The sequence below is a fragment of the Heptranchias perlo genome, chromosome 27 (genome assembly GCF_035084215.1).
Source record: "Heptranchias perlo isolate sHepPer1 chromosome 27, sHepPer1.hap1, whole genome shotgun sequence".
Classification (NCBI taxonomy): domain Eukaryota; kingdom Metazoa; phylum Chordata; class Chondrichthyes; order Hexanchiformes; family Hexanchidae; genus Heptranchias; species Heptranchias perlo.
The window spans coordinates 29454958-29514861 of record NC_090351.1 but is presented as its reverse complement, the minus strand read 5'-3'; the positions used below and the strand labels follow the sequence as shown (position 1 = coordinate 29514861).

General features: G+C 40.2%; 1 protein-coding gene across 1 annotated transcript; it reads right to left on the bottom strand.

Moving 5' to 3' along the window:
- Positions 1-2910: 2910 nt before the first annotated feature.
- Positions 2911-45625, bottom strand: psma5 (proteasome 20S subunit alpha 5). Its single transcript, XM_068007538.1, has 10 exons — positions 45524-45625; positions 22236-22306; positions 21941-22007; positions 15605-15731; positions 13553-13620; positions 12626-12733; positions 12014-12072; positions 5860-5962; positions 4937-5023; positions 2911-3477 (listed from the first exon to the last, which is right to left on the bottom strand). Exons 1-10 carry the CDS (start codon positions 45614-45616, stop codon positions 3400-3402), a joined length of 861 nt encoding a protein of 286 aa, XP_067863639.1. The 5' UTR covers positions 45617-45625; the 3' UTR covers positions 2911-3399.
- Between the last annotated feature and the right edge of the window lie 14279 nt (positions 45626-59904).

Below are 59904 nucleotides of genomic sequence, written 5' to 3'. Positions count from 1 at the left end.
TGTACGTTCACTTGCTGTCTGTAAAATAAAGAGCTTGAGGTTTAACATTAGGTCTCGACTCACTAAAGCATTTTCAGTCTGCCTATTGAAAGATTGGAGCACCGCATACAAGGACACAGGTGAAAGACAGCATTCAGTTCAGATCACATGGGGTTCCTATTACTACACCGCCAGGTTATGCTGTCATATAACTAGATATTGGGCAGTATGAGCACACACCTGGACATAAGAGGCTCGATTTTTGGACGTCCGAGCCGGCGGGTTTGTGGCGAGTGTGCTCCAAAAATCGGGGATTCCCAGGGCGGGACTGGAGCCCGGCTCCAACCCGCCGACTTCCGGGTTAGATGTGCTGCAGCCCCCGCATGCGGGACTCCCGCCTTAAGGCAATTAATATGATAGTTCAGGTCGTTAGCAGACCTGATCTGTAGGATATTTTAGGAGGGGTGGGATTTTCATCTCAACTGAGCGTGTTTCCCCTACTGGGGGAAAACACTCCCAGTTGAAATGGATGTGTTGCAACCAACAGCCTGTGGGAGCTGCAAAGGTCCATTTGACAGGTGGGAGGGGAGACACTCACTCATTGACAGAGTGGCCTCCTGCACTTTGGACAAAGTTTGGCCTCCACCACCCTCCTCCTAACAATAAAATTCACCAACTTAGAACCTCAACCCTGGTGTGCAGACATATTTACCTACCTTGCAGACCCCCTCAAACGTACATCTTCCGGATGCGGGCCACCATAGCTGCAGTCATGACCTCGGAGGAGGACGAACATCATCATCAGCCTCGCAGTCCACCTCTGACACGTGGAGCTCCACATCAGTGCTGTAACACATCCACCTGCACAGGAGGCAGGGCAACCGCAGAGAGAGATGCATCGCAGAAGGCACTACCCTCGCCACAGGGTCCACAGACAGAGGCTCAGCTTCCTGGACCTCTCTGAGCAGCAGTGCACACAGGCTCAGAGTCACTCGACATGTAGTCGTGGACATCAGCAGCCTCCTTCATGCTGAGCTGCTCCTGGCTGGCCCAAGCATCATCATCTTACCTGTCGCTGTCAAAGTCACCACTGCCCTCAACAACTTCTCCTCCGCATCCTTCCAGGGTGCCACCGGGGACATTGCAGACGTCTCTCAGTCATCTGCACAAAAAAGCCCTGCAAATACACCTACACCCACTCTGCAGTGACACAATGGATGGCATCAGTTGTGGGTCTTCATGGTGATCTTCAAGAAAGGGCATTATTGCACAAACCAGACAAGATTTGCAAAGACGTGGCAGTAGTGGTGACAATATGTAATGTGAGCTGATCAGAAATCAAATGAGTAAAAACCATGACAAACCCTCAAACACCCTTGTGCATCCCTTTCATGCTCACGACATGTTTGCCTTATGCTTCCTGCTATACATATGTGATGCATGCCCTGTGGCTGCAGCACAGGTAGTGGCAGGTTGGGTGAGGCTGACCGTGAAAGAGATGCATGAGAGGGTGAGTATGAGATAGAGCCATGAGATTGTATGAGGATTGGGTTGAGTGGTAGTGGTGGGATGAGTCCTGACGAGGTAAGTGCAGGTAAGATGAGGATGAGCTTTGAGTGAGTGTGAGGAGTGATGTGATACAGTAGTGTTGACAGTGCGGAAGGAGATTTGGGGTGGGGGCGGTGATGTGGCAAACGGAATGTAGGGGAATGAGTAAGTGTACTCACTTCAGCTGACTTGGTTAGGTCATTGAAGCGCCTCCTGCACTGTATGCAGGTGCGTGATATGTTGGTGGTGCTGGTGACCTCCTCTGCTACCTCGAGCCAGGCCTTCGTGGTGGCAGAGGCAGGCCACTTCCTCCCGTCCGCCGGGGAGAAGATCTCTGTCCTCCCACTTGTCCTCACCCCCTCCAGTAGGACCTGGAGTGAGGCGGCATTAAACCTGGGAGCAGCCTTCCCCCCCGGGCTCCTCCTGCTGTCAGCCTATGATGCGGGTGCGCAGTCCGCCCGCTGCGCAGCTTTCCAGCGCGAAACCCAGAAGCCAAGGTAAGTACCTTCAATTAGGCTGTGATCACGTGCGGAGCACCCCGAATTCACTGGGCGCGTTACCCACGGGCCCAGTCGACCCCCCGCTGCCAACCCGCCTCCCTCCTAATAATCGAGCCCAAGAAGCTCGAACTGTTAATGGAAATAACCAGCACCACCATACCAGAGAGAATTTCTAAGGCAGACCTGAAATTTGGAAGTCTCCCACAAAAAAGGTGTTTTTAAGCTGTTGGTATTCTTAGATTCAATTTATTTTGCATCAAATGTGACTTTTCATAAGTCATTGTTTCATAATCAGCAACCTTTTCAAAAAATAATTACATAAAAAATATTACTTTAAAATGTAAACAGTTTGGTTATTCTTTAAAGAAAATTAATAAGGAGACAGCTCAGATTTCAAAAAAATTACAGTACTGTTGGTATAGTACGTAAAGACGCCATCCAGTTTAATATTGAGCTATTGACCAGAAGGTCGGAGGTTCAATGCCCAGTCTGTCCTGAGGCATCGCAATTGACCTTTACCACTGCAGTGCTAGGAGTGGGTGGTAAATGTCAGTTTCACTGCTGATTCCTATCCAATAACCCTTGCCAGAGTGTGGATGTGTGGACTTCAATTATGAGAAATGAGATGAGCTGTGATTACCATCATGATAAAAATATCTGGTCAACAATCACTCTGTGAAGAAAGGCTACTTAGACAAGGTACTAGAGGGTGCTTGGAACCTGTATAACGGTATTCCAGCAGATGTTAGGATCTTAGAGGCAATGATAAAGAAACAAAAAGAAAAACACACCTTGATTAATGACTACAGCTACTGATGTTCATTCATCTCCCTATAATTATCATTCATTCACAGTTGAAATAAAAATATCCACACATGAAAAATGAGTTTGTAAAAACAAAGAACCTATCATCAGAGGTTTATTTCAGGTTTGAACTCTTATTGCAATTTATAACAAACACAGACAGGATCAAGGTTTATAACCATGGCGACTCAAAATGACAGCATTGTGAGGCTTAACTGAATTATTCTGTATGGTATATCTTTACTTTTGCCTCAACCTATTTGGTGCAAAAGACAACACTACTTCTATGCAAAGTTGAACAGGAGATTTTAACACATCAGTAACAAAAATTAATTTTGCCTCATTTGATTCATAATAATTGTTTTCAATGCGCTATGTACAGAGATCTTTTCAAACCCTCGAGATAAAAGATTGATGTAATCTGTAATACATAAAACAAACCTTATCTGAAATTGCTGTCCTACAATAAAATGTTTTATTCCATGAACAAAATCTTCAACAGAGCATGTAACTTCGATTATGTTTCAGTTCATACTCAAGGAAGCAACCGCCTGTGCCTGAATTCAGTTTAGATTTTCTTAATTTCTTCCTCCAGCTCTTCCTTTGTGTACATGTGAAATATTTTTGAAGGTTCCATTGTTGCAAGCTGAAAAAGAAATAAGCAGTTACCACACTCTGGCAAACTGTAGTGTCTGGCAGCTACAGAACAGTGTTAAAAAGGAACAAGGATTACTACCCACACAGCTTTTGTAGTGAAGCTCATTACTGGAAATATAAGAGCAATTTATACTCAAGCCTATCCTACTTTATATCTTAATTTACTGAGTGCATTTTCAATTATATATGTATTTCATATTCCTCTGATTGAAGTGCCATCCAATATTCCCTGTTCAAGCTGGTAGACGTGTGACCTGCTCCCAGGTCTCTACCAATACAATTTTGCAAAACATTCATTAGGAAGGATGCAAAATCATATAACACAGCCTACATTCTAGTTTACTTAAGTAATGTGAATTAGGTCATTTTCTGACATTCCCCTGTATTGTTACAATTCTATTTCACAATATTCTGCTTTAAAAATTTACAAGATGCAATTTACATAAGTTACATGACCAGAAATACCTTTAAAATATTTAAATAACTTAAATCAAAAGAACCATTGGGTTTCACTGTTTCATTCAAAGTCGGTACATTAAAGGCTAGAGTATCATTAAATACAATATCTGGCCTTTTAAGAAAATAGGTTGCTGCTCTAATTGTCACCGCCCCCATTTTTTTCACCTCATCTCCTGAAGGCATTCACTCTTGATGAGTTACAGTTCCTTGCGCACTGGCAACCCTCTGGTACCTCGCTCAAACGGACATTCCTCATGTTTAAGCCTAGAAAATGTGTCAGCAAGGTACTCCAACATTTGAAAGCAAGGGGCAGCAGCATAATCCTCACCCAACATCAACACATACAGAATTACTACTGGGGACAGACAAAAAGGAGCAGGGACCTTGGCTGACTTTCCTCTACCCCCAGTACAGGGCGCTGCAACAAATTAGTGCCCATACTGTCACCTAGGTGAGATCAGCTAACTCAGCATAAACCAAGGGTCAAATCTGGGACCTGTATGACTTAGTGTCCCCACTACAAAGTGCATCTATCTGCAGAGTTGTCAAGAGTGTTCATCCCAATTTGTGGGCCAATTATTCTGATTATGACTAAGAACAGCCTAGTAATACAACATAATGGAGTACAATTTCCTTGGCAGTTCCCTGATCTCCTGCTGAAACTTTTGGTAGAAATCCCAGAAAAACAGCATGCATTACAGGGTGAATGTATTTCGCATTCTACTCCATGGAGGAGTAATAAAATTCAAGATAATCCTTCCCACAAAAATGCAGTGTTTCAAATCTCAGGCAGGGTGCTGGGGTGAAGGGAAGGGAAGAGAAAGAGGGAGAGCAGTGGCTTGGCAGTTCCCGTTCAACAGAGGAAAAACCAAGTCCAGTCAGCCAAAACTTCCCAACTGTCAGAATTAAAAATAAAATTATTAAATGCAAGTACACAGCCCTAGTAGACAGGTGGACTTCTGGTTTTACCGATGGCTAAACCTTCATACCTCAATATTAGTAGCATTCAGTTTTTCTTCCATTACTTGTTTCAGGATGGTGAGTGCTGCCTTCTTTGCCTCTTCTAACGTCATTGACTAAAATTTTAAAAACAATATATCTAAGCATTCATCCACTCCACCAACAAAGACGCCATTTAAACTCATCTCCACAAGTTTCTTACGTTGAAACGGCAGTTGAAATTTTTGAGGCAATGGAAAGTAGATTTGTACTCTTGCAAGTGACTTCACAACGGCAATGTGTGGTATCAACTTCTTTCATGAAAGATCAGTATTTCCAATAAAGGTGACAGTAATAAAAATTAATATGGGAAAAGGATTAGGGAGAAAATTAATAAAACATCTTGTGAAATGTATCAACGAACACAGTGGCAAATTATACTTCAACTGGGAATTATTTGAGCAAGTATAAGGGTGCATTAAGAAGTCACTAGCAAAAATTCTAAGGTTCAAAGAAATGCATATACTACATCAGAGCGTGTTCATTGCTGCGAGATACTACTGAAAGTTTGGCTAACAAAAAGTTTTGTCTCCATATTCTGCAGGATCTTCAGAGTTCAATAGATTTCAAGTGCAATCCCCATGCATAATTTATTCTTTTAGATAATAGATTTAAAATTCCTCCAAAATCAATTTGTCAGACAATAAAATATTCTTGTAGATTTAGGAAGCATCAAAAATAATTTTCATTAGTTTCAGTAATTTCACAACAGATTGCGATGTCTGAAAACAAACATCAATATTCCCTGGATGACTGCTAAGAGTAGTGTATATTTTACATCAGGAAATCACACAGATTACGTACTTATTAGCTCTGGTGGTGCTACAAATGTTAAAATATTTTTACTCATGAAATTAAAAGTGAATTGCATTCCTGACCATATACATCATTCTACATGTATTGGTTCCTGTACCTTGTGATAAACCTCCTGTAGAGAACTCTGGGCACCCTCAGAAGCAGAACCAATCGCTCTTGCATCACACTGCACAAAGGTCCCAGATGGATCCATATGATACCTGCACAAGAAATTAAAACAAGTCGTGTTCATAATTACAAATACACCATTAACATTTAGCAATGAAATAAACCAAAAATTGCCTAAGGCAAGTATGGGCTAGAGACCCAACAATATACCTTTAGGATAAATCAGATCATATATAGTGCAGTCCACTGGCATCTGATGCAGATATGGTGTTCAACTGCTTACCAATTGTCAATTACCTCAAATCACAAATAAAATCATAATTCAAATGTAAATTATTCCTTACAGGGGACATTAATGCTATTTTATTTGGACACTTAGCACCCATTGTGAGCAATTGATTTGGTATGGGATTTGGGGTCAACTGGTAACTCCCTTCAAACACTTTCAATTACTGCAGCTGAGCTGTAACATACTGAGCAGGGATTCAAGATCAGCTGTAGCATAGGAAGTGGATCTTGGAATACTACAGCTGACCCCAGATCCTGTTCTACCAGTGTTTAGAAGCATCCAAAGAGAGTTAACCTACAAACTGAAATTGGAGTACTGGGATCAGTTGCAGCTATACATTGACAGACAGTCAATGCAGCTGTTAATATTTGTGGTGCACTACATCTAACAACTGATTCTAGTTCTACTGCTGATACTTGTTTCTATGTTAACTGTGCCTTCAGGGATATAGTACTGCTACTCAATAACAGACAAAACATCCATGCTCAAACCAATCTGTTGTAAGTCACTTACATCATCAGCAAACTGAACATTAGTACAAATATAGAATGTATTTCTGAAGTGAATTTGCAGATCAATTAGAACCACAGATTTACAGCATAGAGGCCATTTAACTCTGATTGTGTCAGGTCTTTTTGAGAACAATCCAAAACTAATCACACCGTCCTCTTCTCTATTCCCATAGCATTGTATGTTTCAAATATTTATCCAATATTCCTTTAAATGCAGCAATAGTCTCTACCTCAATCACTCCCTGTGGCTAAGCATTCCATGTTCCAACAAGCCTGTGTGGTAAAGAAGTTTCTCCTTACCTCTCTCCTCACTTTTAGTGATCATTTTAAATTAATTATTCCTCGTCACAAGTCCCCCACCAGAGGAAATAGAATAAATTAGGAAAGTCTATCAAAACTCTTGAATCTTCTCTGTCTTCTCCACTCTAGTGGTATCTCAAGCCTCTCCTTACGGCTGTAGTTTCCCATCCCTGGCACCACCCTGGTGAATTTAACTTTAACACTCTCTATGGCTTTAATGTCCTTACTGTAATTGGGTGCCCAAAACTGCACACAGTACTATAACTATAACCTAACCAATATTTTCTATACATATATTACTTAACTTTTGTACTCTTTGACCCTACTTATAAAACCCAAAATTCTATTGGTTTTTTTATGGCTTTATCTACCTTCACTCGCATTTTCAAGGAATTATGTATTTGATTACCTAGGTCTCACTTTTTAATCCACAACCTTCAGTATCTTTCCATTAAATATATCCTCCCCCATTCCTGTTTTTTTCATCCAAAAATAAATTACCCAACACTTAAACTGTATCTGCCAGCTGTCTGCCCAATCCACTAACCCATCAATATCTTCCCGAAGTCTTTTTGGTCATCATTGCTTGCCAAACTGGCTCCTTTTATGAAATTTTGAGATTGTGTTCCATATACCAAAGTCCATTATATATATATATATATATATATATATATACACACACACCAAGAACAAAAGTAGACCCAGCACCAACCCCTTATAGCGTTCCGTCGTTTCGGAATTGCTCCAATGCTTCAAGAATGTCAACCCTTCCCTATGGGATTAGAGTAGACAGGGCTGATGGCCGGCGCGGACACGATGGGCCGAAGGGCCTCTATCCGTGCTGTATGACTCTATGACTCTATGACCAGCCCTGTAGCCATGCATCGATCCTTCCAATCTTAGTCTCCTTAACCTGTCCATTACGTGGCACAGCAAGCAATCCAGAGACTACCACCCTTGTTGGTCCTATTTTTCAATCCAATGCCTATCCTCCTTAAACTCCCTCTGCAAGGCCTCAAGCATATTCTGTCATTGCTTCCAACGGGACCATGACTTTTAGCAGCTCCCTCTCCCTTTCCAGAAGTTTTTCCATCTGTTTTATGATGTCTTTCTCCCTGGCAACAGGGAAGCAACACATCATTTGATTTTTTTTTAAAAAGCTATCTATACCCCTATCAAATTCCCCCACTACTACCACTCTCCTATCCCTGTAGTACAACTGCCTCTCACCCTCTTAGTTCATTCCTTTCTACACAGTGCCACAATGTTGCTCAGGACCACCCTCCTCAGAGTCACTGTCCACCTCACGCTTGTTGAACACAAAGTATTTGTCGGACAGTTCCAGTAACTCAGGGGTTCCCTGCACCAGTGAGTGCTGTCTGCCTCTGCTGCTCCTCCCTTTCTACATTATCCCCGTGTCCTGAAGTATCCAAAACGGTCTCTTGGGAGACCACGTTCTGACAGTACCATCCAGAACAATTGCTGCTCGAGCACAGAGATTCTCTGCTCCAAAGATAAACTATTCAAAGCAACAAAAAACAAAGTGAAGGTCTCAGTGAAGATAATTTTTAAAAAACACTCAAATAATTGCAAATCTGGATGTAATTTGAAGAGACCCTCTGAGCAAGCACAATTGCAGGAAACTCTAATTTGGGGGCAGGGCCGTTATTATGGGTGGAGAAGTGTTTTGGCGGAGGGATCAAGAGGCAATAGTAAAAAAATTGATAAAATATGGGTACACTGAACATACGTGGTTGACTCACTCACGCCCAAAATTCCGCAATCCTTTAGGCCACGTATTTAATTTGTGCCCAGATTGTGAGTGTCTCTGGGCACAAATACACAGGAAATTCCAGGCCAAAACATAGAAATCAATTCAAAGCAATTATTCACTCAAGATCAATTCTGATATCCTAAAACCAGTCGTGTGTTTCAGCTGTTTCTACAGTCACTGATCTGAAACTGTTCGTGCAGCTTGCAATTCATGGCCATCAAAATTCGTTATATTGCCTGTCGCCAGTCATACTCTTCCCGCCTTGCACAGAGCTCTGCTTTCAGCCGTTAACATTTTTAAGGCCTTGGAAGGACAAATACTTTCTCAAATGAATGTTAAAAAAATGCTCTTTATAAAACGCTAGTGAAAGTCCAACTTTTAAAACCTGGTTTGACACACTTAATTTATACTCCACGTCAAGTCCAAGAATTGTAAAATGGCCTCTCCGATGGGATCCCACACAGCTGCATTTGAGTCAAATCAGAACCTAACTCTGGAGCTACATTGCCACTTTCATATTGGGCCAGATTTTGCTGTCAAAATAATGGTGAAGATAATGGCGCTTGCTATTATTGATGCGTAAATGGTACAGCAACTTCAGGGGAAGAGCAGATACGTGGGTAAATGCCAATATCCAAAAGTTGCTGTCCGACTTGCGTTGTTCCGTCGTTAACTTTGCGAAAACAGCATTTTGCTGTCTGCCTCACCGTTTAAAGTCATGAAGTTGCTGTATTCGTGTGGTTGATACGAACTAAACTCGACACAGAAATTTAAGTCAAGTCATTACAAGCGCAAGTACCCTTTTAACAACATAATAATTGTTAATTACTACCAATCAACCTCACTGGCACTGAAAATTAACTGTTACCAAGTGTGGAGTCTCATTCCTCCAGGTATTAATTGTTGGAGATTTTAAAAATGTCAAATTTAAAATTTTATTTTTCTGCTCTCTTTGTTCTCTCTCTCTCTTTTAATCCAATTGTTCCCTGTGTTTATTTCTCTTCCTGTACCTGATTTGACATTGAATTCACCCACTGTAATTTACACTTGCTTCTCAGTCTTTCCAATGTTTCTCAATCCTTCAATCTGATTAAGGAAATACAGTTGCTTACCCTGTTCACTCAGGTTCCAGGTGCCCTGTTTCCCTCGCTGTGACGTTATCAGCTTGTATTTTCAGCAACATAGTGAGCAAAAATGTTGAGCTGAAGGGTGCGGGGGCATGTCAAACTAAAGCTCTGCTACAACAAAATCCAGCCCATTGAAACTCCTGCGCTTCTTGTTAACAAACCAGATGGTGATTACATCAGTTCTTCTGCAAGGCCTAGCTCAACATTAAATTTGATGTTTCAAAAGAAAATTCCCTCTTCACTGATTTACATAGACAGGGCCCTTTTGCTAAGTTAATTCAGTATCTGAGGGGGTAGCTGATTACCAGTAGGACTCCCGGCAAAAAAACTGTTACAATTGCAAAATTAATTTGATGTTGCAGCTCTGAATTTCCAAGAATGCACTTTGTTCAGTGTTACCATGGACAATGTTGCAAATATTTATCTAGTTTTATTGGAATTGCAGTTTGTTAGTTGCCTAGCTTCTACATTACTGTAAAAACTACCATATCATGTTTATTTCTGCAATGACCTAAACAAAATCATAGCCAGATCTATATTTTATCATAATAATTCTGCTTGGCAGCAAAGTATTTTCAATAAGGTGATTAAAATTAACATATCCAATTAATCTCCACAGCTCTATTTACAAGGTTGTGCTATTAACCAGTTCAAAGATATCAATCTGAAAATTACCACCTAAGATTTAATCACATCAAAAATACATCTAGCAAAAGAACTATTCTGAATTACTGTTGTGAGTTGCTGCTTACAGATGCAGAAACAAAATAGGCAGTTATAGAAATGTTCAGTTTGCAATGAAACTAAGAGTTTAAATCACTTATGAAATCCAAATACAAACTCAAGTATTTTTAGTTTAAGGACACATTATTTATAAGTGAAAAGGCTCAGCTATTCATACAGCCCCACCATGGAAATTTTAAAAAGGAAGTCAGAAGCTGCTTGTGAGGCTTAGTGTTAATAGAGGCAACAGTTAAATGCTTACTGGGGCTGCAAACTCTCGACTTTTGACCTGAACCCAGTATCTGATGAGAATGCTTCAATGTTTCAAGTATGTCAAGTTTCAAGTTATGACCCGATCTGGGTTGTAGAAGTTTGGAACTCTCTTCTGCAAACGGCAATTGATACTAGCTCAATTGCTAAATTTAAATCTGAGATAGATAGCTTTTTGGCAACCAAAGGTATTAAGGGATATGGGCCAAAGGCAGGTATATGGAGTTAGATCACAGATCAGCCATGATCTTATCAAATGGCGGAGCAGGCACGAGGGGCTGAATGGCCTACTCCTGTTCCTATGTTCCTAGTCAGTCACAACATTTTCGCTACAGGAAATAAAATCGTAAAGGTACAGAAAATGTATACCACAAAATAATCTAGATATTTGTTCAAACACATTATACATTATTAAAACAAAAGTCCGAATGCATTATCTTGAATTAACAATTTGCACCTTTAACGTAGTAAAACGACCCAAGGCGCTTCATAGGAGAAATTATCAAACAAAATTTCATACCGAGCCACATAAGGAGATATTAGGACAGGTAACCAAAACCTTGGTCAAAGAGGTAGGTTTTAAGGAGCGTCTTAAAGGAGGAGAGAGAGGTAGAGGCGGAGAGGTTTAGGGAGAGAGTTCCAGAGCTTAGGGCGTGGCAGCTGAAGGCACGGCCGGCAATGGTGGAGTGAAGAAAATCGGGGATGTGCAAGAGGCCAGAATTGGAGGAGCGTAGAGACCTTGGAGGGTTGTAGAGCTGGAGGAGGTTACAGAGATTGGGAGGGGCGAGGCCAAGCAGGAATTTGAAAACGAGGATGAGAATTTTAAAATGGAGGTGTTGCCGGACCGACAGCCAATGTAGGTCAGCAAGCACAGGGGTAATGGGTGAACGTGACTTGTTATGAGTTAGGATACAGGAAGCTGAGTTTTGGATGAGCTCAAGTTTATGTAGGGTGCAAGGTGGAGGCCGGTTAGGAGAGCATTGAAATAGGCGAGTCTAGAGGTAACAAAGACACAGATGAGAGATTCAGCAGCAGATGAGCTGAGGCAGGGGCAGAGACGGGCGATGTTATGGAGGTGGAAGTAAGCAGTTAGTGATGGAGAGGATACGAGGTGGATAAAACATGCCTTCAATAGAAATTATACTCACATCTGTGGTCCCTTTTCATCAATTCCTCCAAACAGCAATGCCACACCAAATGGTCGGCTCTTAAAAAAAAAAATCAGCAATTTTAAATCATGTCTTTCCTTCTAAGCATGTAAACAACAAATACATTAACAGGTTATTTATCTACCCTCCTCCAGTCAAAAAAACAATAGATGAATTATGAAACAGCTAAGTGGAGGATTTTTGTGATGAGGCAGCAAATACCATGGGTCAAAGCAGACAAGCCACTTTTGTCCTCCTTTCCTTCACCACCAGTTCAGAAAACACCATTAAACACTTGTATGTAATACCATACAAGTTACAGTATTTGCAACCACTTGGGACTCCATGAGAGAACCATGAATCAAGTACTGTATATTGATGTAGTGTTGAGGGGGTTTGGGGGAAGGAGAGGTGGGCAAAAGATTTCTTCTGTGCACTACGTGTAACAAAACTGTGAATGTCTTTAAAAGCACCAACTATATCTTGTAACTTAATTTAATGTCTATTAAAATAGTCAGAAAAATCACTTCCGTAACCAGATGACATGTCCAAATGATTAAATAACATGGTACTGTAATATGTTGTATCTATATATTTAGCTAGAGATTTTACCATTGCACCAGGATCTGCATCTTCTTCACCAAATTGTAAGGCCAGGTTAGAGACTGCCTGCGTCACACTTTCCACGGTCATATTTTCATTATAGGTAAACCAATGATTCTAAAGAACAGGAAAACAGCCGTAATTTTTGCCAAGTTAAATAACTTCAAATGAATATAATTCCTATACTCAAAGAGACTGTCAGAAGTTAACTCTTATCAGGAATCGCTTTGCAATCTTTGGGGAAGAAACATTTTTTAAAAAACCTTAAATAATACAACAGATTGTGATATGCTTTCAAGTACATTGAAAATACTGGGCACAAATTTACCAGGAAGACCAAGCAATGGTTTGTGAATACACAAATGTGTTTTTCGTTAAACACCTTCCTCTTTCATATTTTCCTTTGGTCAGAGGATAATCCTCACGATCCAGTGAGGCTACAACATTTATATTTAACTGTTACATAACATATGTATAAAGTGTTCTAGTTGTAGTTTTTGGTCTAAAAAAAAACTGCAAAGTCATTTCAAAGCAAACATCTGATGCCATACTGCCAGTTTCCAACAGATTCCATTGGATTATTTATTTATTTAGCCCATTGTATTATACTGACATGCTGAAGTATAAAGCAGTCATCTCAATTCTAACTAGTTATTCACAGTCCTCTCGAGACCAACTCCAAACAGCTCCATATGCAGTGACTTTGCACTAGCTATTTCCCAAGTTAATCAAGTAAAAATTAACAAATTTGCGCTAGTTAAAGTGATAAATAATACAAACCATTAAATTGGTGGTAAAAGAATAGACTGTACTCATCTGAGGTTACATTACAAAAATAAGTTATTTAACATTCAGAAAATAGGACAGACTTCATGGTGGTTCACTTCTAAAAACTCTGATTGATATATCTTTTTAAATGCTGCAGTCATAAATTACCTGTGTTTCAACTCTTGCTTTGTCAACTAAAGTTTTGGCATCAGCTATTAATCCACTCATTGCACAACCTAGCAACAAAATAATTAACATTTAAGACAAAACATTCCAAAAAATATACTGAATGGATTTTGAAATTTTAATTCAATAGGAATATATAATTATAATAGTAAAATCATATTTCTATATTTAATGCACAATTTTTATTTACCAAATCCAGGGACTCAAAATTATAAATTGTTCATTCTCATTAGAATGACCCAAAACATTTTGCACATTGTAACAAAGTAAGCATTATATAGCACAATGCAGAACCTTTAACATAAAGAACCAAGCTCAGGAAGACATTGAAAACAATATTATAACAGGAATCTTAGTAGGATGGATAAAAGTGTATGTATCTGGCTAATTATAACTTTTTCAAACCTAACTCATTTTTGCATTTCTGGGGAGCAAGTTTCACCCCTTTTCCTTTAGAATTTTATTCTATGCTTTTGTGCAACTAATCTGACACCTCTGCAATCAAGAACAGATACACAGCCTGCTTCCAGGCCTCTACTAATGCCAACCAACAGGGACTACCCACACATGAATGAATTTACAGCACGAGGCCATTCATCCCATCATACTGTGCATGCTCTCTAAAGAACTATCCACTTAGTCGCATTCCTCTGCCCTTTTGCCATATCCTTTTAATTTTTATCTTTTTCAAATATTCCACTTTGCTTTTAAAAGCAATTATGAATTCTGCTTCCACTACTGTTTCTAACAGAGTAGTCCATGTCCCAATAACCCGCTACATAAAAAAAATTCCACTTAACCTCTTCTTTCGTTCTTTTGCTGATTAAAATTTACACACTCTAGCTATTAACTCACCAAGCAGTGAAAGCTTTCCCTATTTAACTTATCAAAATCCATCACAATTTTGAACATTTCTATTAGATTGCCTCTTAACCTTCTCCGTTCTAATGAAGAGAGCTCCAATTTCTCCAGTCTGCTCATAACTAAAGCCTTTCATCCCTGATATAATCTTAGTGAATGTCTTCTGCTCCCTCCCCATGGCCTAGATATCCTTCCTAAAACTAGGGTGCTCAAAACAGAACACAATGTTCTATCTATGGCCTAACCAATGATTTAGATAACTTTAGCATTACCTCTTTGCTTTTGTACATTTTACCCGTATTTATAAAACCTAGCATCCCATATGCTTTTTAAAAAAACTTGCTACCACTTTTAAATATTTGTATATCTGAGCCCCCAAGTCCTCTGCTCCTTTACTGTTTTCAAAGTTTTACTATTTAGTGTCTGTTTTCTCTTCTCCATGGAGAGATGCCACAACCTCAGCCTGGCAACTCTTTACTTAACACAACTCAGACTGGGACTCAAACCTATATCCTTCCCCAGTTAGCCAGACTCCATGTTAGTATCTCATCACTTAGAGTGACCATGTCACCCATAAGAACAGTAACTTTTTTTTGGATGTAAAGCATTGTACAATGTTTAGTTAAAAGTTTTAAGCAACTTTTTTGGCTATTTGGATTTTATCAGGTCGTACCAATTAAATTCAGAAGGCCAGAGCAAATCATTGCCTGCTACAGGAAAATAGGACTTTTGAAGTGTATGGTTTGATATTCCTGGGAAATAAGTGAAAATACTTCTAGACATTAACTTTCTGGATTTATCAGATATTTATAACACTGGAGGGGGGTGGGGTAAGGAAAAACAGAAAGTTCATGTGGGCTAATCAAATATTCTGCAGGGACCAGAAAAAATTAGATACTTCGGTGTCCAATAGGATTTGGACACAGACTCAAATCAGTCATGTATCTCATTAGACTCAATCTTGAGTAGCAGTAATATGTATAGCAATCTTTTCTACTTCGTCAAAAAAAAAATGGAAATTTGCTTTTATAGGACTATTTTTGTTAACATTTTCCCCCTTATATTCATTTTTAAAATTTGCTATTATTCTTCAATACTTCCTAAATAATAAGTGTAAGATTCAATAGGCAACATTTGTTAATTGTTCTGTGCATTCTTTTCAAGAGTACTAACCTATATGAGCATCAATTTCAACAATTTTCTCAATGCTGCTGGGTTCCATCAGTGGTGAAGTGATTCTCTTCTCAACTGCGAGAACAACACCTTCAGTAGTTTGGATTCCGATTGCCGTAGAACCCAACTGTGGAAACAGAAAACGTATCTGATTAATTTTTCCTTGTCAAGTGAAATGTTTTGACTGTTTTATCTTGCTTAAATATAGACAGTATACCATTTAAGAAGGTCCCAGAAATGCACTTCAAAACCATCTGAATATTTAACTAGAACATAAAATACTAGAAATACATACCAGTTACACTGATCTCTAAAAAGATAAAAATACAGGTATTTGGGTATGAACCCTCTCTCAGAATACTTCTGATGCAAGGACTCTACCCAGAGCAATCTTCAGATACTGATAGATATGCTGCTCATAGTATTTTATAACCTATCAGCACCATTTAAAAAGAAAAGCTGAATAAAGATCATAAAAGTTAAAGAGCAACAAAAAGGAACATGATACAAACTGCATGGTGTTGATCAGAAACTTAGAAGTCAGTGTATCAATTTATGCACTTAAGTCTTGTCAATTCAGTTGTAAATATACTGTAACTACCTATCAAGAAAGAGAGCCAGCATCACCATAATAAAACCTCTCACAAGACACTATCACCATGTATATTACAAAGCTACATTTCTGCTCTTTGATTATAAAAATTATAGAATCAGAGAATGATATAGTACAGAAGGAGGCCATACAGCCCATTGTGCTGGTGCTGGCTCTTTGAAAGAGCTATCCAATTAGTCTCACTTCCCTGCTCCTTCCCCATATCCCTGCAATTTTTTCCCCTTCAATTATTTATCGAATTCCCTTTTCAAAGTTATTATTGAATCTGATTCCACCACGCTTTCAGGCAGTGCATTCAAATCACAACTCACTGTCTAAATTTTTTTTTCCTCATGTCACCTCTGGTTCTTTTGCCAATTATCTTAAATCTGTGCCCTTTGGTTACCGACCCTTCCGCCACTGGAAACATTTTCTCCTTAATTTGTCTATCAAAACCCTTCATGGTTTTCAGCACCTCTAACAAGTCTCCTCTTAACCTTTCTGCTCTAAGGAGAACCACAGTTTCTCTAGTCTCTCCACGTAACTGAAGTCTTTCATCCTTGGTACCATTCTAGTAAATTTCCTCTGCACCCTCTCTAAGCCCTTGACCTCCTTCCTAAAAAGTGTGGCTACAATACTCCAGCTGGGGTCTAACCATTGGCGACCATACCTTCAGCTCTTAGGCCCTAAGCTCTGGAATTCCCTCCATAAACGTCTCCGCCTCTCTCTCCTCCTTTAAGACCCTCCTTAAAGCATACCTCTTCGGCCAAGCTTTTGGTCGCCTGTCCTAATATCTCATGTGGCTCGTGTGAAATTTTGTTTGATAAATCGCTCCTGTGAAGCGCCTTGGGACTTTTTACTTACATTAAAGGCGCTATATAAATGCAAGTTGTTGTTTTTGTTCAAAAAGGTCAAGCATAACTTCTTAGCTTTTGTACTCTATGCCTCTATTTATAAAGCCATGGATCCCGTATGCCTTTTTAACAGCCTTCTCAACTTGTCCTGCTCCTTCAAAGACTTGTGAACGTACACCCCCAGGTGTCTGTGTTCCTGTACCCCCTTTAAAATTGTACCATTTAGTTTATATTGCCTTTCCTCCTTCTTCCTACCAAAAATGAATCATTTCAAACTTCTCTGCGTTAAATTTCACCTGCCGTGTATCTGCCCATTTCACCAGTCTGACTATGTCCTCCTGAAGTCTGTTACTATCCTCCTCACTGTTTACTATATTTCTGAGTTTCACACCATCTGCAAACTTTGAAATTATGCCCAAGTCCAGGTCATATTAAGCAATGGTCCCAACAGCCACCCCTGGGGGACACCATTGCACACTTCCCTCCAGTCTGAAAAACAACCGTTCACCGTTCTATCCGTAAGCCAATTTTGTATTCGAGCAGCCACTGCCCCTTTAATCCCATGGGCTTTAATTGTGTGAACAAGCCTATTATGTGATACTTTATTATACGCCTTTTGAAAGTCCATATACACAACATCAACCGCACTACCCTCATCAACCCTCTCTGTTTCTTCATCCCATTCACCCATCACCCTGTGCTCGTTGATCTACATTAGCTACAGTTGCAGCAACGCATCCATTTTAAAATTTGCATCCTTGTTTTCAAATTCCTCCACAGGCATTGAGCAGTATTCTTAATTCATAACCAACACAGTGTCAGTTTTGGCTTAGTGACAGCACTTTCACCCGAGTCAGATCATAGGCTCAAACACCACTCCATAATCTATTCTGACATTTCAGTGCAGTACTGAGGAAGTGTTGCACCTTTGGAGGTGCCATTTTTCGAATAAGACGTTAAACCGAGGCAGCATCCAATTGTTTCTTCAATGATTCCAGGGTTTTTACCTCAACTACACTGTCTATTTACTTTTCCATACCCTCATTGAGGTGCAGCAATCTGCAAAGCCAATGGAATGTTGACCTACATAGAATACATGTCAGAGCAAGTTATGGTTAAACTGTATAGTGCTCGGGACAGACTGCAACTTGAATACTGCCTCCAGTTCTGGTCACCAAGACATTCAAGTGTATGCTATGCAGAGAAGAGCCACAAGACGGAGCCCTAGTATCAAAGGCTTGAATTATGAGGAAAGATTCAAGAAACTTAGGCTCTTTAGCCCAGTTGAAGGTATGGCAAGGTAAATCCAGAATATTACTTTAAATTAAATTGCGACGGTCACTGGTTTAAGCTAGTAAAAAGTAGATTTAGGACTAATATCAGGAAATTCTTTACACAAGAGTGACTGACTTTCAGATAGAGTAGTTGAGGTGAAAACTCTGGAACCATTTAAGGAACAATTGTGTACTCCGATGGTCAGCGTTTAATATGAATCTCCACAGTTATGAGTTTAACTAATAGCCTTTTATATGGAACTTTGCCAAATTCTTTTTGGAAGTCCAGGTACCCTGCATCGAAGGACTCTCCATATTCCAGTTGGGGCATCATTTCCTCAAATAGAGTGGAAGAGCTCGGTCAGATGGGATCTTCCCCTTCTGAATCAACATTGACTGCTGTTTACTTGGTTATTATTGTACAGATAATACTCAAGATTACTCTTGGTAATCAATTACATTATTTTACATGGGGCTTACTCATAAAACATAGGGACAGAAATAGGCAATTCAACCCCTTGAGCCTGTTCCGCCATTCAATTAGATCATTAAGCTGAAGAATGGCCACTTGAGCAAGGCTTGTGAAGGCGATGACACAATGGAACTTTAGTTCAGCAAGTTAGCAGCTTCAGGAAAGGAGGGAAGCGAGGAAAAAACTGCATTACAGATGGAAGTGACGTGACAGAAATAATTTCAACTCAGGGTTCAGGTAACAACTTGCATTTATATAGCGCCATTAAGGTAGAAAAACATCCCAAGGCGCTTCACAGAAGCGTAATTAGACAAAAATTTATAACAAGCCAAAGAAGGAGGATTGGCTAACTAACAGAAAACAAAGAATCGGGATAAAAGGGTCATTTTCAAAATGGCAATCTGTAACTAGTGGGGTGCCGCAGGGATCAGTGCTGGGGCCTCAACTATTTACAAAATATGTCAACGACTTGGATGAAGGAACAGAGTGTCTTGTGGCCAAATTTGCTGATGATACAAAGATAGGTGGAAAAGCAAGTTGCGATGAGGACACAAAGTGTCTGCAAAGGGATATTGACAGGTTAAGCGAATGGGCAAAAATTTAGCAGATGGAATATAATGTGGGAAAATGTGAAATTATCCACTTTGGGAGGAAAAATAAAAAAGCAAAATATTATTTGAATGGAGAAATACTACAAAATGCTGCAGTACAGAGGGATCTGGGCGTCCTCGTACATGAAACACAAAAAGTCAACATACAGGTGCAGCAGGTAATCTGGAAGGCAAATGGAATATTGGCCTTTATTTCTAGGGGGATGGAGTATAAAAGCAGGGAAGTCATGCCAGAACTGTACAGGGTGCTGGTGAGACCACACCTGGAGTACTGCGTACAGTTCTGGTGCCCTTATTTAAGGAAGGACATACTTGCATTGGAGGCAGTTCAGAGAAGGTTCACCAGGTTGATTCCGGGTATGGAAGGGTTGTCTTATGAGGAAAGATTGAACAGGTTGGGTCTATACTCATTGGAGTTTAGAAGAATGAGAGGAGATCTTATTGAAACATACAAGATTCTGAGGGGACTCGATAGGGTAGATGCTGAGAGGATGTTACCCCTCATGGGGGAATCTAAAACTAAGGGGCATAGTCTTAGAATAAGGGGTCGCCTGTTTAAGACAGAAACTAGGAGGAATTTCTTCTCCCAGAGGGTCGTGAATCTTTGGAATTCTTTACCCCAAAAAGCTGAGTCATTGAATACATTCAAGGCTGAGTTCGACAAATTTTTGATCAGCAAGGGAGTCAAAGGATATGGCGAAAATGCGGGAAAGTGGAGTTGATGTAAAAATCAGATCAGCCATGATCTCATTGAATGGTGGAGCAGGCCCGAGGGGCCGAATGGCCTATTCCTGCTCCTATCTCTTATGGTCTTATATCAGGAGGATGGACTAAAAGCTTGGTTAAAGAAGTTGGGTAAGGTGGAGAGATTAAAAGAGGAAATTCCGGAGTTTATGGCCTAGACGGCTGAAGACACATCTGCCAATGGTGGGGAGGTATGCACAAGAGGCCACAGTCAGAGAAATACAGAGTTCACAAAGGATTATAGGAGCGTACAGAGATAGGAAGAAGAAAGGCCATGAAGGGATTTAAACACAAATTTGAGAATTTTAAATTGCAGGTGTCGGAGATCAGGAGCAACATAGGTCAGTGAGCACAGGAGTGATGGTTAATGGATGAACAGGACTTAGGTTAGGATATGGGCAGAGTTTTGGATGAGCTGAAGTTATTGGAGGGTGGAGGATGGGAGACTGGCCTGGAGAGTGTTGGATTATCAAATCTGGAGGTGATAAAAGCATGGATGAGAGTTTCGACAGCAATTGGGCTGAGGCAGGGTTAGAGACGGGCGATATTACTGAGGTGGAAGTAGGTGGTCTTGGTGAGATGAAAATAAACCCCGCAAGCATAGCATTCTTATTTACACAAATTACTCAGAAAAGAACTTGCATTTATATAGTTCTTTTCACAACCTCAGGATGTCCAAAGTGCTTTACAGTCCATGAAGTACTTTACAAGGGTAGTCACTGTTATAATGTAGGAAACGTGGCAGCCAATTTGCACACAGCAAGGTCCCACAAACAGCAATGAGATAATGACCAGATAATCTGCATTAATGACATTGGTTGAGTGTTAAATATTGGCCAGGGCACTGGGGAGAACGCCCCTGCTCCTCTTCGAAATCGTGCCATGGGATCTTTTACGTCCACCTGAGGGGGCAGATAGGGCATCCGTTTGCCGTCTCGTACAAAAGACAGCACCTCCAACAGTGCAGCACTCTCTCAGTACTGCACTGGAGTGTCAGCCTAGATTTAGTCTCTGGAGTGGGACTTGAACCCACGGCCTTCTGACTCAGAGGCGCGAGTGCTACCACTGAGCCACAACTGACACATATGCCAGCAGAAACTGGAGGAAGCTGCTTAACACCATCCATTATTAATTGAGGTAAGCTGATCACCCACACGAGGACAGGCCTTAATTATTTCAGGGAATGTGCCATTTCAGTAATGATTATTTAGTTCGTTTCCTGGAAGACTCAGGCAGCTTCTGCAATGCAGAATGCTCACTGATGAGCACTTTCGCCTCAAGTCAGGCCTGAGCCCCACTTCAGTAGAGCCGATGCTCCAGCTCAGCAGCAAGAGAGTGCTGCGTCACCGGTTGGGACACCTATTTGACAAGTTGCCAAACATTCCGACTTTAAAAGTGATAAACTTAAGTTTCAATCAAGATGTTGACAGAATTTAAAGGTTTAACAATTCTTTTAAAGTCCCAGTTGGTTCTCAGCATACATGTGACCAGAAACTTTCAGCCTCAGAAACATGGTTTGCTACAAAATAGTTAGGAAAAGTTTGCAATTTTATAACTCAGTAGGTAAAATAAAACATGCTAAATAGAAAAGGGATATCAGCTCCATTGCTTACACAGTGCACTTACAAAACAGCTGGAATAGCCAAATTTTACCCATTAAATAATGTCACACTTTTAAAAAATGTATGCTTAGTAAGATAATTTTCTAGCTATGTGTATTCTCACATTAGAACACCCCTGCAGGTTTATCACCTGTTCTAAATACACCATAATATTTGGAAAAACATACCTTAATAGCCTCTATAGCATATTCGACTTGGAATAACCGGCCTTCTGGAGAGAATGTGTTGACACCTCTGAAAGCGAAAGTGAAACCAAAAACTGATCAATGTATTAAATATAAATATATACAATAGCAATCATTTACTCAAAAGGAAAAGTAACGCAGAAATATGTTAAAAGCATTCAATTATTTTATCCTTAGTGAACTTATCTCAGTAAAAGTCTAATTCTAAGTTTTTTTTTTAAATAGCAGAGGCCTTGCTCCAAAATGACAAAGCAAAACCACAGTAGCTGCAACTGACCTGTCATACTCAGATCTGATAATGAACATTGTCGGTGATTTTGTCCAGAGAGCGAGCTTCGGGTGAATAACCTGGAATAAACCAAACCAAAGCCTTTCAGTAACTTTATTGACTTTAATCTACAAACCGAGCCCGAGGCCACAGCTCCGATCCCGAATAAAGCCGCAACTCGACATGCGCCACTCAGTCCAGCCCATTCCGCACGCCCATTGGTCGCCCGAGTGTTCCGGGGCGGGCTTTATCCGCAAGACCCAGCTTCTGATTGGCTGTTGCTCCTGTCAATTGCTCCACGGGCCGCACAGCAGCCTGACCTGAAGCCGCGCGTTTCATTTGGCCCGAGTGAGCTCGGGCAACTTTCAGCTGAAGCTGAAACCCCCTTCCCCCTTATAAACACCTAGTGACTGGAAAGCGTATCCGTGAGGGGTGGGTAAAGGAAAAACACGAAGCCAAACCTAAAATGAATGAGCTGAGCAGCTGTGTAACACAATCCAGTTACCGGAGGGGCAACCGCAACTCAGAACTTTAGTTCCGCTCTTCTTATTCTTCCCCCGCTCCCGCACAGTATTACTGTGCATGTCATTCAGGATTTATATTATTAAATTCCAACACTATGAAGCAACATTTGATATCATTACAGTACAAATCTTTTTTTTTTAGTTATGCCCCTATTAAAAAAAGGGGGGCGGTTAGGTATAAATTTGTCATCTTTACACATCAATTGCAAAAGCAAATTAAAATTCAATATTATTGTCATTGTCTGTTATGCACTCCAGTCCTTGCGGTGCCCATCATCCGTGGAAGGCCTCAAGCGTACCGGCAGACACCGCGTGCTCCTTCTCCAGGGCCACCTGGGCCGTGTCTAGTCTGGACTTGCAGATGGCCACCTTGGCCAGGCCCTTTACGGAACAAGTCAAGTGGGATCCTGTTGTCAATCATAGTAAAATTATTCTTGCCCAAATATATGGAATCTTATTTAATTCAACTATATATAGGATGTATCTATTATATTTCCAATATACAATTTAAAGGTACGCTTCCTATCAGTCACTTCAGACATGCAGGCTAATGCTAACTTGTGTCAGACTTTTTTAAATAAAGGTTGTCATTCGCAATAAACAGAAAAACTCTCCAGGAACAGAAATTCCAACCCACAATGTTGCAGCTTTTAATTGCCTTTCCCACAAACAAGGGAATCTAAAAATAAGTCAAGGGAAGGAACTTAGTGAATTTAATATAAGTTTAAAAAATGATGGTGAAGAAAATAATGGGACTTCAGATAGATAAATCTCCAGAACCAGATGGTTTCTACCCTGGGGTGTTAAAAGAAATGGCTGGGGGAATTGCAGATGTGTTTGTAATAATTCTCGAAAGCTCTTGTTTCTGGGAGCTTTTTTGCACAAATTAACTGGTGCATTTGCCCACATAACAACAGCAACTACACTTCAAAAGTACTCCATTGGCTGTGAAGCACGTTGGGACATCCGGAGGAGTGCAAGTTCTTTCTTTCTGTCTAGCATGTATTTGTCACGCTCTAGATGCTAATTTCAGAGTGCCACACGTTGTTAAATATGCAAAGCAATCTTTTTTTTTAAAAAGGAAAGAAAACTAGTTATTCACCTGGACCCTGAAGTTTATGAGCCACCAATAAGTTCCCTTTGATTGAACTTAGCACTTCACAAGCAGGTAAATTTGTCTATTTATTCCATCGCCCGGTAAATACCATATAGGAATGGGTGACTGGTTGGCCTAAGCCAGCCCATAGCTCGCTGACCAATTTTGTATGGTCAGCATATTTGAATAATTAGCATGAGCTCCCAGCATAGCTTTGGACTTGTATTCTCTTCCCCCCAAAAGGCTGGAGATGCTGCGTCAATTGAAATTTTCAAGACTGATAGCGATAGATTTTTGTTAGGTAAGGGTATCAAGGGACATGGAGCAAAGATGTGTAAATGAAGTTGAGATAAAGATCAACCATGACCTAATAGAATGTGGAACAGACTCAAGGGGCTGAATGGCCTACTCTTTATGTTCCTTTTAAAACATTCACAAAGATGATGAGAGTGTCTACTTATCAGGAAAGACTAAACAGGCTGGGGATCTTTTATCTAGAAAAGAGAAGGCTCAGGGGTGACCTGATAGAGGTCTTTAAGATAATGAAAGGGTTTGATAGGGTAGACATAGAGAAAATGTTACCACTTGTTGGGGAGTCCAAAACTAGAGGTCAGCAATATAACACAGTCACTAATAAATCCAATAGGGGATTCAGGAGAAACTTCTTTACCCAAAGAGTGGTAAGAATGTGGAACACGCTACCACAAGGAGTAGTTGAGGCAAATTGCATAGATGCATTTAAAGGGAAGCTGGATAAGCACATGAGGGAGAAAGGAATAGAAGGTATGCTGATAAGTTTAGATAAAGAGGGGTCAGAGAAGGCTCCTGTGGAGCATAAATGCCAGCATAGATCAGTTGGGCCGAATGGCCTGTTTCTGTGCTGTAGACTTGATGTAACTCGATGTGACTCGATTTTTGTTTCTTCATGTTTTAAACTTATTAACATTTTGAAATGATTCTTTATTTTAGCAAGGTACCAAAGAAAGTAATAGAAAAATGTAGAAGAATCAAGCCCAGAAAAAAACTCAGGGGAATTTTAACTCTTTCCGATTGGCCGGAATGGAACGGGTGAACAGGTTTTGGCGGAGGATGAGGCACTTTTTTTTATTCGTTCATGGGACGTGGGCGTCGCTGGCAGGGCCAGCATTTATTGCCCATCCCTAATTGCCCTTGAGAAGGTGGTAGTGAGCTGCCTTCTTGAACAACTGAGTGGTTTGCTAGGCCATTTCAGAGGACGATTAAGAATCAACCACATCGCTGTGGGTCCGGAGTCACATATAGGCCAGACCGGGTAAGGACAGCAGGTTTCCTTCCCTAAAGGACATTAGTGAACCAGATGGGTATTACGACAATCCAGTAGTTTCATGGCCACTATTACTGATACTATCTGTTAGACTCATCCATGAATGGCAATCGGGGTCTTATGACGTCAATAGGACCCTGATGGCATTTTAATTGGGCCTGAGTGGGGAAGCTGCCGCAACTTTCATGCCAGGATGAAGCAGGTCGGCAGCTGGTGGGAAGGATGAAGAGGCCCTTTGGGTAAATGAAAAAAAGTTCTGTGTGGTTCTAGGAGAAGCAGGAGAGCTCTTTCGGCACCCACATGGAAAATCGTGGCCTCCCCTTCCCTAGACTCCCACCATTCCCTCCCGAAAGCTCCTCCTCGCTACTTACCTGCAAGCTGAGGGTGCACTTGGCTGACTGATCTTCCCCTGCCGGCAGCCACTCTGTGCCTCAAACAAGTGGGATGTGGACTGGCGGCATATAAATGAGGTCTGGCGATTAAAGTTGCTATTGCCTCCTGCTACCTCTGGGGCACAGGACGGTTTCCTACCAGGAACCCTCTGCAAGTTAAAATCCACCCTCGGTTTAAAGTACTCTAGTACTGTATTGTTTACAAGGTTTTTGAAATCATTGTTAAAGTAACTGCCATTCCACTGTGCATTTTCTTGGATGTTTTTGCAAACATAATGCCCAGTTTTTTGTTTTTCTGTTTTGTTGCATTATTTGGGTTGTTTTGACCTTATCTGGAAAACTTTCAAAAAGTAAATAAAACTGTAGTACTGTTTACCGCCAACATGTGGCGCAAGATACCTTTTCTGCTTGTTGCCATTGTGTACCATACTGTACCTCTTAACTGTTTCATAAAAGTACAGGAAGAGTCATTTCCTCATTTAGTGGGATTTGTTCTATTAATTGTATGTGGGAACCCCCTTTCTCCTAACTATACAGACATGAAATTGCTAGCTTGTTTTTCAGCCTAGTATATTCTGGGAATTTACAAGCTGCAACAGAGGGCAGGGGAAACTTCTTCACAGAGATTTGTGGAGTTGTGAAATTCACTTCCAGGGTTAGTGGCTAACGCAGAAACTATGCCAACATTCAATTCTTGATTGGATGGGTGGATGAAGGGAAAAGGGTTGAAGGGATATGGGAACAAGGTGGGCAAATGTGATTAGAACTATTTGCTCGCGAGGAGGGTAAATGCTGACATTGACTGGTTGGGCCGAATGGCCTGTTTCCGCGTTGTAACTTCTATGTATTTCAATCCCTTTTCCCGTATTACAACAAAATCAGCAACATCAACCTGGCTGGAGTGGACCTTCCTGTAGGTGATATGTTTAGTGCCCGATCTTCAATGGTTTTTCTGACGGTGAATAGATTTCATAGAACCAACAGTTGCATTTTTCACATTCCGAATAGTCTTTTATGTTTTTACGATTTTGCTGAGAACACAAAGGCAAGTTGTGTTCCAAATGAGTTTTAGCAGAAGAACCAAGAAGCTCCTTTCCCTGGCCTTCTTACAATTTTTTTTCAACATTGATGAGCTTTCTTTTTCCCCATGTGAATCTAGCTTTTAGTGGGAATTTTTCTGTTTTGTGGCAGAGCTTCTTCTGTTAAAGGTTATTTATGTCATTTACCCTGGATGATGGAAAAGATTTACTTCTGCATAAACATTTTGGGCCACTTTAACTGAAATCTTTGATGTGCATTCTGGCACAAACTCACAAAAATTGTGAATCCTCACATAAATCAGCAATCCCCACAGAATTCATCTCAGCTGCAGCTGAAAATCTAATTTTCAAATTAAAAAAAAATACAAAATCCCCTAGCACTGCAACGTTTTAAATGGACATCCGCCTCAATGAATATAGAGTCTGTGCACTCTCACTGCAGGCAGATGAGGGCCAAGATAAAATAAAAGCTTTTTACTCTGTTTACATTGACAGTTGATATAAGTGAGCAGTAGACCCCACAAGAAAGTCTGTTTTACCCTTCCAGATTATTAATTATATTGGCATTGTATAACAAAAATGGGGGAAGGTTTTCTAGGGCCACAGTGCCTTAGTGACATGGTAAGCAGAATGGGGAGGTTTCATCCGATTGCAACTTCTACAAAATCCTATTTTTTTTTAAAGAATCCTCTTATGCTTTTGCTACTAATACCAAATAAAGGAATTCTTCCTGGTATCTGTACATTTTGTTAACTCAATGGCAAGCAGCGGAAATCTTCCACCCATTATGTACACGCCAAGATTAATGATTAAGTTCATACTTGATACCTAATGTAAATGTTTTGTCAGTATTCATGCTTTTTTTGTTATTGAAGCGACATTCCGAGTTTCATTGATAAGATTATAGGAAAGAACATGCATATGGTGGAGATTTTCCCTGTTCAGTCAGTGAAAAAATTTAGTCCGTAAAATTTGGTGCTAGTTTTTGCAGATTTTAGCCACCTATTCTACATACTTCTATTGACCCTGAATAGTTCATCCTGTCAGAACCAGCCTCATTTAATAAATCTAATGTCTAAGATTCTAGGTGTGGATCAGTAGTAACCTTGGCAATAGGCACTGCCCCCTCAGCTTTGTCTCCCCTGTGAGTGCTTCCTGAAGCCACACCCTGAGAGAGACCTATGATATGAAGAGGAACCAAAATACAATAATCAGTTGCACACATGCACAGTATTACTCAGAGAAAAATGATACTTGGAGCATAATTAAGAGGCAGCACAGATAGGGAAAGAGTATGACATATTTAAAGCTGGTTTTTATTGAGTTCTATCATAAATTCCATGATTTTCAGGTTTGTGGACTGGTAAAACCAATTTTCTCCTAATTGTCATTAAGAAACCCCCAAATTCTATCTGTAATTCTCTTGTTCTTCATGCTGAAAATCAGATTCTGAGATGTGGGCACATTGCATTGATAATGTCTTCATGCACATTGTGTGCTGCATTACAGCACATACAGCATGCAATGTGCATGAAGACATCATGAATGTGATGCGTACACATTACAGGACCTGGATTTTAGCACCAGATTCAATGGAGAATTAAGGTGAGTTCTGATTTTAAGCAACAATTGTTCTCTGAGACTTTAGGTAATAAATTAATGAGATGATAATTCTGATCAAACTGGCACAAATGTGCCTGAAGCATCCTTTGGGCACAGAAATGTATATATGTACAGATGTGAGGAGTCACAATATCTGGCTGATAACAATGAGGCTTCTCGTACCAGTCTAAGAACCAGGTGAGATTGAAGTGCTGCTGAGAGACTAATGTGAAGTGTTTGATGATGATGCTGAACAGTGTAACTTAAATCCAGAAAGGCCCAGTGAGATTGAGTCATGACTTCGTCTGAAAACTCAGGACCAACCTGACACGCAATGGCCAGAAATTAGCTCCATCCATGGTCTCTGGCCTGCAACAACAACAACAATTTGCATTTATATAGCACCTTTAATGTAGTAAAATGTCCCAAGGCTCTTCACAGGAGTGTTATCAGACAAAATTTGACACCGAGATACGTAAGGAGATATTAGGACAGATAACCAAAAGCTTGGTCAAAGGTATTTTTTAAGGAGCGTCTTAAAGGAGGATGGAGAAGCGGAGAGGCGGAGAGGTTTAGGAGGAAATTCCAGAGCTTAGGGCTCTGATGCAAGCATATTGATGGACCATACCAAAGAATGTACTTGCCTAACAAATCTGGAGAGAGAACAGTGCCTAGGAATATTCTTGTAAGAACATTCTACAGTATCAAAGGCTTGTTTTAATCTGTATGATGCACAGTGCACACACTTGTCAGAGCTTTGGGAACTGCCATTGATGCCCATAGAAGTGTTGTCTATGAACTGTGCAAATACTCATGGGTTGTCTTTTAGTTTAAACTTTGTTAAAAGTCTTTGTTTTTTTGACTTCTGGCCGTGTTCCAAATAAACACTGATATTCTCCAAATTTACCTGGGGCTTTTTTTAGGTCCAATTCCCACCCTGATCCAGATTTTCTCCCAGTTTTTGACACTAAAAATGGAAAAAACTCTAGAGGGCTCTGCTCCGGCAATGGAAGTATGGCAGAGCAGGCCCAAACACTACCCACTCTGGGTAATGCTGGCCCTATCCCAAATCACGAGAATGGGGGTCACTAGTGTGTTTGTGGCTGGTGCATCAGCAGCACCAGCTCTGTCGAAGACCAAGAAAGTCAGAGTGATGCCACCGCAGAGAAAATCCGGGAGCAATTACCTTTTCCCTCAGGTGTTATGGAGCCTAATGGAAAGCCTATAACAGAATCTCCCCAGAACTCATACATGTGGCACATACCTGCAATTGTAAAACATCTAGGAGTGTTAATAGACTTGGCACTTAATATCTACCAGCATTGTGGCGCAGAACTCAACAAAGCAAAGAACATACTAAGTTATAGGGGGTAATTTTCTACTTACCGCTGGAATGTAAAATTAGCATTGCAGGTCAGGTGCCCATTATAGAAACAGTCCGATTTTCCTTTTCAACAATTTCCACTCCCTCTATCAGGTGCGGTTGCAGAGTTAAAATGGAGGTGGTGGACTCAGGCAGGAGTCTCATGAATCTATGAAAATCAGGGTCCCATGACGGTCACAGCACCCCGATAACTGCCTACTGGTGGAACGAGGATGATCCGTTCAGTAAAACCTGGCACTACAGCTGAAGAGGCCCGAAAAATGATATTTGTGGGGCCAGGAGGAGCGGGAGTTGTCCTCCAGCCACTACAAGAATAATACGGTCTGCTATCGCACTGGGATCCCTCCTGACGTACCTTCCTGCTGGTTAAGTCGACCTCCGGGCCGCCCGATATTGTGCCGGCCCAGAGCCAGCAAGCAACATGTGTTGCCCACTTGCTGGCCGCAGCTCACCAGCGGCATGGTAATGAGGCCCTGCCCTCAACATGGACCTGATCCTCCCACCGGTGGGAGAGGGTGGCCAGCCAACGTTCTCCGCCAGTCAGCTGCCCAATAGTTAAAATCTAGCTTAAAAGAACTGAGAGGGAACCTTATAGGGGTATGAAAACTATCAAACCCTATAGTAAATCTGAAGCACTACTTCAAGGTAAACTGTGAAAATAAGGAAAGAGGGAATAGATTCAGACTGGTGAAAGACTGATGGCAAGAAGTTTTTTTTACACAAAGAGAGATTAACACTTGCATTGGATTTCTGGTAAAAGAAGGTTGGATGTTCTGCTAGGGAAACTGCTGGGCAGATGAGGTAAGATAGGCCAAATGACCTTCGCTCTCCCTATTTACTTTGTGATAGTTTATCATAATTCTAACACAATTGCAATTATTTAATGAGCCTTGAGGTCAACATTTTACTGCTATAGCCTCAACTGCAGCCAATATGTTATTGCAAATAGAAGTGCCATTACAAAATTGCAGTAGTACAACAGTCTACAACACAAATGTTATTTTTTAGCAGAAAACAACCTAAGCATCATAGTGATGGAGCATGATCCTTGTATATCACTGATACTGAAGGTAGTGCAATTCACTTCCTGCTTTTTTCTCTCTTTGTTGCCTTCTGAACAAATATCTTCTGTGGTTAAGAGTGTGAACAGGCAACCTAGACTTTTGCTAATGCTGTTCTTGAGCCAGCCCTGAGGAAGCACCTGGTGATAATTCACCCCGCTCCCCCTACCCCATAGGGAGATTAAAAAAATATATACTTTATTCATAGAATTTGCAGCAATACATACAATACAGTTGTCATGTCACATTGCAAACGTACACAATACAGATTATACAATTTGCAGGTTACATTAAGCACAGTTCAATGAACACATTGTATATAATTACAGTTCATGACACTCTAGGGTGCCTCATTGCATTACTCTCAATACAGATTATTAATTACAGATTCATTACAGGTACATTACATCAATTTGAATTTTACATTCTGCCCGAGGGTTTTTTTTCCGATTGCAGCCCCTCGGTATACAATGGCAGGAAGGCTCTAAACGGTTGCCTTTCCCCACAGAGCCTGTGTGGCGGCCGCACCCAGCCTCAGTGCGTCCCTGAGCACGTAGTCCTGGACCTTGGAGTGTGCCAGTCTGCAACACTCGGTCGAGGACAGCTCCTTGCACTGGAAGACCAGCAAGTTTCGGGCAGACCCGAAGGCGTCTTTCACCGAGTTGATGGTCTCCCAGCAGCAGTTGATGTCCGTCTCGGTGTGCGTCCCTGGGAACAGCCCATAGAGCACAGAGTCCTGTGTTACGGAACTGCTCAGGACGAACCTGGACAGATACCACTGCATCTCTCTCCAGACCTCGTTTGCAAAGGCACATTCCAGAAGGAGATGGGTGACGGTCTCGTCTCCACCGCAGCCTCCACTAGGACAGCGCGCGGTGGCGCTGAGAGTCCGGGAGTGCATGAAGGATCTGACGGGAAGGGCCCTTCTCACCACCAGCCAAGCTAGGTCTTGGTGCTTGTTTGAAAGCTCTGGCAATGAGGTGTTCTGCCAAATGACATTGACAGTCTGCTCGGGGAACCAACTGACAGGATCCACCATCTCCTTTTCCTGCAGGGTCTCGAGGACATTACGTGCGGACCACTTGCTGATCGCCTTGTGGTCAAAGGTGTTCTTTTGCATAAACTTTTCCACAAAGGACAGGTGGGGTGGAACGGTCCAACTGGACAGAGCGTTCCGTGGCAGAGTGGCCAGACCCGTCCTTCTCAACACCGGGGACAGGTAGAACCTCAGCACGTAATGACACTTTGTGTTTGCATACCAAGGATCTACGCAGAGCTTGATGCAGCTGCACACAAAAGCGGCCGTCAAGATGAGGGCCACATTGGGCGCGCCTTTCCCCCCTTTCTCTGGAAATTTGTACATCGTGTCCCTGCGGACACGGTCCATTTTTGATCTCCAGATAAAGTGGAAAACGGCTCGTGTGACTGTTGCGGCGCACGAGCGAGGTATGGGCCAGACCTGTGCCAAGTTCAGCAACACAGAGAGCACCTCGCACCTGATGACCAGGTTCTTGCCCACGATCGAGAGGGATCGTCGATCCCACAGTCCCAGTTTCTGCTTGACCTTGGCAATACTCTCCTCCCAGTTTTTGGTGCACGCCCCGGCCCCCCCAAACTAGATCCCCAGCACCTTCAGGTAATCCGTCCTGACGGTGAAGGGGACAAAGGATCGGTCGGTCCAGTTCCCAAAGAACATGGCCTCGCTCTTGGTATGATTTACCCTGGCCCCCGAGGCCAGTTCGAACTGATCGCAGTTGCTCATCAATCTGCGGACCGACAGCTGATCCGAGCAAAAGACGCCGACGTCGTCCATGTACAGGGAGGTCTTGATCTGAGTGCCTCCGCTGCCTGGAATCGTCACCCCTCCTATACCCGCATCCCTCCTGATGGACTCAGCAAAGGGTTCGATGCAGCACACGAGCAAGACGGAGGAGAAAGGACAGCCCTGCCTGACTCCAGATTTGATCGGAAAGCTTTCTGATTCCCACTCGTTGATTGAAACAGTGCTACTGATGTCTGTGTAGAGCAGTTGGTGTTTGGTTTCCACTCAGTGCCTCCCCACAGTGATATAGCCGTGATAGGCACTCAGCAGGATGACAGAGTCTGCATCCCACCACCTTTGTGTTGTATATTGTTGCAGCACTGCACCACCAAGGGGTTGAGACAGTTGTACAGCAGGGGTGTCACTGCTATGTGATTTTATGAATGATGTACCAGCATCAGTCCCACAGCAACTGTACAACAACAACAACTTGCATTTATATAGCGCCTTTAATGTAGTAAAACATCTAAGGCGCTTCACAGGAGCATAATCAGGCCAAGAGATTAACACTGAGCAAAAGAAGGAGACATTAGGACAGGTGACAAAACACTTGATCAAAGAGGTACGTTTTAAGCATGTCTTGAAGGAGGAGAGAGACGTGGGTACAGTCATCTCAGAGAATATGTATCACTTTAAAAGAAACCAACCTCTGACCCAGTGAATCAGGAATTCCCAGGGGTTTTATGCCACTTGTCTTCCTCTTTTCTCTTGACTTTATAATTAGGAAGGAAAACTCCGTTCAACTACTTGTGTCATACAAGACCATTTCCTCTTTCCTAGAAATGGATTTCAATAAGTATCTAAATATTAATTTTGTGGCAGAATCTTGAACGTTGTGTCAGTAAATAAAATGCTTTTTTGTGCATAATACAGAGGCAAACACTGAAAGTAACATTTCCTGTTATATATTTATCAGTTGAATATACTGGAATTGTTGTGCTTACTTAGAGTCAGGTTGCTACTCTAGGAACTGAGCTATGTGTTCCTCTCTCCAATAAAAACTTTTCAAACAAAGGGGAATTCATTGGGCTATCTGCCATACATCCTGCATTGTATGAGGCAAATTTCCTTATTCCTTGCAGTAGACATTCCTAGGAATGCTATTCACTATTTCATTCTGTTGCAGATATATTAGTTGCTGTGAGTGTATAGGCTCTTAATCTTTGCAGTAAATCCGACAGTAACAAAACAAATGATATAATTTTATTTCATACTACAACTTTTACTTTTGGCTGAATCTTGCATAGATTCGACTCTGATGAAAATTATAATGGGAACAATGTGGGGAAGAGCTCTTGCATTGACCTCCCCTATTGGCTCTCTGGTGCAGCACTGCACCGCCAAGGGTTTGAGACAGTTGAATCTGAACTCATATAACTAATAACACTAAACTGTAGGCAAACGTTCACATGTACAAAATTGTTATTATCCTCCAATTAGCTCCGGTAAGCATCCTGGTCTCTGTACAACTGTAATTGCCACACAGTGTACCTATCAAGGTTTCTACTCCTGTATTGCAATACAATTAATTGGGGAGGGTTGTGGGTTAGAAACAAAGAACATGCTTGGTGGTGCCTGGCTGCTGCCATTCTTGTAATGACATCAGGAAGCACCATCAGCAGAGACTCCCCTGACCACTCAAATCCAAGTCATCAGATTTATTAAATGACACTGGTTTGCTGTCTAAGTATTTTATTTGTTGCAATTTTTACAGAAAAAAAAGAAAATATATACAGATATGATCTGCCTGAAGCAGATCTCATGCATAATTGTGTCCCTTTCTGTGCGTGCTAGAAGGGGGAAGAAACAATATCAGCCCATGGATGCGAACAATTGCCCTGATTATAACTGGCACATTATTTTGCATAAGCCATCAAATGCAATTTGCCTGTGCACAAATATTGCTTGTGACCCTGGTAACTGCTGTGGTCCACAAGTGATTGAAGTTACAAAACACAATCGCATTTAATTTAATCTTGGTCAGACTCTTATGCTATTTTATTATAGAAAACATACTCCAATAACATATTTTAACTTTCATGATTGATACTGGGGTATAGTTTATGGACTATAATAAAAGCAGCAAATTATGAGGCTTGCTCAAATAGACAGTTGAAAAAGCTGATGCAGAGCTTACGTACCTTAACAATATCCAATGTGGAATCAATGCATCATTACACCAAGCTAGCAATAATAGTACTAAAACTGATATCTTACAGTGGAGCCTTCTTATCCCTGCACTCTGAAACCATGAGAATAGGAATCTAAAAATAAATAAGTGCAGGAAAAGAAAATGCAGTGAAATCAATCAATGAATAATAAAGAGAAAGATATAAAGGAAGTAAAAATAAAGAACTGATGCAAAACAGGTGAAAAGCAAGACAGAAGGGCAAGACTAAAAGAATTGGGGTGTGAATAGCCTTTAAATATTTACAGGTCAATGATTACATTCCCAGATTAATTTAAAGGGCAGCTTATTTACACATAGTTTAGGTGAGAACGTGGTTAAGGCTAAATTACAGACTAGCTGATGTGTTGAAACAGAAAATGGGCAGGTTTACACAGATGTGACTAGGAAATCGTTGGTGATGCAAAATTGATGTAATAGTAAGTAGATTATGATGTAAAAAAAGTATGATAATAAGTGGATTCTAATAAACTCTCAAGGAGTTGTAAACAATCAATAGATAGGGCTATCAGTTCAGATATTGTAGGTGCAACCTGCACTTGTTAGGTTTTTCTGTTACAATGAATGCAGTATTTTAGCACAGTATATTATATGGCTCGATCTTATGGCTTGCAATAGTTTATGTGTCAATGTGTCAATTTATGTATTTTTAGTCCCTAATGCTTACTTTTTTAGTCTCTTGTCTCCATACTGATAATCTTGGCAAGTAAACTGTCGAGTTTGAAGCACCAATTTTATACTGCTATGTAGAACCATAAATAAAACAAGATCGTTTCACAAAGTATGCAGAAATTTAGATGGGTACCTACTCGAAGAAGATACCCTGAACTCCCTGTAAGATAAAAAGATTCTTGAAGAATTATGAAGCTTATAGATTGAGGACTGCAAGTGTGGACACTCGGGCCTAGATTTTTTGCTGTCACTGTACTTTAAACCCAAATGATTATTGGCAAGGTTTTAAGAGACTCAAATGGAAGTATGCTGCTTGTACCCAATTTTTGGAGGTCAGTTTATTGGCGTGACTTCAGGTTCAGATTAGATGGATGTAGGGAGCACACTAGGGGCTATATTTTGAGTATCAGCCGACCGACTGCCCAATAAATAAAAGTTTGAGTGAAATACTTTTGATTCACAAGAGCTCCATTATTACATGATGCTGGGAATGCTAGCAGAAATGGTCATTTTGGATGTCCATCTTCCATAACTCTTGACGGTGTAGATCTACAGGAAAAGTCACACTACAACAGAACAAGTATGCTCACCTATATTCACTAGCTATAACAAGACCCCTGTGTCTGAGCTGAGCCAGACTGAAAGTGAGCTGAGTCATTGATTTGAATGGAATACTGGGCCGCCACATTTATGGGAATGTGGTATTCTAAAGATGTCCTGACGGTGATTCAGAAAACAGGAAAAACACATGATAAATGCAGATTGTGGTTTTATATTTGTAAAATTTGGGTTGAATGGAAAGCTATTGCACAAAGCAAAGAAACATTGGTGCAGATAGGTAGCAGTTACACTATTGACAGTAACATGCAGCACAAGTAATAAAAAACCAATGCCAAGAGAAATGTAGCAGAAACAAATATAGTAAACTAATTTCAACCTTTGTCCTTCAACTAACTTTTGGATAGAAAAGGTTAACTGAAAGCTAACAGTACTTACACGCATAACTGATCGGTTTATTCTTGGTCTCTGTTGCTTTGAGAGTGCTGTAAACTTGGTCTCATTATGGTAATACTTTAAATCACTTATTTTTTGCATTTCTGGAAATTGTATTGCAATGTAATCATGTTACGTAAGACCTGTGGTAATTTTTTGAATAATAGGAAACGGTATAGAGGAATTGATAAAGAAAAAAACTCAATGCGTTGATATCAGAACTTATGAAAGTGATAATAGGGCTATTCAGCAGCAGAAATGAGAGCTGAATCACATTCTGAATTCAAAGTGACCTGATCTGGGCCAATTCTGATTCATATACAAAAACCCAAATTTGCTAAGTGGATACTTTAGTTTAAGATTTGGCCTCAAAAGACTTTCATTTTAGGTACTCCAAAGACATTCAAATTGCCCTACTACCAGAATCATATTGGGCCAGATGTTGCTAAAAAAATAACGGCGTGTGAACAATGTATGTCATTATCAATGTGCAAATCGGTCAGCAACATGTAGCGAGGAAGAGCCACCTTATGAATTGCATATTGCCACAAGCTCCTGATTTGCGCCGCTCCGCCGTTAGCTTTGTGAAAACGGCATCTCTGCTTAACCTCCCCATGATTTTCATGAAGTTGTTGCATTTGCACATTAATTGCCCATTAAACATGCCACAGAAAGTTAAGTCTAATAATTAATAGCTTAAGTACCCTTTTAACAACGTGATAATTGTTAGTGGCTGCCAATCAACCCCTCCTGCCCAGAAAGTAAACAATTATAAGTGTGAAGTCTCATTCTGTCAGGTTGTGAATTGTATCATGAGATTTTAAAAATGTCAAATTTAAAATTTTTACATTTTTTTTTGCTTTTCCTTTCTGTCTCTTTTTTTTCTCTCTCTCTTAATCCAATCTTTCTTTCCCGCTCTTCTGTACCTGATTTGACATTGTATTCACCCACTCTAATTCACCCTCTTTCTCAGTCCTTCCTCTGTTTATTTCTCAATCCTTAATTGGTTAAGGAGATACATTATTTGTCCCAGATGCCCCGTTTCCCTTATCAGCTCGCACTTTCAGCAACTTTGTGGGCAAAAAATGTTGAAACCTAAACGTGCACGAACAAGTCTAACTAACGGGGCCCGCTGTGAGATGCCCCGCTCCAGCAATATCTGGCCCATGATGAATTGTACTGCTCTTGACTTATAAATTATCTCCCTAAATTCCATGGTATATCAGCATATGCTGTGCAATTTTGTGTTGTTCTGGGAAGGCCCCATAAACTGTAAGGAAGACGTTGAACAGTGAAGGAGGGTGTTCAGGCAAGATTATCTAAGTTATAATATTCATTTCAAAAAAAGAAAACTTGTACTGTTTCTAAACCCTTTGCTGTTCAGATGCTGATGATTCTAAACTAACCATCCAAAATAATGGGTTGAATTTCTGAAGGTTTCAAAATATACAGTGGTAATGATTGATTAATGCTTTAACCTTCAAGAGGCAAGAAGCACGAGAGCCATATCTGTTCAGTCAGATAAAGCACTGCCTCCCCTTAGTTATGCAAAGATCTTCTTTGAAGCATGTATTCACCATCTCCACATACTGCACATCAATCATGGGAGAAAGCAGGCTGAAGATCAGAACAATAGGGGTAACGGAATCTGCAGAATTTCAGTGCAAACCACTTTGATTGTAACATGTTTAAAAAATTTCCTGTGCCATTGCTAAGTGATTGGGTAAAATATCAGACCTTGATCCTTTTTTATAAACATTTAAATAATACATCTACACACTAACAATTTAAAAGACAGCAATATTTAACGGTCCAGCCACTACAACGAGTATGACATCTGGATGTTTATTTCTTCAGAAAAAAAAACTGTCAAAGCATCCCTCCTCCTTCGAAGAGCTAAGGTGTAGAATTAATTTCCCGTAGTTTCATCTTTGAACAAAAATATTTAGTGAAATACCTGTTTTCAGCAGCTCATCGTGACCTGCAGTATAAGGTTTTGTAGTTATTTTTAATCCATTTTTAAAATACGTTTCACATTTTGTTACAGTAATATATTTTGATTGTAACTTTCTACAAAATTCACATTTTTCTGCAGTTATATATTCCATATGGACAAAATGTGTGACAATGTTAATAAAATAATATGTAGTGCTATGACTGCAATGACTCAGAAAATTTTACAGACATTATTTTCTGGAAACTGCCTGTGATATTTCCCTGATCTAACAGCAATAGCTGACAATAAAAAGTGAAGACTTCTGCTCCACATGTCTTAGCAACTGTACATATCTTGAAGTCTTAAGATACTGGTACAAAATTCTGTGTTTTATTATTTGATGCAATATAAGTGCACTCTTAAAAATCAAGCTTTAACTAATTCAGCTCTAACTATCTAAGTACTTTGCATTCAAACTAAGTTGAGGACAATTGGCCTGATTGAGGATATTCTGCTGAGACATTAACAAGAGACATGGGGCCACTTCACAACATCGGCAGCAAAAGAGAGTTCTCCACAATTGCCTGACTACGTGCAATAGTTTTTGAAAGCTGCAAAGGACTGGACAGTAGCAGATCTGTAAATGAATAGTAATAATGTGTTCTGCTTGTACCTTCCAGGAATTTGTTGAAGATAACTTGTCAGTTTAAACATAGATCGCAGCCTTATCCTTTACATTGAGTTTCCTATCCTGTTACCTCTACAGTGCAGACAGTCTACTAGCACTTAAGTACGGATATGTATTACAGGGTACATTTACACTGCAAGGCGATTTTGTGTTTTCACCAATGCTAACCTGGCAGTGTGAATTCAGAGTCAGAGCCTAATATGACTCCAGAGTGAAGTGGAGTGAGATTCACTGGAGGGGTAGTCTCACATTGCTTTGGTTTGACACCATATAGGTTACAAATCCAGTGTGGTGCCAAAGCTGATTCACAAAGTGCTCAGGGGGTCCTACCTAACCTTAATTTAAATGTTTGGAGAACAGAGATTCTTCTGTCCCTGTTTTCTAGACATTTATATTTTCAACAGTTAGGAGTTCCAGTCAGACAGAAGCCAGGCGATGTAAACGCAGTGACACCCAACAATTCCTCCTCCTTTCTGTGAGAAACCATATACCGAAACTCAGGATCTTCTTGGAAGAGCTATTTTTTATGCATCGGTTAATGCATTCATGTACAATTCCTATGTGCATGATTTAACAAAGTTGTCAACCTGTGTATTATAAAATAAGTGTAAACAATTTTACAACACCAAGTTATAGTCCAGCAATTTTATTTTAAATTCACAAGCTTTCGGAGGCTACCTCCTTCCTCAGGTGAACGATGTGGAAATAAGTGGTATGGTGTGATTGGGAAATTTATTGGTCCAGAAATTGCTGGGAAGTTGTGTCATTATAATGACGCATTAACGGCACTCTCCATTATTAATTTGTAAAAATTCCAGGAATTTTCGGAGTAGAAGAGATACGCCATAAGTTCCGATTCTCTACAAATTGCCTGACAATTTGTGTCGCTCCACCGTTAGCCTCACCAAAACCGATAAAAGTCCCTTCTCGCCGTGAGGCTCTCTATTGAATTTAATGACAATCATGAAATTGCTGGATTTGCGACATTATTATGAATTACTCCTGCTGAAGCCATTTAGGGCTGGTAATTAATGTCTGTTAATAATGGATTTATAGTCCTGACATGACACTCAACCTTAGAGGTCCAGAAAGTGACTAATGAAGCTGTGGGGTCTCACTCCAACAGGTAGTGAATTATTCCTAGAGGTTTTTAGTTCTTTTTATTTGTTTTAGGAGCCTTTTTGTGTTAGTGTTGAAAGGCAATGGTTTTCAGGACGCAAAGCTGTTTCCACACTCAGAAGAGAGTTAGTTCACTAAAATGCAAATTAGATAGATTTCTTTCAGAAAATAACATTTTGGGCTACAGTATATGAGTAATTTCAAACATGACGTGGTAAATGTAGTATGCTTGAGAGGAAAAAGGTGACTTTGGACCTATAGGGCTAGAAATTGGGCAGTTTAGCGCCCGTTGTTCCGGCGCTATGTGGCATCTTGAAGTGCCAAAATGGCGTCTTGGCTGCACATGCACGTTTCTAGTGTGACGTGCGCCAGACGCCATCTTGGTATAGGTATTAGCGCATGTACAAATACCGAATGCTGGCAGCAAGTAAAGTAAGGAGAAAATAGATACAATCAATGTGCAATGCTGATTTAAAGTGATAGACACCATTTTGGAACTTAACGCTCAACTCAATGCACAGTCTTAACCACGACCATCTGAATATGACTTAAAGTGCCTGGAGGACGCCCCACCAGCGCTATTTAAAGGGACCATGCAGGATTTGCAGGTTAGTTGCTGGATTATTGCTTCTGGCTGTCGATGCGTTTGTACCTGTCTTTGGAGGTCTCCTAGACTTGAATACTATGACACGGGGACATAGCCTAACATTTGGAGCCAGAACGTGCATAAGTGAAGTTATGAAATGCTTCTACACGCAAAGGGTGGGAGAAGGTTGGAATGCTCGTCTGCAAATGGCAGTTGATGCTAGCTCAATTGTGAATTCTAAATCTGAGATTGATAGATTTCTGTGAACCAAGGGTATTGAGGACTTAAGGCTGGTGGAAAATGCACATTTCCTTGAATTGTAGTGTCAGGCGTAGTTTTCAATGCTGCTTGAAGGTAAGTCCTCAAGCAGGGCAAATGTCTTGTCCTGCCTGCACAGGAAGCACCAGGCGTAGGTTAATTGCAGATTGCGATATCTGCGCCTGGTTTCCGGCCCTATCCAGTTTAACCCCCATAGTTCCCAAAGTTCTCCACCACTGGGATTTTCCTTGTGTCTGGGTCTGTTGTGGACTAATTGATAGAAACTGATTGCTATGATTGGTTAACAACTCCATTAGGAACATAGGAACAGGAGTAGGTCATTCAACTCCTCGAGCCTGTTCTGCCACTCAATTAGACCATGGCTGATCTGCATCTTAATCCCACCTTGGTCCCATATCCCTTAACACACTTACCTAACAAAAATATATCCACTTCAGTTTTGAAATTTTCAATTGACCTAGTCTCAACAGCTTTTTGAGGGAGAGAGTTCCAGATTTCTACTACCCTTTGTGTGAAGAAGTGCTTCTTGACAGCACCCCAAACAGCCTAGCTCTAATTTTAAGGTTTTGCGCTCTTGTTCTGGACTCCTTCACCAGAGGAAATAGTTTCTCTCTATCTACCCTATCAAATTCTTTAATCATCTTAAACACCTCAATTATATCACCCCTTAATCTTTATACTCGAGGGAATACAAGCCTAGTCTATGCAACCTGTCCTCATAATTTAACCCTTTTAGCCCCGGTATCATTCTGGTGAATCTGCACAAGGCCAATATATCCTTCCTGAGGCAAGGTGCCCAGAACTGAATGCGGTACTCCAGATAGGGTCTAACCAGAGTTTTATACAACTGTAGCATAACATGCACCCCTTTGTATTCCAGACCCCTTGAGATAAGGCTAATATTCCATTAACCTTTACAATAATTTGTTGTACCTGTCAACTAGTTTTTAGTGATTTCTGTACATGGACTCCTTAATCTCTGTTCCTCCACAGTTCCTAACTTCTCACCATTTAGAAAATACTCTGATCTATCTTTCTTAGATTCAAAGTGGGTGACCTCGCACTTCCCCATGTTGAACTCCATCTGCCAGTTTTGCCCACTTATTTAATCTATCAATGTCTCTTTGCAACTTTTTGTTCCCATCTACACTACTTACTGTGTCACCTAACTTAGTGTCATCAGCAAATTTGGATTAAGGGTTCACTATTCCTCCATCTAAGGCATTTATAAATATAGTGAAAAGCTGAGGCCCCAGTACAGATCCCTGGGGGACACCAGTAGTTACTTCCTGCCATTGTCTCCTACTTCCTAACCAATTATCTCCCCATGTCAAAAGATTGCCTCCAATTCCATGTGCTTCCATTTTTCCTAACAGTCTATTGTGTGGAACCTTATCCAATGTCTTCTGGAAGTCCATATAAATAACATCCATAGTCGCCCCCTTATCTACCACGTTAGTGACCTCCTCAAAAAATTCAACTAGGTTAGTTAGACATGACTTACCCATTAGAAATTCACGCTAGCTCTTTAATCAGTTCATATTTGCCCAAGTGCTCAGTCACTCTGTCCCTAACAGATTCTAGTAACATCCCCACAACAGACGTTAGACTAATCAGGCTATAATTTCCTGGTTTGTCTTTCCCAGGAGGAATGGAGTGACATTGGCATTTTTACAATCCAAGAGAGTTTTGGAAGATCATGACTAAAGCATCTATCATTTCCTCACCTACTCCTTTTAACCCTGGGTTAGAAGCCATCAGGTCCTGGAGATTTGTCTATCTTCAGTCTCATTATTTTACTTATATTAAATCTAGTAAGTTCCTTCCCTTGATTTATTTTTATTTTTCCATGTATCTCTGGTATTTTATCCTCTTCATCTACTGTGAAGACCGATACAAAGTAATTATTTAGCAAGTCTGCCATTTCCTTAGCCACTCTCTTTCTCTTAATATATTTGTAAAAACCTTTAGTGTTGTCCTTGATATCCCTCGCAAGTTTTTTCTCGTATTCCCTTTTTGCAGCTCTTACTACTTTCTTTGTATCTCTTTGCTGCTCTTTATATCTCTCCCAGTCCAGGAGATCTTGACTATTCTTTGCATTTGTATAAGCCCTTTCTTTTAGTTTTATACTATCTCTCACCTCTTTAGTTGACCAAGTTATTTAATTACACAAGTAGAGCTCCTATCATTATCAGTGTATCATGCAACATTGTATCCAGGATGGTAGAAGGCGCACAAGATGGACGTTGGCCTTTTTTCATCTAGCAATTCCTATTTTCTGTTGAAAGCATTGCAATGGCATATCTACTGGGTGTTCCACTATTCCTGATCACGCTGGTTCTATACTTCATGGATCTAGAATGCTTGTACATTTCGCACACCTACCCTGCCATTCATTCATCAACTTCCCAAGGACCAATACAGCAATTCCCAAACACAATGGTTACACTGGCTTATTTTTCTGCTCATTCTTTTTAAATGTTATTCTTACATTTCCTTTCTGTCTCTTTTCTCTCTCTCTCTTAATCCACTCTCCTTTCCCTTTCTTTATGCCTTTTCTTGTCTCTATATTACATTTGACTCTTAATTCACCCTATTTCCTTCTCCATCTTTTGCAACGTTTCTTTCTCTATCCTTTTCTTTCATTGCTTAAGGATATAAGCTATTGGGCACAACATTCACGAGGTCCCAGATGCGACAATGACATTGCTGTGCCGTTATTGGATCGATATTTCAGAAATTTATGGCCCAAATATAGTGCGATGTCAATTGTGAGCATAAAAGTTCAATTAACGTCGTTTGCAAACTTGTCGCTGCAACAATTTCTGGCAATGTGGAGTAACTGCAGACACAACCGTGTCCAACCATTGTGTGGGACAACATGTTGTAAAATCAGTAGATTATACTTTTAAGAGGAGTCAAAAAGAAAGGGAAGAGAAAGGAATTTTTAAAATAATAAAATTAAACTGGTTAAAAAGGGAGGAAATAAAATGAATAATGCCAGATAGCTTCTAGTGCCTACAGATAACAGGCACTCGAATGTTCATTAAGTTTTAAAGTAGGAGATTGGAGAGTGGTAACAGGAGAGAGATGATGAAACCCCACACCACACAGAAAGTGGACAAATGGCAGCATTTTCCTGAAATCTGGGGTTAATTTAAGGTAACCCCCCCCTTAAGATTGATTTAAGGTAATTGGCAAAAGAACCAGAGGCTCGATGAGGAGAAAGTTTTTTACTCAGCAAGTTATGATCTGGAATGCACTGCCTGAAAAGGTGGTTGTAAACAATTTTACAACACCAAGTTATAGTCCAGCAATTTTATTTTAAATTCACAAGCTTTCGGAGGCTTCCTCCTTCCTCAGGTGAACGAAGGAGGAAGCCTCCGAAAGCTTGTGAATTTAAAATAAAATTGCTGGAATATAACTTGGTGTTGTAAAATTGTTTACAATTGTCAACCCCAGTCCATCACCGGCATCTCCACATCATGAAAAGGTGGTGGAAGCGGATCCAATAATAACTTTCAAAAGGGAATTGGAAAAACACATGAAGGAGAAAAATTTGCAGGGCTATGAGAAAGGGCAGGGGGAGTGGGATTAATTTGGATAGCTCGTTCTGCAGCTATACAAAACCCTGGTTAGACCGCACCTGGAGTACTGTGAGCAGTTCTGGGCACCGCATCTTCAGAAGGACATATTGGCCTTGGAGGGAGTGCAGCGTAGGTTTACTGGAATGATACCCGGACTTCAAGAGTTAAGTTACGAGGAGAGATTACACAAATTGGGGTTGTATTCTCTAGAGTTTCAAAGGTTAAGGGGTGATCTGATCGAAGTTTATAAGATATTAAGGGGAACAGATAGGGTGGATAGAGAGAAACTGTTTCCGCTGGTTGGGGATTTTAGGAGTAGGGGGCACAGTCCAAAAATTAGAGCCAGACCTTTCAGGAGCGAGATTAGAAAACATTTCTACACACAAAGGGTTGTAGAAGTTTGGAACTCTCTTCCGCAAATGGCAATTGATACTAGCTGAATTGCTAAATTTAAATCTGAGATAGATAGCTTTTTGGCAACCAAAGGTATTGAGGGATATGGGCCAAAAGCAGGTATACCGAGTTAGATCACAGATCAGCCATGATCTTATCAAATGGCGGAGCAGACACAAGGGGCTGAATGGCCTACTCCTGTTCTTATGTTCCTCACGAGCCGGCACGGGCACGATGGGCCGAATGGTCTCCTTCTGTGCTGCATCATTCGATGATTCTGTTTCAAGAAGAAGAAAGAATGACCAGCAGAGGAAGGCGAAGGGCAAGGCAGGGGGGTTCCCTCTGGGAAAGCTGAGTGACGACGACGTGCGAATTTCAATGAAGAAAAAGCCCCGAATTAGATGTTTCCGCAACAAACCCACGCGCGGCTTCTCGTCTGCAGACTGAGCGCGCGGGCAAGGGCGGGCGCATGAGCGCGCGCGCGGAGGTATTTAAAAGGCAGCAGCGCGCGCCCAACGGCTCCAGCTGTCAGCCTGGGCTCAGCGCGAGCGGCTGTGATAATAATAATAATAATAATGCCCATAGCGGCAGCCGCGCAGTCACCGGCACCGCCGCCTCTGGGCAACACTCACCTCCGGTATTCCATCAGCGAGGAGGAGGAACTCGGTCCCAGCGTGTCTCTCTACCAGAGGCCGAGGCGCTTCTCCAGCGCGATGAGGCACCATCCCCGCGTCAAGTCCGAGGAGCTGAACCAGTCCATCATCTTGCGCCGCGTCTTGCTGGGGAACTGCAGCGAGATGCCGGCTCACGCCGCCGCCGCCGTCGCTTCAGGTCACAGTCTGGCAAGGACAGGCAGAACAGCAGGAGGAGGAGGAGGAGGAGGGATGGCGCAGGGCTGTCGAGTCAGGGTGAAACAGGGAGCCCATCGTCCCCGAGATGTTCGGACCATCTTCCACCAACCTGAGGATCCCAGAGTCCCTGAGGAGAATGGAGAAGGGCATTGCTTCGTTCGGTGTTCTGTGCACACTTGGTGCGATCTTTGTGGCAAGCAAATTACCCTGTGCAAAGAAGCTGTCAGGTGTAAAAGTAAGTACAGTGCACCTGTAATTCCGTGACTAATGTGACTAAAAATGTCTATATTGTGTTAAAAGTTTGATGTATTTTTGCTAAATATGTATTGCAATAATTCTAATTTAGTAGGTGGCTAAGGTGGCACAATTTTTCCGTATATATTAATATGTTTAAATGCAATCGTGCTGATTTTCCAATCTTATTTAAACATGAAATTATTGATGATGATATTAACATATTGCTGCCATGCCTGTGCTTGTTTGGGTGTGGAGCTATTTGTTGATTTCAGTCATGTGCAGACTGAAATGCCCATATATGTGGCTAAGGTAAGTGTCAAAATCTTCCCGATTTTGATTGGTTTTGGCTCGTCATATATCACCACTCTCGTAATCCATCCTTTGCTCCCCCGCCCTTTGCTGGATTCCTGACCTGACAGGGAGAGGAGTCTGGAGGAGGAGGAAGTTGTAAAAAAAATGAAATGTACTAGATCTTAACTGTGATCACTTTGTTTAGCTTCTCATGCAAATTTGAAAAATTGGACAGTATGGAAAACCAGTCCTGTGCTTGCAAGGCGGAGAGGTTTAGGGATGGAATTCCAGAGCTTAGGGCCTAGGCAACTGAAGGGACCAGGCTTCACTGCATAGGGTTATATATGGAGCGATTAAAATCAGGGATGCGCAAGAGGTCAGAATTGGAGGAACTCAGAGATCTTGGAGGGTTGTAGAGCTGGAGGAAGTTACAGAGACAGGGAGGGGCGAGGCCATGGAGGGAATTGAACACAAGGATGAGAATTTTAAATTAAAGGCGTTGCTGGACTGGGAGCCAATGTATGTCAGTGAGCACAGGGGTGATGGGTGAACGAGACTTGGTGCAAGTTAGGATATGGGCAGCAGAGTTTTGGATGGGCTGAACTTTATGGAGGGTGGAAGGTGGGAGGCGGACCAAGAGAGCATTAGAATAGTTGAGTCTGGAGGTAATAAAGGCATGAATAAGGGTTTCAGCAGTTGATGGGTTGAGGCTGGGGCGGATTAAACACTAATATTATAGTTATTCCAATGTGAGGAGCAGCTTTATTACAATAATGTTACTTCTATAGAACTGAAATAAATGCATAAGACACAACTTTAATTAAAATTAAAAAATGTTAACACTTTGATTTTCCTTACTATTGTCCCTATTCTTGCCCCTATTTTCTATTTGCCATTTACTCTCCTGTTTTTTAATTTTAATTTTACTTTTTCTATCTAATCAAACCTATCCTATCTTTACGTTAATTGGCCTTTTCTTAAAAAAAACCCTTTTAAAATATTTGACTTATCTTCATTCTTTGTCTATTTTAGCAGTTGTAAACAATTTTACAACACCAAGTTATAGTCCAGCAATTTTATTTTAAATTCACAAGCTTTCGGAGGCTTCCTCCTTCGTCAGGTGAAAATGTGAAAATGTCTATTTTAGCAGTATCACAGTAGGTACAGCACAGGAGGAGGCCATTCGGCCCATCGTGCCTGTGCCGGCTCTTTGAAAGAGCTATCCAATTAGACCCCGTCGCCTACTCTTTTCCCATATCCATGTAATTTTTTTCCAATTATTTATCCAATTTATTCCAAGTATTTATCCAATCCCCTTTTGAAAGTTACTATTGAATCTGCTTCCACCACCCTTTCAGACAGTGCATTCCAGACCATAACAACTTGCTGCGTTAAAAAAAAAAATTCTCATCTACTCCTTGGTTCTTTTGCCAATTATCTTAAATCTGTGTCCTCTGGTTACTGACCCTCTTGCCAGTGGGAACAGTTTCTCCCTATCTACTCGATCAAAACCATTCTTAATTATGAACACCTCTATTAAATCTCCCTTTAATCGTCTTTGCTCTAAGGAGAATAACCCCAATTTCTCTAGTCTCTCTACACAACTGAAGTCCCTCATCCCTGGCACCATTCCAGTAAATCTCTTCTGCACTCTCTCCAAGGCCTTAACATCCTTCCTGAAGTGTGGTGCCCAGAATTGAACACAATCCTCCAGCCGAGGTCTAACCAATGTTTTATAAAGCTTTAGCATACTTCCTTGCTTTTGTACTCTATGCCTTTAATAATAAAGCCCAGGATCCCAAATCCATTTTTAACAGCCTTCTCAACTTGTCCTGCCACCTTCAAAGATTTGTGGATGTGCACCCCCAGGTCTCTCTGTTCCTGCACCCACTTTAAAATTGTACCATTTAGTTTACATTGCCTCTCCTCATTCTTCCTACCAAAATGCCTCATTTCACACTTCTCTGCATTAAATTTCATCTGCCATGTGATTTCCCATTTCACCAGTCTGCCTTTGTCCTCCTGAAGTCTGTTACTGACCTTCACATTGTTAACTACATTTGCAAGTTTCGTGTCATCTGCAAACTTTAAAATTATACCCTGTTTACCCAAGTCCAGGTCATTTAATATGGGATCAGTATTTTAAAAGCTGGGTAATCAATGCCTGTAATATTGTTTCAAAGGCCAATTTTTTAGCCAATCAAGGAACATAAATCTGTGAGATTAAAAAGGTTACAAACATGTCAACGTTTGTTGTTTTTTATGTGCCAGAGTTGGAAGAGGCTCTGTGAATGAGTAAACTTGTTGGCACTGGAAGGGTTAATAACTGTAAAAATCAAAACAACAATGAATTTAGTAGTACTATTTTGTAGCAACGTGGGACTGCTAAGTCAAAATTGCTGCATATACTTAATGGTTTTTTGCAGGTGAATTTACAGTTAATAGCTAGACACTAAAGGGCTGATTTTATAAAATTGCATTACTGGCATGGAGCCTCACTTGCTGGGACTGGCTATTGGGAAACAACAGGTGCAAACGCTATGATTTGCATTCTGGAGAATTTGCCCTAACTCTACCCTCTGACTTTTTACAATGAAATGGAAGATAAGCGATGGTGGCAGTGGTTTTACTGCAAAATAAATCACAAAATAGTCAGATCACATGACTCATATGCCTGTAGGTTTTTGCAGTACTATCTAAGTTTGTGTTTATTGAAATAGTGACAACCAAAAATTTTAATGACTAAGGTAAACCACTCCCTGTCTAATCACACAAAGCAGGTAAAATAGCCGTACTGCTGTATATGGAATTATGATTTGAATAATGGTATGGCAAATAAACCTCAGTATTAAAATTTCATAATTGCTATACCAATACATTTTTAGAATTCATTTTCCATGTTAATTGTGGTTTTTATTTCAAGTTTGGATTTTTCTACTAACCTTGGTTTTGACTACGGGGACATTACACACAGTAAAGTTAAAATATCCCTTCAGTTTCTTTCTTTCCTTCATTCCTTCCGAGTAATAGCAAAGGGAGCCACTATCACCGTTTAGTCCCCTGCTTTTTGATATTACCTTGTTCCTTGGTTGGGAGCGATGAAGCTCTTGAGAATTGCATAAACTGTTTCCTATTCAGTTTGGAGATTCTGGGTGCTTGGGCTTCACTGCATAGGGTTATATGTGAGAGCAGAGAACTTATTACTGATATTTGTGAAAGAAGGCTGTTAATATTATGCCCTTTAATGTTAATCAAATGAATAATCATGTCAAAAATAAGAACATTCTTTCAATTCTCAACAATAGAAAGGCAGAGGATAAAATGGTCAACATTGAAGGCTGATTTGGTTCATTTAGGAACAGAGTGATGAAATACAGTGTAGCCTAGTTGATGACTATGTCCTTCATACAATTTGTCCCAAATTTATGACTACAGTTTGTCATGGGAGACAATTTTAATTGTTTCTCATAACATGGAAAAGACAACATGTTTGGAAGTCAAATCCATCTATCTTTGCTGGCAAATACCTTAAACAAGGTGGAACTAAAGTCATGGTGACCATGTCCGAAGCATGAAATATGGAATGAGTTATTGCTGAAGGTGTTGTAAACTACCATTATAATTATCATAAGTGCAATGATAAAAATTAAGCTAATGTGCCCCATTTATGAGTATGTTTAATGATCTAGTTGAGTTATGAATCAGTGGATTACCAGACTTCTTACAGGAATAGGTTAATATCGTGAAGTTGGTAGCCAGACAAGTCCTAGTGAAACCTAATATTCTCAATACTGTCACACTAATGTATTCCCAATACTGTGTCAAGCAAACTCAGTATAATTCAAAAAGTAAAAGTGAAGAGCATGGGCCTTCTATATCATCTTACAGAATTTACGTTTTTCACTGCATGATCATTGTAATATTTTTTTTTCATCTAGCATTCTGTAAAGTCTTACTAGACCGGCAGAAAATTAATTGATGACCATTATTATTGAAAAACCAATGTGAAGGGCTAAGATCCCCAGCGCAGGACACCGCCAAGGTTGAAAACACTTGTGTGCACAATATAAACGGGCGCATTTTTCTTTATAATATGCCGACTGTAAAAAAGTGAACTTCTGCAAATGAGTAATTTGCGGGGATTTTTTTTGCTATTTGCTATTTATAACAAAATCGTAAATGTGTGTATAATGAATGCGCTTACTGTTTCGCTCTGGTGAACAACGGAAACCTTCTCCTGTTGATCTTACAGATCAGGTAAAATGTTAATACTGTTTTGTCTTTTGTGGTCTCTATCCTGTGTATAGACTAGTCTGTGTGGCCAGAACAACATTATATCAAAGCAGTAATGCAGATGAAAAAATTGTGTTTTCACAAGTATCCTTTTCTATAAAATGTTTATGCTTTACATCTAAGTTCACTATACCATCCTGTGCTTGTAGGGATTCTGGTAATCCACTGATCCATAACTCAACTAGATCATTAAACATACTCATGTTTGAGACACACATGAGTGTGTTGATTGAACTTTTATATTCTCTGAACTGTACATATTAGAATACGCAATAGCAATTGACCAATTTCACTGCATGTTTTGTTCCATCGAGCTCGATTGATTTCGGGTAGTTTGAATACCATCACTGACTGTCCAGTTCCGATCCTGGGAAGGGAAGGTATTCAACAAGATAATCCACTAAGACCAGTGTCCGGCTACTGGATAGATCAAAGGGAATTGATAAAATATAACACCATTTAATATATTAAAAATAAATACAGCTGCTAAAATAAACAAATCACTGGAAAATAATGAATAAGAAATAGCAAAAAATCACAACAATTAAGAGCGCAGACCCATTTCGCGTTAATTTGGGACCCATAGCAGTGTTTCTGTGGTGTTCATTATGGGTCCCATAGCCATCTAAAAGTCAACGTGGCTCAGCTGGTGATTCACAATCTGGGAGAAAACCCTGATCTCCCATTAATGAAAAATAAAACATGAACAAATGGCAGGGGGGAAAGTCAAAGTATTAATCTCATTTTCTTACATATTTTAATCTATTATTCTTTTATTTAAAAACTGCCTAGAACTTTGAAAGCTTGACCTTCGATTATATGGCAAATGCCAGTTTTGACGTAAAATTCAAACCTAATACGTTTAGGTACCGACTGCATAATTCTGCACCAGATTCTTACGCTTGACCTTTAACACGTTCTTAGCAAGCAGAAAGTCTTGCGTGAATTTCCTCCAACCCATTTTTGCATAGGAGTATTTCACATAGCATCGATAACAACGGACGAATAGTTTGTTCATGCTTTCTACGATATTGTGCCAATGTTAACACACCGTTTCATTAATGAAAAGAGGAATATATAGCTCATGGTGTGAGATTATTGGGTATTTTAATTGTGTTTGTAGTAAAAATATTATTGGTTTCTGTAATCAATAGATGCATTAAACTTTAAAATGTATTTAAAATGTTAATGCATGTGGAAAATACATCATATATTTTAATGTGTTGCATGTACTTAGTGAAAAACACGTCTAACTTGGTGGGATGGGGCATGAACCTTCATAGTAAAATTAATATTTTAATCACTCTCCAATTTTAAAAAGTGCAATCATATTTGTAATCTAGAAAAGACCATGCTGATTTGAGAACTATATAATAAAGATATGAATTGAAAATATAATAGTCAAAAGAAGAAACAGAACCTTGCTTTTTGTGGTATACATTAACGATTTGGACTTAAACGTAGGGGGCATAATTAAGAAATTTGTGGATGACACAAAGATAGGCCATGTGGTTGATAATGAGGAGGAAAGCTGTAGACTGCAGGAAGATATCAATGGATTGGTCAGATGGGTGGAAAAGTGGAAAATGGAGTTCAATCTGGAGAAGTGTGAGGTAATGCATTTGGGGAGAGCAAACAAGACAAAGGAATACACAATAAATGGGAGGATACTGAGAGGTGTAGAGGAAGTGAGGGATCTTGGAGTGCATGTCCAGAGATCCCTGACGGTAGCAGGACAGGTAGATAAGGTGGTTAAAGCATATGGAATGCTTTCCTTTATTAGCTGAGGCATAGAATATAAGAGCAGGGAGGTTATGCTGGAACTGGTTAGGCCACAGCTTGAGTTCTGTGTACAGTTCTGATCACCACATTACAGGAAAGATGTAATTGCACTAGAGAGGATGTTGCCAGGGCTGGAGAATTTTAACTATGATGACAGATTGGATAGGCTGGGGTTGTTTTCCTTGGAACAGAGGAGGCTGAGGGGTGATTTGATTGAGGTGTACAAAATTATGAGGGGCCTAGATAGAGTGGATAGGAAGGACCTATTTTCCTTAGCGGAGGGGTCAATAACCGGGGGCATAGATTTAAAGTGATAGGTAGAAGGATTAGAGCGGAAATGAGGAAACATTTTTTCACCCAGAGGGTGGTGGGGGACTGAAACTCACTGCCTGAGAGGGTGATAGAGGCAGAAACCCTCAACTCATTTAAAAAGTATCTGGATGTGCACCTGAAGAGCCGTGACCTGCAGGGCTACAGACCAAATGCGGGAAAGTGGGATTCGGCTGGGTGGCTCCTTTCTCAGCCGGCGTGGACACGATAGGCCAGATGGCCTCCTTCTGTGATGTAAATTTTCTATGATTCTATGAAATGTAATAGTGTTGATCTAACTTTCTTCAGTTGAATGATTCAAACACATTGTTCAATTTGAAGGTCCAAATGGATCCTTAATTTGGAATCGAACCCTGCTTGATAGTAGTGTAGCATGTTGGTGTTCCAAAATATAGTTGCAAGGATGAAAAGTAACTTAAATTGGAGGGGATAAACACCATGCTCATTTCTCAAGCTAGAATCCACTTGAAGTACAACAATATCTGTTTTTGTGGGCCACATGTGGTACCTCCTTTGCACAAATATGATTTGTAGAGTTTCCAAGTCTGTATTGTCAAATTTGTAGAGTTTCTCACATCTGGTATGAGACTCAAGCTGTCCTGTAAGATGTACAACTGTCCTGTGAGATGCACAATTTTGGCAAGACCATTGCATATTTCAGTTCTTGCAGATATGCTAATGGAAAAGGTACTTTTTAAAAAAATATAAAATGTTTAATTCCCATTGTACATTGAACAGCCTGCCTGTAAATATACTATTGAGAGAAAGAAGTCATCTGTCTGTATTCTACAGTTTGACACTTTGAATATTAAACCCCAGTTTTGTCTGTGGAACTGTTGTAATAAGAGCTGAATGTTTGCAACTTTCCCCTGGTAGAATGAGTAGATGTTTTGCTATAGTTATGGGATGCTTATTTCCTGAAATGTTACTGTTCATAAACTAAGGAAGATATTGCAAATTGGATCATTTAATGTGGTTTAATTTTCACAACATAAAGGCAGATGCAAAGTTCATGAAAATAAAACCCCATGTATGCCGTCATTTACAATAGTTAAATAATTGCTTTCTTTTTTGGGCAGGAACCATGGCTTATTTCTTGTATTCACTTTTCAAATATAATAACTCTCCACATAACTGTGTGACAGTGTATGCTCACATCAGTGAGAAAATCGAAACAGATTAAATCTATCAGTCAGCTGCTTTGCTCTGCTAAAACCGTAGCCAATTATTTCATCAATATAGCACAAAGGCTGTACTGCCACTTCACTTCCTATTACCATAATCACGTCCTCATCCTGATTTGATATAGGTGATCAACTGGTTTGACCCATTCAATTAACACATTCTTAGTAGTACTGTAGAACTTGTAAAATGTCCTTTTTAAAATGGTCAGTTTAAAATGGCCTGACACAATTGTAATCTTGTAGCTATAGTAAAGCTCTATGATGGCCACTCAAGGGATTATTTAGCAGTGGCACTTATTGACAAATAACTTCTTATAAACAGACTTGTTATTCTTTACCTAGTGGATTTGGGTTGCATTATAGAGATCCTTGTGGACAGGTGACCTCCTGAATCAATTTCATTTAATTAATAAAGTCTGTTTGGAGAGAGTATATGAGGCAATGCTGGATGAATATTTAAAAAATAAATGGCACTGGTGTGTGACTGTTCTTAAATTTGCCTAATTTAAACTTTTTAGTCTTTTTTAAAACTGTTACTTAAAAACTTGAATGAGGAAGACAAATTCCAAAATGCATAACATTATTTTCGTTACTGATAATGAACTGGTCCATGGGATAGGGAAGTGCAAAAACAGGGTACAAAGGATTAAATTCACTAAGAATGTGGACAAAGAGCTAATGATTGATTGGAAATTGAGGGATAAACAAGCTGATTTTAGTGCAAGCTGCCAACATTTGTCAGCTTGCAAAAACGACAAGTTAATATGACCTAGGCTAGTTGGCAGGTGGAATATTTCTGTTCTGGTAAGAACAAGTAAAGTTAGAAATATTTCTATAACTGCTATATTTATCACACACATTTTGTTTTGTGTATGGTTCCTTTCCTATATTAGCTTATGTACCTGGTATAAAGCTGGCCAGACCACAAATAACTGTGAAGCCAGTGATAGCCCAAGGCCAGAAATAAGAGTTGTAGCATTAATTACATTTTTCAGCACTGATACGATATATTGTAAACATAGTAGACATTTATAACTTAATGTGCTACTTTCGAACATGCTGTAGAAGGTGTGCAGGGCTAAAGGAGAGCTTCCACTGATTCCCTATGCAGGTGCTGCATATGCAATGTTAATCATGAAGTCTGATACAACAGCATTTGAAAAAAAACACATTGGATTAAAATTGATGATTGAAGTATTACAAGCAACATGGGGTAGTTTAATTAAATCAATAATAACAGTGCTATATTAAGGAGCGGAGGAAATGTGATTAAAATTAGTAATGACAGCACTGCATTAACAAGCAGCCTGAGACTTACAGACCAGAGTGAAAAGGAAAGACAATACAAATAGCAGAGTAAGAAGATATGTGGGAAATGTTGGGAGGTTGATAACTAGGAATGCTATAGTGTTGGGAACTAAATTCCTTATCTACAGTAGGCCAAATATTCTAATTTAGCTTGATTCTGGTTACTTTGGAATAAAATGGACTTTTTAAAAAAAAAAATGATTTCACTGCACCTGTAGAGAAACGTACATTTGTACAGTATTTCACCTCCTATCATAGGATAGGGAGGAGCAACAGTAACAAGAGAAAAACCATTCTCTCTTCTCGTTTGCCAAAATGTTGGTCTGCTGGGAGGGGGCAGGTATCCCGGTGGATTCAATTCTTGTCATTTACAATTGCTAAAATAAAGATAATATATTGACTCCCATTTACATATTTTCCAGATTTCATTTTTCTGAAGTTTTTGTGATATAGGTATGGTGCAAACGTAACTCTATTCATACACATATATTATCCCAAATCTTCATTTAACAGTTGGTTTAAAATCCTTTCTTCAGTCATTTCATAGGTTTTTATATCTTTTGATCTGTTGCTTAGTGTTAAATCAGTGAACAAGATTAATTATTGACATGCATTGCTTCTTGCAATATTCATCATTATAGACATATTTAAAAATATTAAAATTGATGCCAGACACTAATGTATTCACAAATTCCATTCTCACTTTTCTTTGACCTGGGAAAATGGATTTATGACCATTGAGCTTTTAGTTGCATGTATGTGACCTTTTGAATGGATATGAATAAATAGTTCCTTATGTTAGTGGTGCAGTGAGAGTGCTTTGAGGCTGTGACTGATATTACATTCTTTTGCTGCCAAACATGCCTGTTGGCTCATTTGACCTAATCTAAGAACGCATAACGATGTCACAAGATGCAAAATGAAAATAAATCTAGTTTCCAGTAATAATCGACGAAACAGACAAAAGTAGAATAGTGGAAACCAGTTAAGCATATAATCTACGAGCAGAAACTCTCTGTGTGAGGAATGATGGATATGAGCCCAGATCCTCCCACTCTGAGGCACAGCACATTAATGTTTTAATGTGCTACATAACTATGCCACCTTGCCTTGGGTATCTAATATTTAATATGGTGGTTGTAGACAAATCTATATATCAAATCAACAGTCTTTGGAGGCATTGTACAAATTGCATTGCAAAACACTTTAAATTGTATAGGATACATGGCAAGGAAATCAGATTGTAGTATTAGGCACCAATTTGGAGCCATATATACATATATAGTGTAATGGGTTGTAGGGAATATTTATAAAGCTACTATTTGATCTCCTGTGGTACTGTAGTCGTCAAGACCAATTTGAATTTTCAGGTCAAGCAAGGTGTGGGAATATGAGAGAGAGAGAGGGGGAGAGGAAAGGAGAATGGAGAGGGAGTGGAAGGGAGTGCTACAGAAGGGGAATTTAGATTAGTAGGGATTGAGGATCGTAACAATCAGCCTTCAGAGGAGGAGAAATGCAGCTGGTGGTGGTGGCGGTGCTGTGGCTGGGAAATGCAGACCTGGGGGAAATTACAATAAAAGGAGAAATGAAAACAAGAGAGAGCAACCTGATTGATTGAAGGGGTAGAGGGATTGGATTATGAGGAGCAATTATGTAAATTAGGCATGTTCTCACTGGAAAGGAGATGGTTGAGAGATGATATGATTGCTGTTTTTAGGATTCTAAAGGGACTGGATAATGTAGAACATGACAAGCTATTTCACCTTGTCCAGAACAGTAGAACCAGAGGACACAGCCTGCGTTTTAAGGGGGATAAAGTCAAAACCAATCCATGGAAACAATATTTCAGTGAGCATGTAGTCAACCTATGGAACAGGCTCCCTAGGGAGACGGCAGAGGTAGTTAGTATTAATTTATTCAAATGCAAATTAGATAGATTTCTTAAAACAATGAAATTTTGGGATACAGTATATGAATAATTTGAGACATGACATGTGGTAAGAGTAGCATGCTTGGGGGAGTGGGAACTGGTGACTTTGGACCTATGGTTCCCAAAGCTCACCATCACTGGGGTTTTCCTTGCATCATGTCTGTTTCATAATTCATTTTGGTTCCCCCTTGCTTCTACCAATTTAAATTTTGTTCTCAGTGGACCGCATTCCTTCAGGCATTCACGAGCACACATTTTGTGAACTTCTTTTACTTTGGCTTTCAAATTAAAGGCTTAACGGATTCAGATCATTTATTTGGGTTAAATATATCTGCTTCATTTAATTTTTTTTTGATACCATTGATGGTCATTCTTTCCTGGTTCAAATACGAATAATTTATTGAGAACACTATTTGGACAGTCATGTAATGTTAGGTGGTACCCCATTTACAATTTGTCATGTATTGATACATTGACAGCGCCACCTACTGGGGCAGTACCGTTGGAATCCTGAGATCACTCACCATTTTTAAATATCAGCTAATCTAATTCAGAGGCTCAATTGACATGAAAAGCTAATACACTTCTCAAGCCCAACATTAGAGCACTATATCTTGAAATGATCCACTTCTACCAATTAGTTATAATATATTCAGGGCATTTCAGTGTACATATCTTTAAGTTTATTTAATCTTACCTTTCATAGCATGATTCAATGAATGATATGTTCATGAGGTAAGGAGTTCCTGTACATGTTGTTAGTCAGCATCTGTCTTTCAAGTGCATTGTGGCTCTAGTGTTCTGTGGATAAAAAGCTTTTTTCCTCATCAGTAATAATGATAGTATTGCATGAAAATAATTTCAGTGTCTTCAACATTTTTTCCACTACAGTTGTGAGATATCGCATTTTCGCCTCTTAATAATGTCTGTGGCCAGCTGTAAATTCAGAGCTGGATATGTGATGGTCACAGATGAATATTAATCCTTGCTGGACTACCATTAAGCTGTTTTGTCATAGAATCATAGAATGGTTATAGCACAGAAGGAGGCTATTCGGCCCATCAAGCCCATGCCGGCTCTTTGTAAGAGCAATCCAGTTAGTTCTATTCCCCTGCTCTTTCCCTGTGGCTCCGCAAATGTTTTCCCTTCAACTATTTATCTAATTCCTTTCTGAAAGCCATGATTGAATCTGCTTCCACCACCCTTTCAGGCAGCGCATTCTAGATCATAACTACTCGCTGCATAAAAAAGTTTTTCCTCATGTCGCCTTTGGTTCCTTTATCAACCACCTTAAATCTGTGTTCTCTGGTTCTCGACCCTTCCACCAATGGGAACAGTTTCTCCCTATTTATCTTATCTAAATCCTTCATGATTTTGAACACTTCTATCAAATCTCCTCTCAACCTTCTCTGCTCTAAGGAGAACAAACACAGCTTCTCCAGTCTATCCACATAACTGAAGTCCCTCATCCCTGGAAACATTCTAGTAAATCTTTTCTAGACCCTCTCTAAGGCCTTCACATCCGTCCTAAAGTGCGGCGTCCAGAATTGGACACAATACTCCAGTTGTGGCCGAACCAGTGTTTTATAAAGGATCATCATAATTTCCTCGCTTTTGTACTCCATGCCTCTATTTATAAAGCCCAGGATCCCGTATGCTTTTTTAATCACTTTCTCAACCTGTACTGCCACCTTCAAAGATTTGTGCATATATACCCACAGGTGTTCTCTGTTCCTGCACCCCCTTTAGAATTGTGCCATTTAGTTTATATTGCCTCTCCTCGTTCTTCCTGCCAAAATGTATCACTTCGCACTTCTCTGCGTTAAATTTCATCTGCCATGATTCAGCCCATTCCACCAGCCTGTCTATGTCCTCTTGAAGTCTATTACTCACTGTTTACTACACTTACATAAAATTTGCAGTTTTATGTCATCTGCAAATTTTGAAATTGTGCCTTGTACACCCGAATCCAAGTCATTGATATATATCAAGAAAAGCAGTGGTCCTAGTACAGACCCCTGGGGAACACCACTGTATACCTTCCTCCAGTCCAAAAAACAACCATTCACCACTACTCTGTGTTTTCTATCACTCAGCCAATTTTGTATCCATGATGCCACTGCCCCTTTTATTTCATGGGCTTCAATTTTGCTGACAAGCCTATTATGTGGCGCTTTATCAAATGCCTTTTGAAAGTCCATATACACATCAACCGCATTGCCCTCATCAACCCTCTCTTTTACCACATCAAAAAGCTCAATCAAGTTAGTTAAACACGATTTGCCTTTAACAAATCGGTGCTGGCTTTCCTTTATTAATCCACACTTGTCCAAGTTGATATTAATTTTGTCCCGGTTTATCATTTCTAATATTCCCCACCACCGAGGTTAAACTGACTGGTCTGTAGTTGCTGGGTTTATCCTTACACCCTTTTTTGAACAAGGGTGTAACATTTGCAATTCTCCAGTCCTCTGGCACCACCCCTGTTTCTAAGGAGGATTGGAATATTATGGCCAGCACCTCTGCAATTTTCACCCTTACTTCCCTCAGCTACCTAGGATGCATCCTATCAGGACCGGGTGACTAATCTACTTTAAGTACAGCCAGCCTTTCTAGTACCTAAGCTTTATCAATTTTTAGCCCATTCGCTATCTCAACTACCTCCCCTTTTACTGTGACTTTGGTAGCATCCTCTTCCTTGGTAAAGACAGATGCAAAATATTCATTTAGTACCTCAGCCATGCCCTCTGCCTCCATGCATAGATCTTCTTTTGGTCCCACCACTCCTCTTACAACCAGTTTACTAT

Bases quoted from the DNA above. Each gene is read 5' to 3' on its own strand.
- psma5 (XM_068007538.1), bottom strand. From the start codon at position 45,616: ATGGTGCCTCATCGCGCTGGAGAAGCGCCTCGGCCTCTGGTAGAGAGA. The intron at 22,307-45,523 runs GTGAGTGTTGCC...GGTTTATTCCAG, and splicing joins TCGCTGATGGAATACCGGAG to GTTATTCACCCGAAGCTCGC. The intron at 15,732-21,940 runs GTATGTTTTTCC...CTGTTTCCACAG, and splicing joins ATGCTATAGAGGCTATTAAG to TTGGGTTCTACGGCAATCGG.